General features: G+C 45.7%; 4 protein-coding genes across 10 annotated transcripts; 3 read left to right on the top strand and 1 right to left on the bottom strand.

Annotated features, from left to right (window-relative positions):
- The first annotated feature begins 20,431 nt into the window (after positions 1–20,431).
- On the top strand, positions 20,432–22,964 carry LOC146252342 (protein LKAAEAR1-like). 3 transcript variants are annotated; one of them, XM_084680862.1, is made up of 4 exons: positions 20,432–20,567; positions 20,811–21,000; positions 21,641–21,763; positions 22,318–22,964. In XM_084680862.1, the coding sequence occupies exons 1-4, from the start codon at positions 20,482–20,484 to the stop codon at positions 22,372–22,374; spliced, it is 456 nt and encodes a 151-aa protein (XP_084536988.1). In that variant the 5' UTR covers positions 20,432–20,481; the 3' UTR covers positions 22,375–22,964. The 3 variants fall into 3 exon arrangements, with proteins under 3 accessions (XP_084536988.1, XP_084536990.1, XP_084536991.1); XM_084680864.1 differs by having other exon boundaries at positions 20,446–20,567; positions 20,803–21,000; XM_084680865.1 differs by lacking the exon at positions 20,432–20,567 and having other exon boundaries at positions 20,575–21,000.
- A 1,096-nt stretch (positions 22,965–24,060) lies between these two features.
- rgs19 (regulator of G protein signaling 19) lies at positions 24,061–40,639 on the top strand. Of its 3 annotated transcripts, none has more exons than XM_084681123.1 (6): positions 24,061–24,227; positions 27,802–27,912; positions 36,623–36,762; positions 37,560–37,646; positions 37,970–38,204; positions 39,048–40,639. In XM_084681123.1, exons 2-6 carry the CDS (start codon positions 27,898–27,900, stop codon positions 39,234–39,236), a joined length of 666 nt encoding a protein of 221 aa, XP_084537249.1. In that variant the 5' UTR covers positions 24,061–24,227; positions 27,802–27,897; the 3' UTR covers positions 39,237–40,639. The 3 variants fall into 3 exon arrangements, with proteins under 3 accessions (XP_084537249.1, XP_084537250.1, XP_084537251.1); XM_084681124.1 differs by having other exon boundaries at positions 27,541–27,912; XM_084681125.1 differs by lacking the exons at positions 24,061–24,227; positions 27,802–27,912 and adding an exon at positions 31,258–31,638.
- Positions 40,640–43,283: 2,644 nt separating this feature from the next.
- Positions 43,284–48,176, bottom strand: tcea2 (transcription elongation factor A (SII), 2). Of its 3 annotated transcripts, none has more exons than XM_084681133.1 (10): positions 47,699–48,176; positions 46,630–46,692; positions 46,319–46,424; positions 46,142–46,238; positions 45,846–45,982; positions 45,699–45,755; positions 45,340–45,494; positions 45,107–45,253; positions 44,931–45,002; positions 43,284–44,339 (listed from the first exon to the last, which is right to left on the bottom strand). In XM_084681133.1, the coding sequence occupies exons 1-10, from the start codon at positions 47,765–47,767 to the stop codon at positions 44,331–44,333; spliced, it is 912 nt and encodes a 303-aa protein (XP_084537259.1). In that variant the 5' UTR covers positions 47,768–48,176; the 3' UTR covers positions 43,284–44,330. The 3 variants fall into 3 exon arrangements, with proteins under 3 accessions (XP_084537259.1, XP_084537260.1, XP_084537261.1); XM_084681134.1 differs by lacking the exon at positions 47,699–48,176 and adding an exon at positions 47,407–47,567; XM_084681135.1 differs by lacking the exon at positions 47,699–48,176 and adding an exon at positions 47,281–47,395.
- An 8,093-nt stretch (positions 48,177–56,269) lies between these two features.
- On the top strand, positions 56,270–60,091 carry sox18 (SRY-box transcription factor 18). The gene is made up of 2 exons (XM_084680955.1): positions 56,270–57,016; positions 57,901–60,091. Exons 1-2 carry the CDS (start codon positions 56,623–56,625, stop codon positions 59,007–59,009), a joined length of 1,503 nt encoding a protein of 500 aa, XP_084537081.1. The 5' UTR covers positions 56,270–56,622; the 3' UTR covers positions 59,010–60,091.
- The last annotated feature ends 10,486 nt before the right edge of the window (positions 60,092–70,577 follow it).

Genomic DNA, 70,577 nt, shown 5'->3' with positions numbered 1-70,577 from the left:
AAATCAGCTCTGGCTTGGATAGGGAGCCAGTGTAAAGAGACAAGAGTAGAGGTTATGTGATCGAACTTTCTGGTTCTAGTCAATAGTCTAGCAGCATTTTTCACCCGCTGTATTTATTATTATTTTTAAGTAGGTAATGGGGAAGCCAGAGAACAACACATTGCAGTAGTCCAGTCGGGATGTAACAAAAGCATGTATTAGTTTTTCAGCATCATCCTTTGAGAGGAATTTTCGTATTTTGGCTATGTTACGTAGATGGAAAAATGCAGTTCTGGTAATTTGCTTAATATGGTACTCAAATGAAAGGTCTGGGTCCATTGTGACTCCTAGCTGGCTTTGAGAAACTTTGACGCCATCTAAATCCAAGGTCAGATTGGATCAATTATTTCTGTATTTATTAGGACCGAAAATTAGAATCTCTGTTTCATCCGAATAGAGCAGAAGGAAATGTACTTAACCCAGAAACAAATTTTTTCATAGCGCGTGGTAATTCTCCAGGCTTCATAGACATATGTAGCTTAGTATCATCTGCATAACAGTGAAAATTTACCCCAGAGCTTCTAATTATGTTTCCTAAAGGCAGCATATAAAGCGAGAATAACAGAGGACCTAGAACTGAACCCTGTGGTATTCCGTATTTTACAGGGAGCCAGATGGCTGAGCGGTGAGGGAGTCGGGCTAGTAATCAGACGGTTGCCGGATCAATTCCGCGCCCTGCCAACTGACGTTGTGTCCTTGGGCAAGGCACTTCACCCTACTTGCCTCGGGGGGAATATCCCTGTACTTACTGTAAGTCGCTCTGGATAAGAGCGTCTGCTAAATGTAAATGTACAGTGGAACTCCTGGATGACCATGTCTGTTACAGAGACAATAAGAGCCACTGGATAAGTGGAGACTGGAGGAGATTGCCCTGGCCTTGTCTGTTGACATCATACTGGAAGAGGGCTGATGGATATATAGTGACAGAATAAAACTATTTTTTATACGTTTATTTATTTTGTTTTTCTAGAAACAAGAAAGTGAGTTCATGCACAATACATGACACACTACACACAAGACACAGGACTAATCTCATTCTAGTACATCCCTAGTGGTCTAACTGAGGGCAAAGGCTCCAGCCATAGGATCCAGTCTACAGCCCATGGCAACCACCATCACTAATTAGATGACTCTCTTTCTCTCTCTCTCTCTTTCATTTTCTCTCTTTCTCCCTCTCTCTCTCTCTCTCTCTCTCTCTCTCTCTCTCTCTCTCTTACTGTCTCTCTCTTACTGTCTCTCTCCTTCCCTCTCTCTCTCTCTCTCTCTCTCTTCTCTCTCTCTCTCTCTTACTGTCTCTCTCTTACTGTCTCTCTCTCCTTCTCTCTCTCTCTCTCTCTCTCTTGATATACTCAGGTTTCTTCATCTCCTAAACCCCCTCACCCTGAACACGTATCCCTACTTCATTTCATCCTTTGTATCCCTCTAACTCCATTTTTCATCTGCCCTCCAGCCCACCCCTCATACTAAGTGAATAATTGGTGGAGCAGTCTGTGTGTGTGAGTGTGTGTGTATGTTTGTGTGTGTGTGTGTGTGCACACTTCAGTATGTGTGGATGTGTGTCTGTCCTCTGGCTGTGTCCACATGGGCCAGCCTGCATCTCCCTTGAATATAGAAATACACACAAATATACACATCCAAAATCCATTTCCCACCACACACACGCATGCACACTTAACTCATATTTCATGCACAAATCATTAGGGACCTTCAAAACGCCTCCACACTTTTGAAAGCTCTCCCTTAAAACCGAAGAAAGCAATGATCTCTCCCTGCCTGACAACAATACAATATTTCTAGTATAACCCTTTGTTTTAAGGAGCCCCTATGTGGGATGCTTGTAGCACGAGTGCAAACAAAAGGTGTTGAAAAACAAAAGTATTGAATCCCAAAATGGGGATATTTTATTATCAGAGTAACAGCTGGCAAATAATTAGGAAAAGTAATGATTTTTTCGATGTGCATCGAACAACGATAAGGAGACAAACAGGAGGAGCAGCAAAGCAAATGGAAAGCGAGCTGAACACTCTGATTGCTGCTTTCCCCAGCAAAGGAACGGCACACACCTGGGAGGGATACCAGCGATACCAGGGATACCAGCAATACCAGCGATACCAGGGATACCAGCAATACCTGCGATACCAGGGATACCAGCGATACCAGGGATACCAGCAATACCAGCGATACCAGGGATACCAGCAATACCAGCGATACCAGGGATACCAGGGATACCAGCAATACCAGGGATACCAGCAATACCAGCGATACCAGGGATACCAGGGATACCAGCAATACCAGGGCTACCAGAGGGAACATGCGACACAACGCAGACTCCAGATATCCAGAAGCCTGTAAGATGGGGATACAACTGTGTCATTACTTTGGTATGCTCAGTCATCCACCACCTGTCAATCCCAGTGATTTCACAGCTGCCCAGACAGGGTGAGAGGGTGGGAGGGGGTGAGGGGTGGGAGGGGGTGAGAGGGTAACGGAATGAGAGGGTGAAAGGGAGAAAGAGTGAGAATGAGAGACACGAGAGAGGATAATATAAAAGAGAGAAAAAGAATGAGACAGTGATGTCCTTCATGTGTCTCTGGCAGCTGTCCTACAGCCTTTCAGTCATCCTGTTCCATGACTGAGTCATTATGTGTGTGTGTGTGTGTGTGTGTGTGTTAATGTGACTTTGCTAGACAAATGAGAAATAGGTTGATGTTGTCCTCTCCAGAGGGAATAAATTAATGTTTTTGTGTTTGGTTTGTTTGTTTGTTTCTTGTCTGCCAATTCAATTAACCTGGTGCTGTTGAGACACCATCTTCCATGGAACCAGTTCGGTCTTAAATGAAAACAGCCATGTTTGAAATGGCTCTGTAGATGCCCCTGCTAATCTCTTTGATTATCTTCCTCTCTCGCTCCACTGTTGCAGCATCAGGTCTCTGTGTTTGTTCAAATTTAATTATCCCAAATTGACATCTGAGGTATTGGTTTTACACCTCTTGAGTTGTTATTGTGTGCGTGTGTTATTGTGTACATGTGAGCGTGTGTATGTATGTGTGTGTATGTGAAACTAATAAAGCAGACAAAATGCCAAGGATGGTGTTGTTGTTCTTCTATTATCCTCGTCCTTCGGGCTTTGTTATTTGTTCATAAACAAGCACAAAGCCTGTAAGCCTCCTTCGAATGCAAGATTCATACGAAACACATCCCATCCATCACTGCATTCACCCTCTGAAACCCTCCAGCCCCCCTCAAACACACACGCACACACATGCAGAAAGAGACGCTCACACAGAGACACACACATGCAGAATCCCCCTGGTAACTATTTGATTTTGATGTGTCTCAGCTTTAGTCCCAACCCAGGGCTAGGTCTGTATAATTAAGATCTCTGGTGCTTGCCTGGGTCATACATTACATTTACATTACATGTATTCATTTAGCAGACGCTTTTATCCAAAGGGACTTCCAAGAAAGAGCTTTACAAAGTGCATAGGTCACTGATAGTCATAGTTTGTCCACTGTGATGAATGCACTCCTCTTTCTCTTACACACACACACACACACACACCCATATCACATACATTCAAAACACACACACACACACACACACATACACACTGGGAGGTCTCAAGATGTACATCCTGGCCTCCTCCAGGCCCTGGGTGTGGAGCTAATCTGAATAGGCTCTCAGGAAACCCAGCTCTGACATTCATCACACACTCAGAGTATTACTCCAGGACACCAACCTGTAGATCAGGCAGGACAGTCTCTCTGTCTCTGTCTCTGTATCTCTCTCTTTCTCTCTCTCATACACACACACACAAACATATGCACAGACATATATGGGAAACAGAAAAATAAAACAAACTGCAGGGTTTTTGTTTAGCAGTAAAATTTTAATTTCTGTTCTGTGTGTCCTAGTATCAAATGATTATTTCTGGCCTATGGGAGACATAGGGGGAGGTCTGGTAGCAGGGCCAGACCAACAGTAAAGGCAGTCTAGAACTCTAACCCTAACCGTAGTTAGCAGGGGGTGCAATTCCTGGCAAGGCCCAACCTAGCCCTGCCCAGAAATGCAGGTCCCTAAAATTTATGTTCTATAAATCTTGGCCAGTACCCAGCCAGCTTTCAGTTGGGGTAACTGATTGTGGTGGTTCTTGAGATGTGGAAGGTGGAGTGTTCGAATCCCGAATGCTAACGAATGTTGGCCAATAGTAACATTTTGCAGAGGGTCTGTGTCTTGGCACAAGAGGTCACATTTTGACAGCTATTGTCAGGTTGAAAAAGTATTTTCTAAAAAAGGTCCTTCCGATTTGTCTATCCATATTTGCACAGCGCGACAGAGCCGCAGAGCGAGGGGGAGAATGGAAGGTGGACCGCAGCTACCTTATGTTCCTCCTAAACCACAAGTAAAAGAAAACAAGAAAATAAATCTTAAGGAATCAAGAAGCAATTCCGCCAACATCTCCTCCTGGTGCTTAAACTGTGCTCTTAGACTCTCCTCTTAGACTCTGCTCTCTTGCGTTTATGTGTGATAGAGGAGACACTTTTAGAGACACTTTTGAAGCAAGAGCGGCTCTATGATGTCAAATATGGCCTGCTAACTTCTAGCCTCTCTGGATTACACATCCTAGCGTTAAGTTCCGGTTTCTGAAAATAATTTTTCTGCCCTTCAACAATATCTTAACGGAAATTACAGGAAGAAAAGAGTCTCTGCAACCTAACTTCCTCTGCTGCTCAATGGCACTTCACAATCTGTGAGGCATTGTATTGTTATCAAGTGGGGTGTTGTGTGTCTAATTTATCTGGTTATGGTCTGGGTGAGCTCAAGCTGAGAATCCTTTCAGACCAGCAGTCCCTTCCTGACCTACCTTGAACAGCTATCACTCAAAAACATCAGCTTCCCACACAAACATAAACACACTCACACATTCAGACAATCACATACACATGTGCATGTGCAACAACCCCCCAAGCCAGCTTCCTGTGCCCAAATAAGACCTTAATTTACATATTAATTGGAATCAGATTTTTCCATCTTTAATTGCTTGACGAATAGAAATGACACATTTGACCTGTGGATACAGCGTAACCGGGGGGCATGGCAACAGCAAAAACAGAGTAGGGGCGTTTCAAAAGGAAGACTTAATAAACATAAACACACAATAACGGGGAGGATAAGGCATTATCAAGTCCATATTTGCATTTATAGTACATTTCAAATGAGCTTTGGGCGGTTGGCTGCAGACTTCAACCCAGAACACCTGCTCTTCCGCAGGTTTTGCCAGGGACAGAACATCCGCTAGTGATTGTAAATTGATCAAACGTGATATCCCATCCGACTTCCTGCTCCTCCAGGTACATTTCCAAAGTGAAATAAAGGATGAAACATTTCTAGATAATGCCTCAGCATTAACAAATCCTCATTATAACATACAGTACCAGTCAAAAGTTTGGACATGTGTCCAAACGAATGGGAAAATGTGTCCAAACTTTTGACTGTTACTGTATCTAAACTTCATTACAGGCTTAGTTATTTATCAACATATACATTGATATAGTTTATAATAATAATAATAATAATAACAATAATGTATTATTAGGATAAAAAGTGTAAACAATCAATGGCCAGGTTTGCCAGTTTTGTTAAGAAGCTCTTAACGCGAAGAGCGTCTTAAGAATGTTCTAAGAGCGCTCTAGAATGCTCTTAGAACATTCTTAAGAAGATCTTAGCGTTAAAAGCTTCTTAACGAATCTGGGAAACCCGGCCAATATCAATTGACATTCCTAAAATGTATTGCTATTTCATTATTTGCTAAGATAATTACAATGGCCCATTATGTCTATACAGGATATGATTTCTCAAAGTGAGCTGATCTGATCTATAAGAATGTTTATTAAATGATTAATGAAAGTGATGTACATTTTATCAAGTGTTACCTGACTGAAAACTATAGAGTTAATTGCTTCTATAAGATCTTTTAAACAAAACAAAGAGGAAAAAAAACAAGCTAATCAAGTTAGAACACTCATCAGTCAACCCTCCCTAGAGTTCCATCTGCTTTGGAATGCACAGGGGATGCTGGCGGAAGAGAGGTTTTTAACTGTGTTTAGGGAAGATTTCATTGTGGTTGAAAGATGGTGACATACTGTCTGTGGCACTGGTGTCTATGACTTGGAAGTGCTTCAGAGTTGCACAGCTACAGATCATTATCTCCAGTTTGTGTGAGGCCTAAATCTCATTACGTTTTCTGGATATGTTTGTTTGTTTTTATGTTTTGTTTTTTTGGTCTAATGAATGTGGATCGGCGGCGCAGTGTTCAAGACCATTTCCGTTTGTGGGTTCTATAATCTTATCATCAATCTCATTTTAAGTCTTTTAAGATATATATATACATTCTGCCTACGCTCTTAGCTTGGTGTCAGTGCTGGACTATACTGAGAGACGAGACTATGAAATATTTTGTTAGAGTAGCTACCGCATCCATAGAAAAACTAATGTATTATGCTAATGAACTTTGTAGGTTGTTAAAAGACTTATTATACAAACAGGCTTTCTCTCATTTATTTTCATCAATACTCCTCCATTCCTCCCTTTCTTCCCCTCACTCCCGCTTGCTTTTCCTCCTCTCCTCTTATCCTTCTTTGCTCCCTCTCTTCTCTCTCCATCCCTTTTCTCCACTCTCCCTATCTCTCCTCTCTTCCCTTGTCCCTCGCTCCTCCTTGTGCCCCCTCTCACCCCACACACACACACACCTCCCATGACAGATTGTAGTGTGAAGGATTCCTTCATGGTGGATTATCAGCAGCAGTGAAGTCACCCTCTCTTGGGTCATCCAATCAGAGGCCTGATGGAGAGGCCGGCTCTGCCATGGCTCTGTCTCTCTCCTGGGCTTTGATACCTGGAAGAAGCGTGATCTCATCATCACACGAAAACCTGTTTGTTTTTTTCACTGTTCGCTAAACTCATCACAACCACAGTTGAACTCATCTCAACCACAGTTGAACTAATCTCAATCACAGTTGAACTCATCTTAACCACAGCTGAACTCATGTCAACAGCTGTGTTTCTGTATTGATGGACTGGTTTTGTACAGTAAATGTAGTCCTGTGAATCCCTTATCCATCCTGTAGTAGTGAGAGAATAGTTAAAGAACTCAAACAAAGCTATATATCCTTCTGTCAGGAGAACAAAGCACTGTTACAGGGATAACCAATGTAAATGTAGAGAAAGAGGAAATGTTTTCTGACTGGATCCAAACAGATGATGGGGAACGAGAACTATGGCTGCTGTATTGTTGGAAATGGCTCATTTCTGGCATTCTGGGTTTAACTGGCCGGCTCCCTCAGCAGCACTGAGTTACATGTTACCATGACATCTCTATAATGGGAAAATACTGTAATGAGACCCATGACTATTTACTGTGTGTCAGATTATTCTGAGGCTCCAGCAATGAGCGACCAGGGTGTTGCTCTGATTGTAAAGATGATAATGTGTTCATTTAGAAAGTGCTTCTGTCCAAAGCACAGTACAAGGGGGATTTTAAACTGGTGTCTGTGTCCATGTGATGACAGCGATTTGTCTTCTGTGCTTTGGAGTAAAACAATATATGTCAGCTGACAAAGTCTTAAGGGATTGGACAAACCCATTAAAGGATCTGATCAGGGATTGGTTGAGAGCACGCCGGCATTGAAGTCACTCGCTTTCTGAGTCCATCTGTTCTATGCCCCTCAGAACATCAGTTTTCCATCAGCCCTTGGCTTCACATGCTGACACTCACACACACACACACACCTGTGCAAGCACATCAGTGCAAAGAAACACAGAAACTCATGGCCATGTATGCATATCCACACGGGCACACACATCTAGAGGAGAGAGATACGTAGTTGTGTTGACCTCTGGGCAAGGTATTTCTTATTTGTCAACATAAGCTGGAAGCTTGTTTCCCATTTAGTTTGGAAGCTGAGACCCAAGCCTTCAAGCCCCAACAGCCCTTGCACCCACATAAACACAAACACATACACACACACACATTCGGTGTACAAACATACACAGAAACTCCCTCTCTTCTGTTCCATGGTTGTGCATGGATGTGCCTCCTATCACCAGTCTAGTAGAGTGTCTGTGGGCAACACGTGTCTGCCCTTACCCAGTTCAGCACACAGCACACAGCCACTTTCCCAGCTGTCCCTGGGGCCCTGTTAGACCAGGCTACACCAAGCTGGGCCAGAATGGAGAGACAAGACAAGGCTAGTCAGGTGGCTGAGCGGTTAGGGAAATGGGCTAGTAATCAGAAAGTTGCCGGTTCGATCCCTGGCAGTGCCAAATGATGTTGTGTCCTTGGGTAAGGCTCTTCACCCTACTTTCCTCGGGGGGAATTTCCCTGTACTTACTGTAAGTCACTCTGGATAAGTGTCTACTAAATGTAAATGTAGACCAGGGTAAACCAGCTATACCAACCGATCAGGTTACACCAGGCTAGATCAAGCTTGGCTTGGCTGGACAAATGTGTCTGTCAGACTGAAAGTTCACCAGGAAATACAACTACTGCCTGCCCTGGAAAGAATTGATAGACCACTGTACCTTTTTCTTGAAGAAATTGAAGATGCCACTGCAAATTTGACCCTTCTGTGCCTCACTCAAAATAGTCTTTCTCAAAAAAAAATATAATGAAAGAAAAAGGTGCAGTGGTCTCTCAATTCTTTCCAGAACTGTATAAAACAGCAATATACGTACGTCCCCTTTGACTCCATTCCCCCATCTCCATTTCTCTCATTCTCTTTTCCCTTCACAAACACACACACACGCTCACACGCACACACCTGTCTGCCTTAATCTTCTGTCTCTCCTATCTGGGATCAGTCTGGCTCTAGTGACGGCACTTCCAGAATACTCCATACCCTGATCACATTAAGACTGATAACAGGAAACAGAGAGAGAGAGAAAGAGACAGGGAGAGTGAGACAGCTGGACAGTGAGACAGAAAGAGGAGGATGGAGACAGAACGAGAGAGTGCACAGAGATATTTAAACATGCGTCATAGTGTGCTATTGAGAGATCAAAAGACGACAGTAACCTCAGGAGACTATTACATTGATTTGGACTTTTATAAAGCCATTCTGATTACTGTAACACCACACTATCAGCCTCTTCTTGTTCTCCTTCAGATCTTGCTTTCCATGCATCCATCAATTTTGAATCTATTTTTATCCTTTCAGAGAGAGGGGGGGGGGGGGTCAGGAAGTTTTCTGACTTCTCTGACCCTTGAGAAACGTGTGTGACAGAAAGTAGCGAGAAAGAGAGAGAAGGAGAGACAGAGGAAGAGAGAGCAAAAGAGAGGCAGGGAGAGACAGATATTGGGCCTTGAATAGCAACAAGAGGGGTGACAGGAAAGAGGAGAGGGAGGTGAAAGACAAGGAAGATGCATACACGACAGAGAAGGAAAGGAGGACTACAAATGAGTCATCGGAGAGAGAGAGGGGCAAATACTGCGGGCAGGAAAGGGGTCAACTAAAAGAGATTTTTGGAAGGGTGGAGAGAGGAGAGGAATAAGGTCCTGAGTTTAAGGTGGAGGTCAAATGAGCAGAGGAAGAGATGAACAAAGGTCATGAACAAAGGAATGGTGAACAAAAGAGGGGGTGCAGGCGAGTGTGAGATGGCGACAGGGTGAGGGAAAGATGGAGAGAGAGCGCCAGACAGACAGACGGTTCGAGAGACAGACAGAGAGAGAGAGAGAGAGAGAGAGAGAGGTTAGAGAGACTGAGAGAGCGAGAGAGAGAGAGAGAGAGAGAGAGAGAGAGAGAGAGGTTAGAGAGACTGAGACAGAGAGAGAGGTTAGAGAGACTGAGAGAGAGAGAGAGAGAGAGAGAGAGAGAGAGAGAGAGAGAGAGAGAGAGAGGTTGTGACATGGTGGCAGCAGCCTCCGTGTGTTGCTCCACATGTGAATTTCAGAACAAGGGATGGGGGCAGATAGTGGACAGGGAGGGAGAGGAGACAGACTAGTTTAGTATGCACTGCAGCACCTCCATGGCACAGCCAAGGTGATGGGCTGTTCCTTCTCTCTTTCCAGTCTAGCTCTTTACCCCCACACCGCCTTTTCTCTCTCTTCCTCCTCCTCCCTTTGCTTTCTGTCCTGCATTCTCTGTATGTTTATCTATTATCGTCATCCCTTTTATCCATGCTATGCTATTCACTCTCTGCACCTTCTGCTCTTTCTTGTCAACAGGTTTCTCATTCCAAAACTCATTTGCCACCCCATTGTAACCCCTATCCTCTCATCTCTTTGTGGGTGATTAGACAGGAGTCTGCAAGGAGGAGCTTGTCTCCTCATCTCTACCTCATCTCCTTATGCCCCCCCCCCCATCCCCTACACCCTTCCACCTAGCTACACATGCAGCTGGTGGTAATGAGCTTGGCTGAGCTGCTGAGAGACTGATAACACAGCTGGCTGCTCCAGTATTACTGATCAGAAAGGCGTGGGGTCTGGTTGCCTCTTTGTATGTATTATGTGTGTGCACATATCTGTCTGTTTTCTTGTCTGCCTGCCTGCCTGCCTGCCTGCCTGCCTGCCTGCCTGCCTGCCTGCCTGCCTGCCTGCTTGCCTGCCTGCCTGCCTGCCTGCCTGCCCGCCTGTCTGTCTGACTTTCTTACTTTCTGACTTTCTGTCTATTACTTAAGCCCAATTTATACTTAGACTTTTGAAAAGGTCGCCGACAGAAATGGCGTCACGGTCGACACTTTTAACCGTCGCTTGAAAGTGTCGCCTACCAGGAGAAATTTCTACTGGCGCTGATGTTGTCACATAGTGTCGTGCAAGTGTGATTGGCTGATAGACGGCACGCGTCGTTGACTATATTGTTTTGAATTTTCAATGAACGCTCAACAGCTGTTTAAGATAGAAGGAATAAAGGAGAGATTGGCAGAGCAAGTTAGAACATATCCACACATTTACACACCTTTATAATGCCTTTCAAAATTAGCTACAGCCATTTTCTCCGATCGATCACCTAGGCTACAAAGGGTAAACAATGTAACCATAGCTATGTGTTTGCCAAAGTATAAATGCAGCAGCCTGAGTGACACTTTTTTTTCTTTGTCAGCGACCATTTCAAAAGTGTCGGCGACATAAGTATAAATAAGGCCTTAATCCTCCTAGTTTGTGGCCCTCGTCTAGTTGAGGCCCCTAATCTAATGGACTCTATTTTTGGTACAGTGAGGTGATTTGAGACGCCAAAGTTGTTTACTGTCAACAGTCCGACCCTGCATTACAAGACAGAGACAGTCCCCCCAGTGTCTGTGTGAATGTGTGTGTGCATGTGTGTGTGCCTGCTGGCTCTGCCTGTTTGACAGGACTCTGTTTATGAAGGCCAAGGACACCAGCTATCAACCCCAAGGGTACTAAGACGGAGGGAGGGAGGGAGGGAGGGAGGGAGGGAGGGAGGGAGGGAGGGAGGGAGGGAGGGAGGGAGGGAGGGAGGGAGGGAGGGAGGGAGGGAGGGAGGGAGGGAGGGAGGGAGGGAGGGAGGGAGGGAGGGAGGGAGGGAGGGAGGGAGGGATGGAGGGAGGGAGGGAGGTTTAATATTGGATGGGGCAGAGTGAGAACTCAAGGGTGAGTCAGGTCTGGACATTGTTGTGGTGGGACATGGAGGGTGGGTGGTGCTCTAGGACAGCCTACATGCTGTATTTTCACAGTAGCACAGTATGCCATACAATATGCCATACAATATACAGTATGCCGTACAATAAACACACTGATGACAGTGTGACGAATGAATGCTAAATATAAACATTTCCTCCCAGCTGTTTATTGTAACCAGGAAAATGATGGGAAAGTTAGAAGCAGTTACAAACTTGCTTCCTTGTCGTTGTCAAAAACACACACACACACACGCTCATACATGTAAACAGACACACACAGGTCTCCTTGGAGCAAAGCAAGCCTTGAGCTGTTTGCGTCTGGTGTAACTACCATACTGTTTTTCTGTAAGCTATCAAAGCATCAGCAGACAGCAGGTTATTTATAACCAAGTGTTTAGAAGGCACAGTCTCTCTGAACACGTTGCTCTCTCTCATCTCTGTCATCCCCTCTTCCACCCCATCTTGCCACCTCTCCTTTCCTTTTTGCTCATCTTCTCTCCATTGCCCCCTGCGCTCTTTTTTCTTCTCTTTACCTCATCTCTTTTCTTCTTCCCAACTCTTCTCTTCTCTCCTCTTCTCCCCTCTCCTCTTCTCTTCTCTCCTCTTCTCCTCCAGACCCTTTTATCTGCTTTGATGTTTTCTTTTTAGCTCCTATCTAATTAAATTGTGTTGTTCCTCATGTTTGACTTGCCATTGTTCTTGCACTGACATAAATTCAAGGAGGCAGTCCTTTTTTACAGAGGAAGGCCTCACTCCTCCTCCCACCCTCCACCCAGGGAGATTAAATTGTGAGAAAAATATTGACCCTGTTTTTTAAACCAGCTACAATGTTCTGTGACTTTTAGAAAACATCAACATTTGATAAAGTGTCAGCACACTGTGTGACACATGCTGTCCAAAGCTACCACAGAGCATGGGAAAGCTCTCACACACAGCATGATTCAATCATGCTGTTCTACTCCCAATGTGTTTCCCTTAACTCATCACATACACACACACATATATAATGCAAACAAGCACACATACACAAACAATACCAACACACAAACAAACTCAAAATGTACTCCACTAGCGAATCCAAGGCCCCTGTCCTCTCTCTCTGTCTTTCTCTCTCTGTCTCTGTCTCTCTCTCTCTCTCTCTCTCTCTCTCTCTCTCTCTCTCTCTCTCTCTCTCTCTCTCTCTCTCTCTCTCTCTCTCTCTCTCTCTCTCTCTCTCTCTCTCTCTCTCTCTCTCTCTCTCTCTCTCTCTCTCTCTCTCTCTCTCTCTCTCTCTCTCTACCTGTCTGTACAACTGACAATCACAGCCAGAAAGCCTTTCACTTGCCTTGACTGATTGATTCAGTACCTTCGGCTGTTACTAAAACACCCGGTGTTAAATAGGAGAGGCAGGCAGGCAGGCAGGCAGGCAGGCAGGCAGGCAGGCAGGCAGGCAGGCAGGCAGGCAGGCAGGCAGGCAGGCAGGCAGGCAGGCAGGCAGGCAGGCAGGCAGGCAGGCAGGCAGGCAGGCAGGCAGGCAGGCAGGCAGGCAGGCAGGCAGGGTTTACTGTCACTCAACGTGTCAGGAGATTCTGCTATTAAATTGATAGCAGCAGAGGATGAGATGAAGTCAGGAGGTGAAGTCCCCCAGGCTGCTCTGACACACTCGGGATTCAAACCCATCTGAGGTGCAGCCAGGGAGGGGGGCTGAGCCTTAAAGGATTTATAATAACCATGCTGTTCATGCTGTGAATGACATCTTCACTTCTAAAAGTTGAGCATAGTCGTGGAAACGGGCTAATCAATGGTCTATCGCTCTCTCACACACGCACACACACACACACACACACACAGACACAGGCGAACACACACAAATACCTGGCCTTTTTGTTTCACTTCCTGTTTCTTGCCTTATTGCTTACATGTCCTTGTGTCTCTTTTGGTTTGACCACCTGCCTGTCTGGCCTTTTGTTTTACTGTCTATCTTGGGGATTGTCTGTTTGTGTATCTTACTTTCTATCTACCACTCTTTCTTTATCTCTCTGTGGATGAAAAACAACAATAAATCACTCCCTTCTCTTCTTCCATAAAGCATACATCTTCCACTCATTTCTTTCTCTATATACATTTTTCTGTATCCTTCAGCTTTACAGACTCCCTCCTCTATATCCACTCTTTTCTTCACCATTTGCGCCATAACCCCTGCCTCACTCAGTGCTTGGTGAGTGTAAGCGGTGTGGGGATTTTATAGGAGAGTATCTCCAAACACAATTTTATCCAATCAATCTCAATTCAATTACCTCAGAGGCAGTTTTCCCTAGCACATATTAAATCATGGCAACACAAATCAGGCAAAACTACCCCCTCCTGATCACACACATAGATGGAGACACGGGGGTGTTGCAGTGTTATTTACAGTGATCTTTTTCATTCAGGCGGATGTATCCTTGATCCTGAGGTATTGTTGCAGTGTGGAGGGGAGGTTGTGGTTGGCTGTTTTGTCTTACCTCTATAGAGTTTAACCTTGTATAGCTTCTGCTTGTCCTCTGTGGCACAGCTATATATTTTCGATGTAATGTGGATCCTTCTAAGATTACTGTCCTCCAGTTGAGTCCCTTAAGTGCAATATCTTCCGAGGTGTAGGAGATCATGTGAAATGTATTGAGAATTGGCCGGATATTGTCCTTAGTTCATTTTTCTAGCCTTTCACCAAGGCACCAGGGGAATGTTGACCTTTCTTCATCTGGTTTGGACATGATGTGTTGTAAGAGGCATCATTTAGGTGTCAAGATGTCCTAACTTGTCCATTTTCCCTCAAGGAGAAAAAGAATGGCAGTTGACATGTTTAACCCGTCTCCACAGTAAAGACATTTGAATCAGAACTTCTGTTGCTGAGAAGGGTTATTATGGAGCTTCAGAATCCTTGTGTGTCAGAAAGCGAAAAGGCTGTCTATATTGGATATTACTTTTTTCCGGCTATACAAAGGGGTGGACCCCATTTTTACAGGGGTAAAGTTAGACAGGCAGGGACATGTGAGAGTGTGATCTTTGTATGTGATTGAAAGTGAAGTAAGTAAAACAACAAGTCCAACAAAATTTAGTATAAATGGTTGCCAGAACCCTGCTAGCAGTGGCTTAGCCCTGACATTCGTCATTAAATATTATATGCAGCTAGCACTGAGAAATACCAGGCTCCTTGGATAGTATTGTGGTATGGTCTTTGCTAGGAAAGCAATATAAACACACACATTGACACACACACATCCAGTTGGCAGGGAGATGTAGCAGGCAGATTATTCTTGGTCTAATAAAAGAGGTTTGACAGAGTCTGAAGGGCAGGTCAGTGCCATCCCCACCACTGATTAGGGTTTGTCTCTGTGATGCAGCCTGTCTCATTATTTTGTCGTCGGAATGACTCACCCACACAAAAAAAATCACACCAAGATGTTTAGTTTTGATTTATAATTGAATGAAATGTAGGCAGGAAATGAATGGATTTTACTGTAAGTGGTAATTAGCAGGACATCATAGTATCATTAACTAAACCAACATTCCTACATAAAGATCTTGTTATATTTTAATAGGACAAAATGTCTCAAAACTGTTCAAGTTCAGCTTATAAGCGCAGCTAGTTCTGGCAGGGCAATCGGGCAGCGCGCGTCAGCCAGTTATAGGGGACGTAAGGCGTCTTACTCCACCTTCCTTACTCCACCCACTACCACACCCATGTAGCAGCGCATATCCATTGGGCCACATCCGATAAGGCGTCTTTAAAAGACGCGCGGATATGCACACACTCACCCCGGTCGTTGTATGATCAGTGCTGCTGCCACCCTCCACCGTCCCCTTCTCCCCCATGCTGTCTGTATCTGTCCAACAGGGGGATTATATCTCTATTGCTCCCTGCATCATATGTCATGTATGTATGTGTTGCATCGAGGAGGCAGGGAGTGCTTCCCTTAGATCATCCACTCCGCCAAAGTAAATCTACATGTCCATGTCATGTAACAATAAATGCTCAAATCTAATACGTGATTGTCTTGACTGAACTGTGTATATGTCTGTGTGGGAAGGGTGTGCTTATTTAACTCTTCTTGTGGGGAACAGAAGTCTCAACCAGAAGTGAAGACGCACTGGGGGCAGAGTCAAACACTCCAAGAAAATAGTTTGATATCTTGCTCAAGCAATTTCTCCAATGTCGGTGAGACTGGCTCCATCATGTGAGTGGAATTGTTGAATTATCGAGTGATTTGGCTGGTCCTTAAAACCAATTAGGTACAAACGGGGTTGTGGGAAAAGGAGTGACTAATAACTGTGTATATAAAAATATATATTCATGAGGTTGAGATGGAAGTTCAGTGACATACAGATTTGTTTTTCAAGAAAAAAAAAAGATTTATGGATCCAGCATCCCCTATGGTTTTATGTGCTTCGATCTGGAATATTGTAAGGTAAAAATAGAACAAACTGTTGTCGAAAAAAATTGTTAAGGATAAAAAATTATTTTAGAAAAAAACTTTTGAAAAAAAGGGTTTCAAAAGATTGAACAAATGACATTTGAAAAAGATTGTGGCAAAAAAAGTCACAAAAAATATTCTCTAATACTGTAAAAGGTTCAAAAATACTTTTCTAAAGGTTTGAAAAATATATACAGAAGGGGCACCATCAAGGTTTCTTACAAGGTGCCAAAGTGCACTTTATAGCAGCAAAGGCTGAAAGACGTCTTTGTGATCAGTTGACACCCCTAAAGTATTACATGTTCTCCCATAGTGGTTACAGTAATAGAAACAGGTTGCATTTGTTTGTAAGTTTGAGTGCATACTAGAAGAGGCCTTGTCTTTGAGATGTGGAGTCTCTTGAGCCCAGTAGACTGTGGTTAGCCTCCCATAGGAGCACACTGGCAAAACAACCCTGCAACTATAATTAGTAGACCGAGATGAGGTAGAGGGCTGTAATGAGGTGTGTGTGTGTGTGTGTGTGTGTGCGTGTGTGTGTGTGTGTGTGGAGAAATCCTGTCCAACACTTCTAGGTTCCACTGGGCTGCTCATAACATTTACATTTGATTGGCTGGACCAGGACACAATGTTCCATCCTGTCTAAAGGGAGGGTACAGGGAGAAAATTAGTTTTGAAGCAGAGACCATTAATGGAGTCAAGGGACATAAAGAGGGGGAAAATACTTCTGCCATCACCTGAGATCAATAAAGTTTCATACCTAGACTAGACACCAGCAAGTTCAAGATTAATAACCTTATATCTCATATGCCTCCCTGACAAAACAAAAGGCATGTTGGAATTCATTCAGGGTTGACTACATTGCTCAGGAGTCTCGACCGCTGGCCACATATCCAACATATCTCATGTCAAGAGGAGAGAGAGAGAGAGAGAGAGAGAGAGAGAGAGAGAGAGAGAGAGAGAGAGAGAGAGAGAGAGAGAGAGAGAGAGAGAGAGAGAGAGAGAGAGAGAGAGAGAGAGAGAGAGAGAGAGGGTATGATCTTTCACTTCTCTGAAACACACACGCACTGACACACAGACATGCCATGACAGATCTCTGTCAAGGTGAGACATTTATATGCCACACCAGCAGTGGCTTCCGTGACAGACAAAAGTGCTGGGTAGCATGCCTAATGCCGTGCGTGTGCGTACCTGTGTGAGTGTGTGCGTACCTGTGTGAGTGTGTGCGTACCTGTGTGAGTGTGTGCGTACCTGTGTGAGTGTGTGCGTACCTGTGTGAGTGTGTGCGTACCTGTGTGAGTGTGTGCGTACCTGTGTGAGTGTGTGCGTACCTGTGTGAGTGTGTGCGTACGTGTCTGTCTAATTCACGAGGCTCAGAGAGAGAGAGGCTACGGCACCTGATGAGATAGGGCTGCATCAGCATGACATGATTGATTAATCAAATACAGGATCAATGATATGGATTCCACTGTGTCAACAATGAAGACTAGCAACCCATCGATCTAGTTGAAATTTAAGCTGAAAAATGAAAGTCTTTACGGCACTCCCTCTCACACACACACACACACAGATACATACATCCACCCTGACTGCTTTCTCTGCGGAATTATTCATTCCTATCCTCCACGTATTTATTCCTATTCCAGCTCAGTCGGATTCCACTGTCAGCTCTGTCCATCACTGTCATGGCTGGTTCCCGATCCCTGACTTACCTCACACCAACCTGGGCCAATCACACACATCCAGCATCTCCAATGAGGTGAGCCATTTGTTTGTTTTATTTTGTTGTTTCTTCATTCTGCACCCAGAATTCACAAGTACTTAGATTAAGGTCCATCTGAGTCTTAGCCATTAACTGGAGTGACAGGTAAAACATCGATTACAATTTTCTTCTAGCAGCAAGTCGTCAGATGCAGTGGCAGGGAAATGTCATTACTAAGTCAGACGACCAACCCAGATGATGAGATTGATCAGCCCTCATTCCTCCGTACTTATCAATACCTCCTTACAGTCCCACAACCTGTACCAAGCAGACAAGTAATCATTTTATTCTGAACTGTGGTTCTACATGAAGTCGGGCTGTGTTGGGTAATGACTGAACATATCACTGTCTCTGATGTGTTGCACACTGTGGCCCTGTTAAAAGAGAAAGAACATTTTAGAGCCTTCACGTAACCCCAGGAGAGGCAACAACAGCTCAGAGGATCCCAGTGGTACTGGAGGTTGTTTGCCAGTGGAATGTGCTTTACAACTAAAATGTAAAGCTCTGCTATTGCATCTGGTTTGATTAAACTCTCTCTGGTAAAATTAAAACTCTCCTCCTGAATTCTTCCTTCTCTTCCTTCAATCTCCTCCTCTCATTCACCTCCCCAAACCTTGTCAATCGATCTCAACCCCTTTTCACTCCCCCCTCCCTCTCCACTTTTTGTATTTATTTTTCTCTTTCCTTCCTTTTTCACTCTCTCTCACTCCATCCTTCCTGTCTCTCAGCTAGATCAATAGTACCAATGTCAGCATGTAGGAGCAACTGACACAGTAGAAGAGGTTCCCTTCAGTCACAGCTATCCTCAGGTCTGAAGGTCTAACCTGCTGGGGGCTAGGCGCAGCGAGAGAGAGAGAGAGAGAGAGAGAGAGAGAGAGAGAGAGAGAGAGAGAGAGAGAGAGAGAGAGAGAGAGAGAGAGAGAGAGAGAGAGAGAGAGAGAGAGAGAGAGAGAGAGAGAGAGAGAGAGAGAGAGAGAGAGAGAGAGAGAGAGAGAGAGAGAGAGAGAGAGAGAGAGAGAGAGAGAGAGAGAGAGAGAGAGAGAGAGAGACAGAGAGAGAAAGACAGAAACACACTGACACACAGACATACCATGACAGATCTCTGTCAAGGTGAGACATTTATATGCCACACTAGCCGTGGCATCCGTGACACAGTGCTGTGTAGCATACCTAATGTAATGTGTATGCGTGCATCGTAGAAGAGGTTTTTATCAGGAGGACGTGTTACATGTCTCTCTGTTCTGAACATATTCACATCTGTTGATGCGCCACCTGCCAATGGATCTATCCCACAGAGTAAGTCTGATGTGAAGACCTCATGAGGCCTGACAGGATCATAGAAGGTATATTATAGAACTAGGGTGGACTAAATTACCTAGTAGACTGAGTGTGTATGTTAGCTATCGGATATTCTGAATGCCAGTTTGACTGTCCCTGTGGGTGTGTGTGCATGTGTCTCTATGATCATATATCAGATCATATCATCTCAGTTTATCACAACTTCATGGTCAGGCTTAAGACCCACTTATATGTTCTGGCATTTGCCACTACTTGAGTTGTTATGTTACTTGTTTTGCTGTTGTTGACTGTTTTGTATGTTGTTTTTACTATGTATTATAGTGTTTTTGAAACTTATTTTTACTATTATTTTTGTGCTTTTGTTCGGCACCTCGGTCAGCCTTGCTGTGTTGAGAGTGTGCTTTATAAATAAAATGTACTTACCTACTCTTACTTACAACATTTGTGCAAAGACAAAGGAAACCAATATGTCTGAACTGCTAGGAAATGACCTCATCCAAAGAAAAAGAAGAGAGATTGAAAGAGAGTCGGCCTTGTGATAAGCAAAGGACACATTTTTTTCAGATGAATATTCTGGTAATTCATGATCTGATACACAATCTAGACACATCGTTATCTCCCTCTAATGGTTTTTAAAAACATCAATGTTTAGATTTTTGTCAAGTCTGTTGCTTCCGTTATCTCAGATAAGCAAGTCTAGCAGTCAAACTGTTAATGAGATCTGAGCTCAAAATGATGTCATGATGACCAGGCCATAAATACATGCAGGGGCGGTTCTAGGATCAGACTTTTAGGGGTGCTCAGCCCCCAATGAGAATGTGACATGAATACAGTACAGTGTCTTGAAAAGTGCTAAACCCCCTTGCTAATAAATCCCTAATTTCACTGGATAACAATTTATTTGTTTATGTCTTATTATGCAAAATATTGAATAAATGAATGAAAAACTAAGGATGTCCCTTTCTTCATGAACTACCAGCATCAAATGATAATAAACAATAATCATTTTTATGTTTTATTAATATTATTTTTTGAAGTGCTGAGATGAAATTTAGGGGTGCTTGAGCACCCCTAAAAAGGGTCTAAAATCGCCACTGAATACGACTCACACAATGGTTATTCCGTGTGCATACATTCCAGGACACATGAATACATGGCCGTTATATTTATTTATCACTTTGAGTCGAAACAAAACCGAGTCAACGTCAAAATAAAGGATAATATTTAATCTGACAGTTTGATTTGTGAGTGGGCTTAAATGTACGCTAATATCATAGTGTGTGTAGCCTACTTGCAAACATCACTACTATGCTTCTATGACAACGGCTTTTTACAACAAAGGCATTTGTAGAGTTTGCTGCCCACACTCAACACTCGCTAAATCCAACCACCTAAAAATAAGGTAAAAAGACACGACAATTGTAGGCAGCGAGCAAGCGAACGCTGATTTACAGTAGAAAGCTTTCTAATCTAACAGGGATCGAGCGTTATTTTACTTGCTGTTTAGTGTAGGTTAAATGTGGGTTTGGCAGGTTTGACTAGTAGCGTTTTAACTGCAATGTTTTCACAGATTTTATGTGAATTGAAAACGAGCATATATATTTCCTTCTCATTTGAACTTGAACTTTAAAAATGAGGTGCGCAGTTTTACGACGATGTCCCGGCAGCGGATGTGGTCTAACCAATTAACGGATGTGCGGAAGAGGGCGCCGGTGCATCATTGCAGCAAGAAAGAAATGGAAAAGAACAGAGAGCAGGAACGACTAGGCCGCATAAATGCCGCTGAAGCCAGGGACCGCCTCCGTCAGATGAGACTGCAGTACAACCATTTGAGGGTAAACCAATAAACCAGTTGCACTAGTAACTTGGGTTACTCAGAGAAAGGCTTAAATATGGCCAGTTACATCCTTATTTGTCTTTAATTCTGTCAGGATATAGAAAAAAGTTCAACCTGAATTATTGATTGTGTTTTTTTTTAATATCAAATAATATTATCGTCAGTTACAATTCAATGGCATAGAATCTGCAGAGAACAATAATCAATCGTCTGTCGTACAACATAAGGGATTGAAGCCTGGCAGGTCTGAACTGGGACTGGTAAACGGCCCGGGATTTTAAAAACGCAGACCGTCCCACAACCGTGTATTATATACATATATATATATATATATATATATATATATATATATATATATATATATATATATATATATATATATATATATATATATATATATATATATATATATATATATATATACATAATGCCGTAGTCGTTTGACCAGACGTTCTGGAAATCTTTCTGACTCTCCCGATGGCCAGTCCGACCCTGAAGCCTAGACTACCTGATGGATTTACAGTGGTTACATTACAGTGGTTACATTACAGTGGTTACATTACAGTGGTTACATTACAGTGGCTAGCACCATGCCAGGCTGCTATATTATTTTGATGTCCCTGTGCCTGTACCCTCAGGCCCAGGAGATCGATCTAATGATTTCCTGCCAGGACAGTGCTATGGACGCCATCCGCCTGGAGCTGCTGCTGCGCCCTAAGGAAGAGAAGATCAACACCATCGACTGCCTGAACAAACTGCAGGTGAAGGGTGGGAGTTCTGTCATGGCTCTCTCTCTATCCCCACACCCCCTCTCTCACTTTCACACACACTCACACATACACACACAGCACAATGTAACACTGCCGAGATCAGACTGTAATTGAGTGCTGACAGCCAAGAAGCGGACAAACCTGTTATGTCTCGGCAAGTTGCTGATATCTGGAGATAAACATCTGGCTGCTTCATTCCTCATGGAGGGAACCCTTGAATGAGAACTGACATGGGCTACACACACATACATACATACACACACACACGCACACACATACACGCACACACAATCACTTACATAGATTGTTAAGCGTCTGCGTGTTTAGATTGAGATGCTGAAAACAAATACTGTAAGTGTGTGTACCTCTGTGTGTATTTTGAATCAGAAAACAACATGTGGGGTACTGTATGACTACGGTTACAATAGACTGAAACGGATGTTTAGGTCTTGTCCATGGTCATAGACTACTGAACGCTGATCTGGAGAGTCACTGCTATGATGAGTAGCTTAATCATCTCTATAATATGACATATCTCTCCACAGAAACAGAGGATCAAAAAGCTTCTGGAGGATGACATAGGAGTGACTGGCTGGCAGTGACCTGCTGCATGGTTCCATGAAGTGTGTTATTTTTTGTAGCTGTGACATTTCCACTTCCTCCACTCCAGAGTCCCTCCACTTTCTCGCTTTTATTTACAAATCCTCATGTACCCCATTACCTCATCCACTCCTCTCCTCCATTTCCTCCTCTTCTATGCCATCTCTCCATCCATCCATTCCCCCTCCCCCAGTTTGGTTGCTGTGTAACAGTTGCCCTTCATATGGGAGGGTGACTCACTGTTCCCAGTGAGGGGCGAAGGCCTGGCCAGGACAGAACCTTCAATGCAGCCTCAAACTCACTTAGCTCACATTAGCTCTAACAGCACTGGGATTAACTGTGTCAAACACGTAGATAAAACATTGTTCACCTTCCGGAAGTCTGAAATAAAGTAATGGATAGCACCAATCATCCATATTCCCCTGTATGGGTTTGGTGAGAAGAGGCAATGGGTACGGATGTCTCTCTGAACCTGAATTCCTGAACCATGTGTGTGTGTGTGTGTGTGTGTGTGTGTGTGTGTGTGTGTGTGTGTGTGTGTGTGTGTGTGTGTGTGTGTGTGTGTGTGTGTGTGTGTGTGTGTGTATGTGTGTGTGAATGTAAGTATGTATGTATGTGTGTATGTGTGTGTGTGTGTATGTGTGTGTGTGTGTGTATGTGCCTACTAGTTCTTTATGTAAAGTGATGTGAGGACAAGGTTGAGTGTTGGAATTAAGGCTCTGTTCTGCTGCAGAGGAGAGCTTGACTGACATCTAGTGGCAACAGCAGATTGACATCAAACAGAAACAAAAATAAATGTATACATATTTTCTTTACCATTTGAAAAAATCCATTGAAATATGATGTATGATACATTATGTTGTATTGCCACAAATGATATGTGCATGATTAGGCCTAATTTTTGGTAGTCTCTTTTTCAAAATTATTTTTCAAACGTGTTTTTTTCCTAAACTAGTTTTATATTTCACTTTATTGGCAATATGAAAAAGCAGATGAAGTGTGCGTGAAGCAGCTGTCACTGGTGACTTCCTGATCCACCACAGTGGCTCCAGTTTCCCTGTCAAGCTATTGTTGGTCTCTGGCGCCTGCTGCTGGACAAACAAGCCGATGTCTGAAAGAGATGCGAATAACTGTCTTCTGCAATGAGCCTCAAATTTGATGTTTCGATCAATAATTGGAATGGGTTGTTCTTCAAAAATTCAGGTGAAGATTTTGTTTTTATATCAGACTGTAAATCTTGTGGTCCGTGTCTTCTCGCAGGATGTAGCACGAGTTCTGAAACTGCCTCTGCATAAGCCTTCTGGGACACTTTCATCTCTTTCATGCACAAGCTTTAGTATCATTACATGACAGGACGTACTACTGAGGTTATTACATTTTGTGAAGGCAACAAAGTTTCCCGAAGCCAGTGACCTATTACCATAGATGGGTGACCTCATTGTTAAATGAGCTTCAAGAAGCGTTCCAAACTAACTTCGATTGTAATTAACTTGCAACCGTCAGCAGATGATGGTAATCTCCCACTGTTGTTGAAGTAGCCTATATCAGACATTTGTAGACATACAGCATTGTTTTACTGGCATTTGAAAAGTTATTTAGCTCTAACAGGACTTTAGTACCAAATGGCAACCGAGGAAGTCGTCCCTGTACCGCCTGCACGGAGCGGTCTACAGTAGATTAACGCATGCGCCCTTCAGCCTCCGTTCGCCTTGGTAAGGGTGTCGATCCCAGGAGCTGGAACGCTGGAGCGAATACATACTGTATTCTTCAACAGAAAAATACTACATAAAACAAACGGATGTGCCTCCGAAAGCGAAACGGATACCGTCCTCCAGATCGTTCTAATGCAAAAATCGTAAGTATGGTAATCGTATGGGTATGCCAAGTGAAAAAAGGTTCAGTTGGGCAGTCAATGGTGGGCTTTTCCCGTTTTGCAAAGGTCCGTGATTCCTCAAGAATGGATAGAGTCGGAAGAAAAACCTCCGTGTCCCCAAAAACCGTAAAACAACCGACAAAACAGCGGTCGTTTTGCCTGACAACACTTGTCATCATTGGTGAGAGGATCAAGCTGTTCAGCGGATAGACTGGCGATTGTCTTGGATACAATAACCACTATTATCATTCGTAAAAACTGAGGAGGGACTCCGACTTGCTTATTCCGTCTCGGTGATTCATTTCTAATAGTGGGAACGGTCTATGGACGGTGGACTATTATTTGCAATATGGAGATGTCGTCCGTTTTCTTTTTGATACGATTATAAGGCTCTCACCAGCACGGATATGATTTATTTGACATCCTTGTGAGTAACGCAAACATGTTGGCTTGCCGACTGTAAAATGAAAAGGTGGGCGATTCATGTTCTTAACTTAAATGTACCAGACTAGCCTACAACGAAACAACTCGGGACAGAAGAAAATCTATAGGTTACAAAAACAATGTTGCAGGATAATTTCCAGATGGTTTAACACTCGGTTTACATCCTTTGTGACATCCACCGGAGATCGCCTTATGTCTGGACCCATGCACACTCAGTACTTAAAAAGCAGAGTGCTTTTGTGCTTCTGTAAAACATATAGGGGTAGGTATAGGGCATTTGGTTACCCAGCAATCACAATATAAAACACTAAATGAAACCTAAACGATTATTACATTCAGAGCCTTGTTTGCAGGAGGGCTATACACACACATGAGTCTATATATATATATATATATATATATATATATATATATATATATATAGACTCAAGTAAAGAGCTTTAAGGAAGTGGAGGGAACCTGGAATTAATTTGCTCGTATAAAGTTTGTTTTTATTTGTCAAGAAGTGTGTGGGCTATTTTGAGATGATCTAACTTGCCTGTTGATCGTGTAAGCTTGATCTTTACCTTGTTCTTGTTTTCATCCGAACAGTCTCAGTTTTACCTAGGTAAAAGGATGTTCTCTGCCCCCTCAATCTTCTCGATTCTGTGTAGTAAAGCGCGTTCGTGACTCATGCGCGAGACGTTCGGGTGAATGAATTTTGTGCGCGCGGGGCCGGGAAAGTCGCGTGCCCGTTGAGCGGAGGAAGATGAGGGGGCGGGGCCCCTTGGTGTCGCGTGGCGGCGTAGCGCTCTGAACTAGACCGCGCGTGTCAATTCACTGGGTGCGCGCTTGGGGGAAACGAATAGTTGAAAAAAGTAACGACTGCCACCTCTCACTTAAACGAAAAAACATGACAGGAAAACCACAACAAAATGAAAAAACAAACAAACATTTGAAAAAGCAGCTACATTTGTTGTTAGAAGCAAGTACAAGTCTGGCTACAGCCAAAGTATTCAAAAATAAAATGACCAGCCTCTATTCTATTGAGCTACCCTACCCCAACCTCTACATCTTGCCCTCCCTACCACCCTCCACCTTCCTCTCTCATTCTCTTTCATCACCTGGAGGCCACAAAGGGAACCAGACGCTTCCAACAGAAGAAAAAGAGGAGGATAGCCACAGAGGACATGAGATCAGAGCTGAGACTAGGCTCTTTTTCTCATGTCCCTCTGTTATGGCTTATCTCTCTCTCACACACAGAGTCGTGAGAAGGTGGCGTTTTAACGACTCTCCTTTGGTGTAGTTGTAGATGTTAAATGAAAGTGTTTTCATGTGAAAGGTTATGGAGGATAACGATGCAGTCCCTCTCATTGAACTTTTGTAACGTTAAATACTTTTTGTTGCCCCAAATGGAACACCTCTTGGTCTAGTGGTTGACTCACAGGCTTGGCGAGCAGACATTGAATTTTCTCAGTCTTACCAAACCACCTCCCCTTCACATGCTGCATATGTAGGCCATGCTAGTGACAGAAGCCTACTCGAGAGCAGTACCCCCATGGTCTGAATGAGTCTGCAGGAAGGAGAGAGAGATGTATAGAGAGTGTGTGAGGGGGGGTGGGAGAGAGAGAGAGAGAGAGCACACAGCCTCCTCCAGAGGAAGTATGACTCACTCATGCCACTCTGGTTGGCTGTCGGCACGGCATCACTCCCTCTTCCACGCTCTCTTCCTCCTTCCCTCTCTCTTTCCCTCTCCCTCCTTCTCTCCCTCCTTCTCTCCCTCCCTCATTCCTCATTCTCTCTCTATCTCTCTTTTAACAACTTTTTTATAAGATGTTATAATCCCTCTTATATCTTGCACAATCTTTCTGTCAAACAGACCTGGGGAGAATGAGGGATGGAGCAAAGCCAAAGCAGACAGGAGACATCTAGCCTAGCCTACAGTGATATAACACTTACACTGCTTACTTTTTTCTCTCATAGTCTAGCTTCTGTGTTCTTCTTCCACTGGCAGTTTTGCACCCACTTCCTCTTATCTCTTTCTTCATTTTGTCTGTCACTCATTTCCCCTTTTTGGGTGCAGGGCTCCCTCCCTTTCTGTCTCTCTTGTCGTTGACTTTTAAAGGGGAAGAAGGGCATGTGGTCTGACCTATGGTCTGGCCTTAAAGTTATATTCATACAGGCCTAGTTCTTGTAAGGGTCATTTTACAGTATTTGTAGGTATCCAAAGTTACAGTTTAAAAAACAGTTTAATTTACTGCTTAATTACATCTAAAGTGATGTTTTTTTTATGTTGGTTGTCAAACTTAGTAGGTGTGGTATTTTCTACAGCCAAACTGCATTGGAAAAAGTGGTAATTTGTTTGTTTGGATATTTTGTGGTATTTTTCTTCATTCTCGTCTATGTGGTAAATACATGTAAGAACTCGTCAACCTATCCCTAAGAAGCTTGGGAGTTGAGCTTAAAGTCTCAAGATCCCAACATGCCATCCGATCAGATAGGTCTTCAAGCAACCACACCTTAGGTTCAGTTAGCTGGTTACGGATTAGGCCTACTACAAGTGTTCCATTTTGGGACTTAGTTTGTCTGTGTGTCTATGGGTTCTGTTAGTTTGCTCTGTGTTTAAGTCTATAGAATTGTTGGATCATGTCTTGGCTGGCTGGTGGCATTGCAGTGTTGCTGTTTATAGGTATGACGGTTCAGCTTGAAAGTTCCTACCTCAACCCTTTGTGAATGTTTGCCCTCTCTACCACCCATCCAACCCTCCTTCAACCCCCCCCTCCCCACTGCACGACTGCACCACTTTTCATCCCTGCCTCACCCTCCCTCTTTTCCTCTCACCCTCCCTCTACCCCCCCCCCCCCCCCTCCAGATGGATTCTACATGGACCCTTTCCGAGCACTAGAGAAACAGTTGTGCCTCAACCAGAATGTAGTTCTGAGACTGAAGGAATGGACAAAAAGCAATGATGTTCTTTGGGTTACCGAGTGATACCGAGTGATACAACTAGAGCTAACTCCGTTTCTTACGTACACCTCTCTCTCCCTTTCTGTATGTTGTGTTTCTATCTCTCTTTTTGTGGATGTGTGTGCGCGTGTGCCTGTGTATGTGTGTTTTCTTGGTTTGTATGAAGGAGAGGTCCACGGCCAAAGGGGGGATGACATGCATGTTACCAGGCTGTTAACATCGTTGAGGATTATAAAACTAATAGGCTGCGAGCTGTCAAGCCATGATGGACATACTGGTAACTCTTTCTATATATCTATACATCTGTATATATGTGTTGTGATGTTGTTCCCTGGTGTGTTGTTTTCTTTTGTTGTTGTCTTTCCAATAGTGGTGATGTTGTTGTTGTATGTTATTGTTCTGGTTGTTGATGTTGTTGTGCCTGTCATATTGTGTGCTTACTTCCTGACCTCAGAGAGGGATGAAGCCAGTCAGCCAGTCAGTCAGCCTGTCAGTCAGTCAGCCTGTCAGTCAGTCAGTCAGTCAGCCTACCAGTCAAGTCAGTCAGTTAATCAGTCAGCCCCAGCTTGGAACACACATGGTACACAAGACTGTCATGTGCATGTTCCACTCCTTTACCCATCCTCCTCTCTGGCCTCACTTTTTCATCTCTCTCTCTCTCTCTCTCTCTCTCTCTCTCTCTCTCTCTCTCTCTCTCTCTCTCTCTCTCTCTCTCTCTCTCTCTCTCTCTCTCTCTCTCTCTCTCTCTCTCTCTCTCTCTCTCTCTCTCTCTCTCTCTCTCTCTCTCTCTCTCTTCCTCTCAGTTTTCCCCTCAGCAATCTTCTCTCCCATCATCCGTTTCCACCTCTCTTCATCCCTGCCCTCTCACTCACCCTACTCCTCTCTTATCCACATCTTCACTTCCCTGCCCTCCCCTTAACCCTTTCTCTTTTCTCTCTTTCTCTATTTTATCTGAATGTTCTTCCTCTGCGCCATCATATTAACTGTGAAATAAGCCAATCAAAATGTACCTTTGGATAGACTCTGACTCCTCATTGCACACATTCAGAATCAAGGCTCCTCAGACTGAAAACCTTTCAGAGAGGACTAAGAGCCTCAAATAAATACAACTTGAATAGAAAAAGAATAGATGTAGAATAGAATACAATGAAAAGAGACAGAGAGGAGAAACAGAGGGAGATAGACAAATGTACAATTGAATTACAAGAAAATAACTAATAAAGTGTGCGTGTGTGTGTCTGTGCCAGAGAGAGATAGATAGATAGAGAGAGAGAGAGAGAGAGAGAGAGAGAGAGAGAGAGAGAGAGAGAGAGAGAGAGAGAGAGAAGAGAGAAAGGAAGAGAGAGAGAGAGAGAGAGAGAGAGAGAGAGAGAGAGAGAAAGAGAGAGATAGAGACAGAGAGCTAGAGAGAGGGGGGGGGAGCTGCTTTGGTTGTCACATGATGCATGGCCACTTGGTGCTGGCATCTGGTTAAGATTAGAACTGGGAGAGTCAGTGACAAACAGGATGTGACACACACACACAAACATAAACACACACACACACAGAATACCTTATAACAAAATTAACCCTAAACTTGACAAATTAACATTTGCATAATATAGACTAGGGCTTCTTTCACTAGATCATGCCCCGTTGGAACCAACAGTACTGAGTCATGGATTTTAAAATGTCCTTTTCACCTCCATCCATTCTTTTCTTATAACGCTATATGTTTTCATGTTCTCCATCCATCTCTTTTGTAATTCTAATCTTGTGCCAATTCATGATGCTTGACATCACTTTTTTTTTCTGTCCAAATAGTAGATTTGAGGAGGTATTGAGGTGACTGAATGATGACTGTCTCTGTCTTCCCACACATTTACATGTAGTCATTTAAGTACAGGGACATTCCCCCCCGACGCAAGTAGGGTGAAGTGCCTTGCCCAAGAACACAACGTCATTTGTCACGGCCAGGAATCAAACCGGCAACCTTCTGTTTACTAGCCCGATTTCCTAACCGCTCAGCCATCTGACCCCATCCCACACAGCCTGCAGCCCATGAGCAAGTTGCTGCATGCACGCCTACACACACAGTCACACACACTATCTATTTGTTCTCTTCTTTTCTCTTCACTTCTTCACTTTTCCTCTTCTCGTCTCCTCTGTGTATTCTAAATTCCTCCAAGCTCCACTGTCAAGCTCAATAGCTCCGTAGCTCCATAGTACTAAATTACATTTCAATTATTTGCACATGCCAGCCCTATATTTAGCTCCTGTCAACTTGTCCCTGTCACATTCAGTTGAGTGTCCTCTCATTCACAGTCTTACTCTCTCACTTTCTATCTTTCTTTCATCCCGTCTCTCTCTGGAGTTCTCCTTCACTTTTCTGCCCCCACTGAGAGTGGTTTCGAGTCTTTATTCAGTCATCTTATTTATTCTGACTGAGTGTGAACTTAAGGTACCAGACTAGAGTAGAAACCGACCAGATAATACGGTAAGGAGTATTTACTGCTCTCAAGAAAAGAGACTTTCTGGTAGTGTATATTAGCCCGTTAACCAGACCTCCAGGATCTATCATGCCATCTCCTCTAACCCACCAGTTTTCAGTTTCAATGCAGTTTTTTGTGCATTGGCCAGCTCTGATAAACAGCAAATGTTTACTCCTCGACAGGTCTGCAAACGCCTTTGTAAACCGAGATTTGTTAAAACGTTTGTTAACCGAGACCCTAGGTCGAGGTTTACAAACAAATCGTTTTAACAAATCGAGGCAACAAAGCGTTTGCTTTATTAGCGTTTTGCGTTTATTAACAGCTGACAGTGCTGAGTGAACCAGTAGTCTGTGATTTCATTAGGCCTCATACAGTTCTCTATTGTCATAGTTTTAGAACCCTCAGAACCCGGAGGCGACTCAGCTAGGAAGAACAAGGAGAGGACCGTTACAATCCTGGAGGCAATGGGGAGTGGTCAGAAGAGTCATGAGTTGTATTTATTTATTGTTGGACAGTGATAATATATCTAATGATGAATGCAATCACTCACATGCCAACACGCAGAACTAGGCCCTGAATTCTTGGAAAGAGTGAATTGGTTACTTTGATGATGAATTATATGAGTGAGACTCGTATAACAAACAGACCCGTGGATAAGCCCCCTGCCTCTACCTCCACCCTCTGCTCATGCACATAATCACAAACACATGCACTAACACAGTCATAATGATTGTGAAATATTTATTGTAATGAACAGTAGTAAAACTTCTGTAGGGGTTGCAGTTACATTCATAGGGACAGTTACAGTATGGTGTGATGTTACAGTTTAACGTGGTGTAACAGACAGGGACTGTGACAGTATGATGTGATGTTACCCCTGGTTCACATTTTGCATTGTTTTATGGACCTGTTTGCAGAAGGTGGGCGTGCTCCAAGCTTTTAAATCAAATTGATAGGCTACTGTGCAGGAGTTGTGAAACATCTGTGTTTTGATTGGTCATCCGTACGGAAAGGTTACGCACAGTCCGTAAAAAATACTTAGGGTTATTATAGTGTCACTCATCACACTGGTTTGTCTGGAGACAGTATTTAATAAGAAACAGGAAGAGGGGGAGCTAAAGGAGGAGGGAAGAGGGAGAGAGGATGCTGACTCATGAAGTTTCACATAACCCCATGTCACAACATCAGAACAGTTTCAACACTTCCTTTAGTCTCTCTTTCTCCTCCTCCACCTCTCTCTCTCCCCCTCTCTCTCTCTTTGTCTCTCTTTCTCTCTCTCTCTCCTTCACATCATTGAATTTATGTCCGTCTGTCTTCTCTCCGCCCTCCCGCTCTCCTTCCCTCTCTCTCTCTCCCCTTCCTGTCATTGGGTCGCTCATGATGGTGTGTGACTTCTCTCTGATGATTGGGAATATTGCTTCATTGGTTGATGGAGGGATTGGTGAAAGCTAAGAAGAAGAAGGGACAAGGAGCTGAGGACTGAGGAGGGTGTTCATTGATCTGTGCTTGTCTCTGCCTGCTCGTGTCCAACGGTGAGATTGCCGGCCCGTTCTTTATTTCAAGTGTGCGTATGACCATGGTCAGAGGCGAGGCATTTAAGACTGGTATGACCTTATAAGGAGATGAGACAAATGCACGTTGGAGCAAACAGTTCTCCAGCATTGCATTCTATTAAAGAACCTAGAATCTCTTGGCATGTAGGGCTGTTTGGGTGTATTTATGGGTTTCTGTGTGTGTTTGTCTGCCTATGCTTGTGTGTTGTGTGTGTGTTGCGTGAGTTTATGTGTGTGAGGCCAGAGGCAGCTTCACTGAGAGTTGTTTGAACAGCCTGACAGGAGTCTGCTGGTAGAGACAATTCCTATCCTGCCCAAGCAGGTATTCAGATCACAGGAAGATATTATATGGGGGTGTGTGTGTGTGTGTGTGTGTGGGGGGGGGGTTGTCTTATGTGTGTCCACGTGTGCAGCATGTACACTATATATTCTTAATAATTGGAGCTATTGGGTTATTAGGCCTCTCTCCCCCACACATAGGCTCCAGCTCAGGTATGTTGGAGGTCTGGTAGAGGAGAACTGCCACTGGAGCTGTGTGGCTAGTGCCAGCTTGGTGAAGGAAGCTGGGACAGAAGGCAAGGACTGGGCCCAGTCTCTCCATATATATATACCATACCCATTCAACCACTGGTTAGGCGTGAGGGTTACTGGGTAGGTGGATAACTATGGGGAGGCCCACAGACTACGGCAAGGGTGGTTGTGTGTGTGTGTTGGTTTAGGTAGGGTGTGGAATGCAGTGTTTTGGCTGGATGTGATTTGCCTGGCAGGCTGGGTACAGTTGCTGGACCCGTCAGCTGTCACTTGATCGCCCACACATGACATCTCCATGACGGCAGCGCGGTGTACATCCCGGGATGCAGTGGGATGAGTTGGGCCCTGTGTCCCACTGTCTCTGCCCTGTCGGCTGTCCCAGACGGCTGCTCTCTCTGTACTTAAGGCTGGCTAATGATCCAGTTCCCCCAGGGCAGAGCGAGAGAGCAGCGTAGGCTTGAGCTGAGCCACGGCCAGCCTAGCTGCTACTCTCCACCGCCGATCTGAATGTGAGATTAGACCGGAATAATCTCTGGGATTAATACTCCAATAAATGCTTAATTGCTTAAATCCCTGTGGAAACAGCCAGTGTGGTAGCTGGCTCCAGACACTGAGCCGCAGGGATGGACCAGGATAGCTGTGTGTGTGTGTGTGTGTGTGTGTGTGTGTGTGTGCATGTGTGTGTGCGTGTGTGTGTGTGTGCATGTGCGTGCGTGTGGGTGTGTGTGTGTGTGTGTGCATGTGTGTGTGTGTGTGTGTGTGTGTGCATGTGTGTGTGCGTGTGTGTGTGTGTGCATGTGCGTGCGTGTGGGTGTGTGTGTGTGTGTGTGTGTGCATGTGCGTGCGTGTGGGTGTGTGTGTGTGTGTGTGTGTGCATGTGCGTGCGTGTGGGTGTGTGTGTGTGTGGTAACCAGACTAGCTGTAGGTCAGAACTGCTGTGGCTAGTGTACTGCCGAGTCAGCCAGTCAGTGACATGTGTGTGTATGTTTGTGTATAGATGTGTGTATGTAGACATGCTCCAGCCATCTTGGCTCTGTCAGGTTTCTTAACCCCCTAACCTTCTTCATTAATTGTCGTGTAACTGGAGCTGTGCTGTACTTCTCTCCCTGCCGCTCCCTGTTCCCACACTGGGGGCCGGTTGGATCACGAGCAGGGCATGGGTTGCCAGACTTGGGTCATAACCCCCTACCCTGGCTAACAGGATTGAAAGGGTGGGTAATGGGATTAGAACAGATCAGCCGTCCTGGGTTTACATTAACAGACTAAGGAGACCTGATACTGGCCCGGCTTGACCAGGACCTAAATCCCTACTCTCCCTCTCTCACACACTCGCTTTACTTACTAAACTTTTGGCACGCACAGTATGTAAACGGAACTGATTTGCGCTGCACTAAAAATATGCCCCTCCTCCCGCCTAAGAAAACAGATCCATCCAAACGGGGTTCAAGTTACAGCGTGTTATGATTGTGTATCCAGGGTTTACAGAACTGCCTTCAACGCTTCTCGGCTTCATTCATTTCATACCAAGTCATTACACAGTGGTATGCCGTGTCTGTGTTGTCACTGGTCCTAAACATGGTGCTGAAAGAGGAAGTATGCCAGCAGAACTCCTTCCTGCTGGCTCTGTTTGCTCTGGGTGAGGAGAGGGCTGGGGCGGAGGTCACACACTCTTGTGCCTTGTCACTCGAACGCACACGCGCACACAGACACATGCGGAACCATTGTGTAAGCAGACGGCCAGCCTCCAGAGGGATTCACATGTGTGTACCGTCTGCCTGAGGACGGGTCATCCTCACGCCATACGATGGCACACGGAGCAGCTCTAACACACGTGTGTGTGTGTGTGTGGGGGGGGGGGGGGGGAACCTGATCTCATAGGTGTGTTGGAGCCTGTTTAAAATGTTCCGTTTTGTAAGCAGGCGTGCTAATATGTACGCGAGTGCCATTCAAAGTGTTTCCCTCAGACGAGTCAGGATCTTTCGGTGCTTTTCCCCCCCGCATCGCCGAAGAGAGTGTGTGTCTGTGTGCATAGCGGGCGTCCTCAAAGAACGCCGAGAGAAAACTGCTGCTACTGCGTACACCGCAGAAATGTGACACCACCTACACAATGAAGATGGGACTGGCCTCTTCACTACTCCTCCGGTGTTTGCTGCTGGTGTTTGGTGTGTGCGCGTGCGTGCGTGTGCGTGCGTGTGTGTGTTGACAGCTAGGTCTCTCTCTCTGAGATAGGACCCCCCTCCCAAGGTTAGGGAAAGACCGACCGGTCTCTACCTGTCATGCTGACACACACACACAAACACACAGGCAGGTCTTGTACAACTGACTTCCATAGCTGAAAATATACAGACAAGGGGAAAAAGAAAGCAGTAAAGAAAGAAGGGAGGCAAAGAAAACGAGTGCAGCCAATTTACCAGCTGCTATAAATAGAGCTGGCTGGGGTGGCAGGCATGGGGGAAGTGTTATCTAACGCTGTGTGTGAGAAAGAGAGAGAGAGAAATATTGTGTGTGTGAGAGAGAGGGGGGTATGTAGTGAGAAAGAGGTGTGTGTGTGTGTGTGTGTGAGAAAGGATCTGCTTGAAAAAGGAGGAGATTACAGGGGGGGCAACCCAGGTTAACCCTCTGGTCTCTCTGAACAGCTGTAGGGGGGGGGGGGCAGAGAGAGAGAGAGAGAGAGAGATGGAGTGGGGGCTCCAGGTCCACTGGTCGACTAAAAAAAGAGAGGGGAGACAAAGAGGTTGATGATGTGTAGAGATGGGAACCCTGGTGGACACACACAGGAGGTCGATTTTTGCTTCTACCGGTACAGTATTCTGTTCTGCTGTGCTCTTACTGCTCTGCTCTTACTTTGTTTCACTTTATTTTACCCTCCTGTATTCTGCTCTATTCTACTCTATTCATTCTCTTCTCTACTTTTGAAAACAAACAAGCCTTTTGTTTTAACAGTGGTGTCCCCCCTCCGCCCTCCCCTCCCCCCCCCCCCCCCACACACACACACACTGTTCACATCTCTCTCACTTCCCTCTCACTTTTCTGCCTTCTCTCTTCCTTTAACTTTTTTTTCTGTCTCTCTTTCTTTCCTCCTCTTTTCTCCAACCCCTTCCCTCCCACCCTCTCTCTATTTCCACAACCCCCAATTCCTACTCTCTATCCCGCTCTTTTTTCTCTTTTTTCACCCCAACATTGTATCTGTCAGTTTGTTGTCATGCCAACTCAGATGCAGAATGTTTGGGACAGCGCTCCTCTATTTTGGACAGCTGGGCCAGATGTTATTGGATAAGAATTATTATGGACCGAGCAATTTGCCAAATTAAAAATAGCCACAGCGATTCAATTGGTTTGAAGGGAGAGTATTATTTCATGGGCTGAACAGAAGAAATATATCTGTTAGCTGGTATATACTGTGTCGTAATTTATCCTATGTGAACTTAATGTGCTTGTTTTTGCATTGTTTATTATAATATATATATATATTTTCTCTTTCTATATATAGATATATATATATATATATATATATATATATAGAAAGAGAAAATATCTGAAAATATCTGTATACATACAGTACATTACTGTGTGTGTATCCAGAGCACAATCACATGACGCATCACATTGGTTCACCTTGGTTCTCCATATCCCTTCTCTCTCTTTCACTTCCTCAGTCTATCTATTCAATCTCTGTTCCTTCCTCCCTCTTTCTCTCCCTCCTCCCATTCCCTCCTCTCCCCCTCTCGTACATCGCCCCACTTTTCCACAACCTTTGTAATGGTGGTTTACTGTTTGATAATGAAGACTGGGGGCACAAAACATATTATTTCTCTCTCATTCTTTCTCTCTCTCTCACACACACACACACACACACACACTGCTGAGGGTCAGGAGATGACAGTGGAGCTGTGTTTGCTGTCAAAGGTAGGCCAAGCGAAGGGGGTTTAACCCTGGTCACGAAGCGCTCAGCTTATGAACATGACTCGCGACTCTGCACCCTGTGACAGGGGTGTACATTACCTCTGTTCCATTTCGTAGGCACAGAGAAATAGAAGAGAGTGTCTGTGAGAGAGAGAGACAGAGTTATCAGAGACAAAGACACTGATAGAGGAGAGAGAGACAGAGTTATCAGAGACAAAGACACTGATAGAGGAGAGTGAGACAGAGTTATCAGAGACAAAGACACTGATAGAGGAGAGAGAGACAGTTTTCAGAGACAAAGACACTGATAGAGGAGAGAGAGACAGAGTTATCAGAGACAAAGACACTGATAGAGGAGAGTAAGACAGAGTTATCAGAGACAAAGACACTGATAGAGGAGAGAGAGACAGAGTTATCAGAGACAAAGACACTGATAGAGGAGAAGGAACAGACTCGCTGATCTGACCTTATCATTGACCTGTTTACGTGTGTGTGTGTATGTGTGTGTGTGTATGTGTGTGTGTCTCAGTACACAGGCCCTGTCCCGACAGAGCGAGAGTCTCCGATGGGTCGGAGTGACCAGTCTCCCAGTCGGGCCCAGCCAGGCAGGACCAACCAGAGACCTAATGCATGCTGCTTCTGCTGGTGCTGCTGCTGTAGCTGCTCATGGTACGTTCCACACAACCCCCACTCCCACACCGCACATGGTATGCTCCAGTCTCTCACTCAGGCCCTGTGTCCAAAACCAACCCCTTGCTCGTTCTCCCCTGACACCAGCACCAAAGCACAAAATGCCATGAAATAGCACATCTACGTGCACACGCATGCGTGTGCTACTTTGCTAACACCCCAGATAGACATATAGTGGAGGCAATAGCAGTGATTAAAACTGCTGTGTGTCTCATGTGTGCCCTGAGGTTAACTAGAGGCCCTGTTCACACAGAGCTGAGCTCCCTTGCTTCTTATTTCCCTCCATCCCCCCTCCCCCTTCTCTCTCTCTCTCTGTCTTTCTCCCCCCCACCCACCCCCCACCCCCTCCGTGGCTAGGCAGAAACCAAGGCAGGGTCATGTAACACTCCTGTGGTTGACTCTGCCATTGAGGTGTGTCATTAAGTGTGGTAACACAGCAGTTGCACCTTCCGCCTGTTATCTTTATAAACAGCATACACCCCGGCTCGCACCTGGAGAGCCGCCAGCACCATCTGCACCTGCAGGTCGTTACACCACATGTAGCAGTATCTAGAGGCGGTGAGATGGAGGACGGGGAAGAGATAGAGGCAGAGGCAGAGAGGGACAGAGAGACGGTGACAAAGAGTGACAGAGAGAAACAGAGGCCGTGGCAGAGAGAGACCGAGGCAGAATCGGTGACGGAGAGACAGTGATCGTGACAGCCAGAAAAAGAGAGAGATAAGACAAAGAGAGAAGCCGGTGCCGTTATTTCTCAAAGCCGTTTCACCACCTTGCAGTCTCACTGTTAGGAATGAAGAGGAGAGGCGCAGGAGGAGGAAGTCTCAAGAGACCAGGATGGAGACCATACCAAACTGTGAACCTTGGTGAGCAACAACTGTCCTCTACTCCACTCAGCTCTAGTGCACTGTACTGCACTCTTTATAAATCGTGGTGGGGGAGGGGGGGGGCAGATGACTGAGCGGTTAAGGAATCAGGCTGTTAATCAGAAGATTGTTGGTTCGATTCCCGGCCTTTACGTTGTGTCCTTGGGCAAGGCACTTCACCCTACTCGCCTCTGGGGGGAATTTCCCTGTACTTACTGTAAGTACTGGAAGTCACTCTGGATAAGAGCGTATGCTAAATGTAATGTAACGTTAATGTATATCCCATGTACAGTCTCAGTAATCCCCCTCCCCCCCCCACCTAGTCCCAAACCCACGATGGAGGAGATGCGCATGTGGGCCCAGTCGTTTGACAAGCTGATGAAGAACCCGGCAGGGAGGAACGTGTTCCGGGAGTTTCTGAGGACAGAGTACAGCGAGGAGAACATGCTCTTCTGGCTGTCCTGTGAAGACCTCAAACAGGAGATCAGCAAGAGCAGCATCGAGGAGAAGGCTCGCATCATCTACGAGGACTACGTCTCCATACTGTCCCCTAAAGAGGTAGGGCTTTCTTCACGCGTCTCATCCAGTAGGACTACATGTCCCTACCGCTCCCTTGTAGACACCACTGTAGGAGGGTGGGGAAGGAGGACGAGAAGGAGATTTAAACATTAAATTTTAACACTGATTTGCCTCTGCCCAGAAAAAAACTTGACATGAAAGAAAAAAGGCCTCCTTCACTTTCCATCTCTCTTTCTCTCTCCTTCCTCAAAAGCATACTGAGTCCCCTCTGCTCATGAAGTATTGAGTCCTGTATATGTTGCGTGAGGCCCAGGGGGTGAGGTGAGGCAGGCTGCTGTATTTAGAGTGAGTGCTGGGGGCTGAAAGTGTCGGTTCTCATCTGCAGTGTGTGTCCAAGCTGGAGAGGTCAACAAGCCACTGCTGCTGCTGCCTCTACGCACACACACACACACACACACACACAGGTTGGCCACAGGAAACTATAAATCGCTGGCCGCCAGCAGGTCTATTAATAGTAAGTGGTGAGTGCTGTTAAGACGCCTGTGTGTCTGTGTGTGTGTGTGTGTGTGTGTGTCTGTGTGTGAGAGAGAGAGAAAGAGATGACCAGGAAGAAGGACTGGAATTCTGTTGTTACAGTCCCTTTCCGTGTGTGTGTGTGTGTGTGTGTGTGCGTGTGCAAACATGTGCAGCTGTGTCTGTCTGAGGTCTAGTCATTGTTGCAACATGCTTAAAGTGGAGCAATGGGTAATCTCTGTCCTTCCTTCACCTTTCCGCCCTTTGCTCACCCCCCTCCCTACCCCTCTCCTCCACCCCCCTCATCTCCCTTCCTTCCTCCGACTCCTCTCCTTCCTTCCTCCCTCCCCCCTCTCCCTTCCGCTCCAGGTGAGTCTGGACTCGCGGGTGAGGGAAGTGATCAACAAGAAGATGGCCGACCCCACGCCCCACACCTTTGAGGACGCACAGCTGCAGATCTACACGCTGATGCACAGAGACTCGTACCCCCGCTTCCTCAACTCCAACATATACAGAAATCTGGTCCAGGGCAGCTCACGCACCTCCTCCGAGTCCTAGGCACGCTCACTTCCTGCTTCACTCCTCCTCGCTTTCAATCAGTCCCTCCTCGCACAGCACCCCTTTGTCAATCAGTCCCTCGCTCCATCAGGTACTACCTCTTTCCTCCCGACAATCCTTCTCTCGTCTCTCCTCTCTCACCAAACTGTCCATCCCCTCCTCATAACAAGTCCATCTCTCCCCATCTCTCCCCATCTCTCCTCATCTCTCCCCATCTCTCCCCATCTCTCCCCATCTCTCCCCATCTCTCCTTCGCCCCCACTCTTCTTGCACACTGCTCTTTCCTTCTCGGCCTCCTCACATTCCCTCTCTCCTTCACTCCTCACATTCCCTCTCTCCTTCTCTCCTCACACTCCCTCGCTTCTTCTCACACTCTCTCGGTCTTTCTCACACTTCCTCTCTCCTTCCCCTCGTTTAACATCTCTTCTAACCAGCTCAAAGGCTCTCTCCCTCACCTCTCCTTTTCTATCGACATGATGTGTCTTCTTTAGGTCCCTCTATCCCAGCCATACTCTGCCATTATCCGACACACAACCACTAGAAGGAGAAACGACTCCCCTGTTTTGGGGATTCTGACCATTAACACCATTGGACCTTGTCATGTTTTGGCCAATTCCTCCTCAAGGAGTCTGGGCCATAGATGGATTATCTGGACCCAAATGTGTACACACGTTTTCTCTCTCCCTCTCGTTCAAATACACACATAAATACGTTAAACTGGAAGACACAGGGTTGACTATGGAAAATACCTATTTGTTCTCTTGTCTGTGCTGGACCAACCCAACCTGCGTGTTGACCACCTCTCCACAGCACCAACTACTGATTTACAAAACATCTATTTTTTAGATTCTATATGTATATATACATCTATGTCGATATATTTTCCTCTGATGGACATATTTGAAGATTATTATAAATATCCAGACAAACTCTGCAATAAGACACTGGAGTGTACGTTTCTACAGGTTCACCCTGACCCCCCCACTCATCCACCAGGGATGTCCTGGGCTCTGCTGCTTCTGTGAACTCTCAACTTTGACCTCTCCACTGTCTCCCTGGCCTGCTGGGATTGGCTGTCTCAGGCACTGGGCTGAGCCGTGATTGGTTGATCTGGGAGGGGGCTATAGAGATATCCCAGGTGCAAAATGTTAAATGGATAAAAAATACAGAAAAAAAGAGAATAAGGACAAAAACATAGAGGCTGATAAGTTTTAAACAACTGCTCAAATGGCAGAGGGGAAGATGACATGGTGTTTGTAGTTGTAAAGAGGAAAAAAAAGATGCCTAGGTCTTAATCAGACTTGTCATTCAAATGCATTTAACTTAGTATTATTGTTATTTATTTTATATTTTGTTAAACTGTGATTTTATTGTACATATATAAAGACTCATCCAAAAGAGAACTGAGATGAATGTCTTATGTGAGCACGAAACAGCTGGCACAAGCACATCCAACGCTGCTTATCTTCCAGGTGTGTGATTCAGATCAGTCACTTTCCACCGTCATATTGTAGTGGGTAAACACAAAGTGCACTCCAACTGTGCAAGTCTGTTCCTGTCTGGGAGACTTTGCTGCTATGTCGCCTCCTGCAGGTTGATCCACGTCCTCAAGCCTCAGGTCACAGGTACACGACACACATACCTGCTTTCTGCAGAGCCACAAGGGGCGTCAGGGACCAATCAGGACATGAATACCACCCAGCAGCTGGTTCTTCATTGGCCAGTCACTGAATGTATGAGGTGTTTTCAGAGTGAGTAGTATTATTCGCGTGTCATACCTGCATGTTTAGTTCCCTAATGATTAATAGTTGTAGAATTACCCTCATTTGAACTTGAACCACTGACCCATCCTGGTCCTAAATGGTCACAGAGTGTTTATATATACTCACTGTAACACTTAGTTTTGAGGAACGCCTACAGTTCATTTGATTGACAGGAACACAAGCCACTAACTTTGAACAGCAGTCCTCTCTCCTTCAGCTTCACTTATTCTCCCTTACGTGTGTGTGTGTGTAAAAATGTCTCCAACTCTCCAATCAGACAGTAGTTAAGAGTGTGTAAGTGCAGTGCATGCCTGTGGGCCACAGGGACCGTACAGGTCTCTATCTCTTTACATGTACTGTATGGAAACACACTCCCATTGCCAAAACAAACACAGAACGCTCCGCTCGCTGCCTACGTGCCCTGCGTGTGTAAGGGTTCCTGCAGGTTTCAGTAAGTCACATTTAAGACTTTTTAAAGACATTTTAAGACCATAAAGATTGAAATTTAAGACCTACGTGACACATTACCAAAAAAGTATTAAAATCTAAGAAATTCAGAAAAAAAAATGTTTTTCAATGAATTCAGTCATTGAAACAGCATTAATTGAATTTACAGATAAAGCAACATTAGTCACCCAATTTAATTTAATTCAGCACTAAGCCCTAGGGTTGGGGGAAAAAATTGATTCACATATGAATCACTATTTTAGTCTTCTAGCTATTCACAGTGTTCCACATGTATTTTTATGAACACATATTAAATTGCAATTTGATTTTAAAAAATTAAAAAGGTGAGGTACCAAAAAGGTACCTCAGGTACCAAAAGATTCCCACCCCTAATACACGGTAAGCTGTAAATTCTTGTTTAATATTTATCTGTGTTGCAGAAATAAATAAGTATATTCAAGAAGTCTACTCATTGTCACTGTATTGAAGAGTTCTTAAAAATCCTTCAGCAAACATTCACTTGTTTAATAAGTATGATTAGAAGGCAGAGTGTTCCGTTTTATAACATGGCGTTAGCAGAAACAAAATGTACGTTGTCTGTACGTTGTCCTTTGGCATTTAGTAGTATCATAAGGGCAATTACACCGTCTTGTAGAAAATACCTTTGCAGGAAACCTCTGTGGCTCAGTGGGTAAGCGTGTGTACCATTGAGTCCAATACCAAACACAGCATCCCGTTCAAATCTTGCTCAAAACAATTGATAATTCATTTAACTGATATCAGTTAAGTAATATATATGTTATAGTTTTATTGATAAGTCCAAGAGCAAACATTTTGCTGTAAGATCCTTCAGCCACACAGGACCCTCACACATCAGCCCCCATCCTTAACCACTGAGCCATCAGGGATTAGAACAAGCTCTACTCAACATCAAATTTGAAATTAAATACTCTACACCCTGCAGAGTTGGGGTGTCAGAAAACCAGCCGGTTTACTGTTACTGGGTTAGTGGGTTAGTGTGCATGCTGTTTCATGTTGGTGCAGTACCGCAACAGCCTGGGTTCAAATCCACATCCCAACTTAAAAGTTACATTGTGGTCATGTGAGATGTGGGACTTCACCTTCACATGGTTTCTCTCCTGTCCGCCAAATACTTGTTAATCTCAGGAAGATTCTCTTTAGTTTGGTTAGAAACAGTGCGAATTATATAATGATGATTGGGGGGGAGGTGCCCAACCTGTTATTTTTACTTCTTTTGGGGGGGATCAAGTGTTAATTAGGGGGTTCAACCCCCCCCCCCCCCAAGCCCCCCCGAATTTGAACCCTGGACTTTAGAGCTCCGCTTTGTAGGCTACGACTCAATACTGTTGCTACTTTGTAATAACTTTCTGCAGCCAGCGTTCAAAAATGAACGATAGTAAAACCTTTTTTAGACCTGACTAAATCAAATTTAAGACCTCGGATAAAAATGTGTCCATTTTTAAGAGCCCGCAGGAACCCGGCTGCCTTAAACATGCCATGAAGGCACCTGCCACTGCCATGGTATAGTGTGTTGACAGACAAGACAGGCCTCAACATACATTACTGACATGTACAGAGGCATATAAACGTAGAACAGACACTACACAGAGCCAGCTGTAGCAACAAGGTTCTAACTAGTACCCTAAGGATCATGTTGTTTAGGGATTAAGCACCCTACATAGCTAAACAGGGTTCTTTCAGGAATGTTCCATAACTCCCATCAGAGGGTTCTGACATTGTCGAACAGGTCACAATGACTGTTTCCCTGTTTGATAGGTGTTGTCGTGTCAGATAGAAATCATTCAAACACATTCAGTTTCTTTCACGTCTTACACGTTTTATACTCAGACACAGGTCCTGGGGGAGGAGGGCTATTACATGAATACAAAATAAATCACATGTATGAAAAAAAATATGAAAAGAAAATTGGCAAAGCAGTCAACAGTTGTAATCAAATACACTCCTCTCTGACCCCCTGTCCCCAATCTATCCTTTCACACCACACCAGTAAAAAAAAGATGGGGAGGGGGGAAAATCATCTTTTCCTTTTTTCACTAATCTATACATTTCAAAACATGTCTACAATTACTCTATTCAGAATGAGTTCATCCTGTGTCCTGCTTTCTTAGAGAAGTGGAACCTAAAAGGGTATTTGAAGTCTGCAGTCAGAAGAACAGATCCTGCCCAAGTTGGGTTTAGTACCACAGCAGAGAGAGAAAAGCACTTATGTTGCTGTTTCAGCAGCACCATCAGACAGACAGATACTGGAGGGGAACCGGGGATTGCAGCTTGAACGAGATCAGTTTGTGAACCACATGACAACAGATGTGCTTCAAGTTTCTTTTACACAGCCTGGGTCGTTGTTCTGACGGGCAGTAAAGGCAACTTAAACACAGCACTGAATGACACACAAACAAAAAGGCACAACTACTTCTGTCCGAGTACTCTGCTACTGCATCGCTCCTTAACGAGGACTAGGTGGATTTAAGGTGTGAAGAGACAAGCTTATTGAGACCCATCCACCATCATGTCCGATCAGAGAAGACCTCAAGGCTAGGAGGGAGGAAGACAGAAAGCAGTCTGAAGTACTCTGACAGAGCTAGTTCATCTGAAAGGCCAGGTGAAGAACTCTTATAGTACAGTCGGACGACCAACACTAAAGCCAAAATGGTTTAAAATTAGTGCTATTTAGTGGCAAAAAAAATAAAATCCCTGGCAATATTTGCTTCAAATATATTACAGATCTTGAAAATGTATAAAAAAAAATTATATATCAAAGCCAAGAAAACAAAAACAATATGCCAGTTGTGACCATATTTCAGCTGGTGGTGTTCTTGTTGGCAAATACAGTCTCTTCGGAACTTCAACAGAACTGATGGGGGGAGGAGAGAAGGAAAAAGAAACAGAAAAAGGGGAGTGAGAGAGTGCTATCTAAAGAGAACAGCCTAGTGTATGTCAAATATTTAGCATGATGTCATTTCTAAATGGTTTTCCCCCCTCGCAGAAACAACAGTCATGAGCAGTTCAGGGGACTCTCAGAACACCCCAGTTAGGGGGACAGGAAGGGTGCATGCTCATAATACTCTGAACGAATGTCCTCTTTGACACAGGTCTCGTTTGAGAGGATTAGAACTGTGCAGTTCATTACTGGAGCATAGCTGGGCCTTGGAGGGGCCTGTTGCGTCAGATGTTGTGTGATGCTGCTTTAAGCAGGTAATTGGAAGATGAGCTGTCAAACTAAGTGGTTGCTCCTCACACAGAGAGTACCAATCAACCCCTCCTCATAACCACATCACACCTCTGACTGTGAACCCCATCCTCTCTCTAACTCCACAGCAGGCACCACTGCTCACCAGCACCTACTGACCCCCGGTGGTCAAGCTCTGGAACTGCGGAGGCACTGTTTACCATGTTGACATGGACCAGATATGACTGGACATAAAAGCAAATCGGCCGTGTTTACCTTCCAGCGGTTCCCACACTCGTTGCACAGCACAAAGGTGGTCATCGGTTCATCAGCACTGCGCGTCTGCACCTGAAACACAAGAAGACACACAGTGGTGAGTGTGTGTGACCCAGAAGCGCCCGTGCGTGGCTCAGAGCTGCATGCGTGAGTGTGTGAGGGATTGTAACACTAACCTGTGTGTAGGTACAGTTCTTGCCCCTACACTTGCCGCACTGGAACATGTCCGTCTCTGTGCCCCCTACTTTAGACAGCTGGTGTTCCCTGATGGACTCCTTGGTCAGGGCTTTCCTCATCTCCTTCAGCTCATTACTAGCCATCTCCTAGTCACACACAGTCTTCCAGTTAGACACATCTCGGACTCTACTGGACAACGAGCGATGCAGCGCAAGTACCACAGTGGCCGTACCTCGGCGGTCATGTTGGCGATGCGCTCAGGGGAGATGTTTCCACAGAGAACGTTGCGTCGCAGGTCCGGGTTCTTCTGGTCCTTCAGGTTGGAGATGCGGCTCCGCAGGCGGCTCTTGTACTTGACGTCTGTCGACTTGAACTCCTGATAGATGGGTGGAGCCAGCAGGGGGCGCAAGTCAAGGTGCCAACCCCAGAAACAGACACACACACACACTCAGGTTCAAGTGGAGCCAGCCACACCGGCAGATGCTATCACATAACTGAAATGTAACACATGCTCGCGAGCGCGCGCACACACACACACACACACACATACGCACATACGCAGAGAGGTCGGTAGTAGCTGTGAAAGGATATAATCCTCTATCTGAGCAGCCAGGTGCTCACAGTCAGCTCCGATGGTCTTGTGGTCATCTGGAAGATCAAACACAGGTTGTATTTGTTTGAGTTTACACCATCTTTAATCCTTAAATCGGATACACACACACACACACACACACTCACCGTCTGTCTGCAGTGCAGCCACCAGTAGCTCTCTACACTTGGTGCGCACGCTGTCTGTAGTGACAGGGGCGGGAGGGAAAGAGGTGGACCTGGGGGTGGTGGGGGTCGTAGGGGTCTTTGGAGTCTCCTGTTTCTTACTGATGGGGAGGGGGGGAGAGGAGCGAGAAAAGAAAGTGAAGAGAAGGGATCAAAAAGTTAGCATTTTCTTCTGTTTACAGAAGCTAAGTGAGACAGCTAGCTGATGTCTTGTCTTCTTGGACTGTGACATCATTAGTGTGCGAGGGGGGGGGGCTTACATCTTCTCACTAGAACCAGGGCCCTCCTTGGAGCTGGATGCTAACCTCAGAGGGGAATCCTCTTTCCTTTTCTCCTCCACCTTACCCTCCGAACCATCTGAAAAACACAGGATTCATACGTCATATTCATCTGTTTTTGTATGTGTGGGGGGAGGGGGGGTGCATATGTACACCTACCAAGCAGTTTCTTCCAGGACTTGATCAAGGACTTTGCCAAGGTCTGGACCTCTTCATCAACACTCTGCTTTCTCACTGCATTCACAGACATACCAATCCTGGTGGACTGAACACACACAGACACATTTCATATATTTAGAGTTAAAGATGTTTAAAGATTAGTGTACCTTTTAAGATGGATTGAAGAATGAAGTGAAAGCAGAAATCAAAAAACACAACAGACCACATGACCGACTTTAGCTACAAAAATGAGGGTAGGAACGATTTTAAATACATCAAACATGAGCTACAACAGTGTTTAGTATTCTCACCTGGAGAGTTTCTAGAGACATCTTTGTGTTTTTGAGTTCCCTCAGCAAGTCAATGGCACCATCCTAAGATAAGAAAACACTTACAGGATCAGCAATAAGGGTACTCACAAACAACGTTGAAGGCCTTTTTAATGATTTAACACCATCAATCTAAAAAACCTGACACGATGTGACACAATCTTCAGATACCTTGAATAAATCATCTAAAACATAACGTGCACTGGTGTGTTGTTAAAATGTCAATGATGTGCTTAAAATAATATTTTTACTACAAACTTGTCGGCATATTTAAGCATATTTTGTGGATATCTTAGGAGTTTGCCTGGAGTCCATGTTTTTAAGTATGTCAAGAGTTTCACATTTGAAGAGGGGGTGTAACACTAACCTAACTTATCACTTGACCTAAGCAATGAACTACTGTGGCTGGTAGGATAGGAACGCCAATGGACACATCTCATTCTAGCGTAAGTGTATATTTTTTTCATACATAAATCAGCTCTACTTCAAGAGCCCTACATTAATGGATATGTACAGATTCAAATAGTTTGAGAGTGATTTCCAATTTTCATTGAAAGATGTGCAAAAATGACTGCGTTTCTGCGAAACTGGGCTATAGGTGATTAGGCGTAGACAGTGTTGCAAGTTGCCTACCTACAGTAGAGGAATAAAAACAGTCTGCAGCTGCTTGTTATGGCTGAGAGCATCTTTTTAACTGGAATTAAACAGGTTAGTTAAACTATTGGCCTAATAGTTGAGGTCGATACTCATAATACCTACCCACAACTGTCCATCACTAGATCTAATAGTATTATTACAATTTATGATTTTTCGGTTTTCCTATTAGCTACATTGTACCGTATTATAATGCACTACAAGTAGCCAAACTATTTTTTTGTGAATTTTAACACAGCTTTGTTTCCGTCGAAAACCAAAACAAACATAATGTGCTTTCTAGAATGTTCTCTGCTCACAAAGGTGCAGCGGAGGGCATCACGGCGGCATGCCTACCTGATTTCGGATGCTGTAATGCTGCGGGCGATGTGACTCCACACAAACGAAATCAACTTACCGTGTTTTTCTTGTGCACCATTTTGTCCAGCTTTTTAGCAATGCGTTCGACCTCCTGGTCCTTCGCCATTTTGCTCAAATTCGGCGACCGTGCTCCTCGTCCGCTACGGATAAACCTCCATCTGTGAGGAAAAAAACCTCTCTCGTTCCCGTCTGTTTTCCGAATAGCCTACATCCACTTCTCTCAACGGCGCTATCTCACCAGACTGCCGACTACATTATGGGACTTGTAGTTCATGGACTTTGTAAATTCTGGCCTCATTGGCCGTTAATCTCTACATGTAGGCTGTAATGCTATAAAGTCCAAGTATGGCTACACGGAAAATAACATTATTTGAGTAACTATTGTCTTTGCATGCCGTTTTCGCAATGACGATTTTACGGAAATGAGATGGGCAAAGCAGGGGCGGAGCCAGGGGCTAAACATTCGGGGTTTAGCCCCATCCTAGCACATAGTCGAGGTTTAATTTAAGTTTAGGTCGGAATATCCACCGGTTATGCGCACGCGCGAAAATATTTAACATGAATTTGAGCGCAAAAATGTTTTTTTGAGCTCCACATACTATAAACATTACGTTGGACCCCAATGTTATATTTGCCGAAAATTACAACCAACATTTTAACCTAAAAGATTTGGGGCTTTTGAGAAAACATTCGGGGCTCGAGCCCCATAAGCCACCCCATATGAGCCACCCCGGCTAAACCAACTTTTCCACAGCGGATGTAGAAATTCCCGTTGACTAAGCACTTCTATCTACTACCACTGCGTGGCGCCATTTGTCATTTTCTCATTACGAGTAGACCTATTATACACCTCTAGATGGCGGTGTTTTTTCATACAAATATCAACAGTTCCGTTAAAATCGATTTATTCTTACTTCAGGCCTAACTGTCCTTTTTTAGTTTATTTTATCAGATTAGACACTGAGCTAAACTGAATTAGGCTATATTTTTAGATGGATCATCATGCAACTACAGGCTATCGGCCGGCACAAAGGTTTAAAGGCTGGAACCAAGTTCTATCAAGTCTCTTCTCTGTGTCAGTGGCAGATTCAAACTGCATGTGAAAACAAAGATACCAAGAGAAGCAATTCTTTATTAAATAAAAAGAAAATACATGAGAGAGAGAGAAAGAGAGAGAGAGAAAGAGAGAGAGAAAAAGAGAGAGAGAGAATAGAAAGAGACGATCAAAAGTCATCCATTATCATCTCAACAAACAAAGAAGCCTTATCCTTTGCCTGTGTCTAGGGTCCTCTCTGTCTGAGACGAGACATGTTCCTGATTCCTAACACATGTAGCACAGAACACTGCCTCTTTTTTAGTAGACCACAGGCAAGTATTTTCAAATACTGTGTGTAAATATCATATCTATTTAAATCTGAAAAGTACCATACAACCAACAAATCTGTCCCAAAAATACACTCACATGTTATATGACAATAGGGTAGACTAACTCTGAATATCACATGGAGGAATAAAGTCTACCCCCCCCTCCCACCTCCCTTAAACCCTCTCCTCTCTTCTCCTGGCTGTTGATGTGACTCAGTATAAAGGGAATGTACTGGCTTCAATCTGCAGTAGCAGGAAACACGCATACACAATGACCAGCTTCTTCTCCTCATTTCCCATCTCAGGCATTACCCTGGGAACATGCCTTCCAACAACATGTAGACCAGTAGCACTGCTTTACCTCTGTATGTCCTCATCTGCACCCAGCCCTCTCTCTCTCTGTCCACCATGCCTCGTGCAGGTCTGAACTGGGACTGAAAAACGGCCCAGGACTTTGAAACACAGACCGGCCCACGACCGAGTATTATTTTATTATTATATATATTCTTTACATCATGCAGCGACCGTTTGACCGGACATTCGGGAAACCTCCCGACACTCCCGACGGCCAGTCCGACCCTGCCTCGAGGCCCCCCTTCTATTACTACAACCCCCACCTCTTCTCTTGTGTGTGCCCTGTATCCCCCCCCCCCCCCCCCCCTTCATTGGCCCCCACTCTGTCCAGCCTGACCCCTCTCTAATGGAGCTAGTGGAGGACTTCCCCTCGGCCTGGCTCAGGAGGGCCACTGGGCCATTGCTCGGGTGCAGGGTGCAGTGTGGGAAGGCCCGAGCCTGCCGACTCTCACACGCCACACACGCTCTCCCTCTTCTCCCTCCCACCCCCTACACACACACACACACACACACACGCTCTCCCTCTTCTCCCTCCCACCCCCTACACACACACACACACACACGCTCTCCCTCTTCTCCCTCCCACCCCCTACACACACACACACACACACACACACTCACTCCCCTGCCCCCCAGCAGCATTTCCTCCCCCTGTCTGCCTGCTGCAAACATCAGATACCCATGCCTGCTTTATGTTCCCCTCTCTTTTGTTTTGTGCTCTTTTTTCCCCCTCCCTCGCCCATGACAGGCGTGAGGTGGTGTCCTGAGGGTTTCACCAGGAGAAGGAGGGAGTGCCGTGGAACTCTCTTTCTCTCTCTCTTTCTTTCTCTCTCTCTTTCTCTCCTCTCTTTCTTTCTCTCTCTCTTTCTCTCCTCTCTTTCTTTCTCTCTCTTTCTTTCACTCCTCTTTACAGTATGAAACACATGAATAGCACATCAAAACCAAATTCCAAAGTTACATGCGACTGCCTGTCCAGCTGTGCCTGAGCAGCATGTGTTTTGTCTCGTTGTGAAGACCTACTTTGTGGTGTCATGGTCAGCAAGCCTCCTGTGTAGCATCCTAGGTCATTAGAAGGATTAGGGCAGGGATCCATCAGTCAGCCCGCTGGAGCGTGAACCACACATGGCTGCTGTGGCCAGCCAATCAGATACCTCTGTATCAGATCCACATTCACTGTCAGAGAAGTTATTGTGCCTCTATCTTAACTGTTCTATGTTAATAGCCAAGTCCTCACCTATAATTCACTAAGTGTAAGTGTGATATTCACTTTAATTTTTTCACGAGGCGGTGTCCACCAGTGTGTGTGTGTCGGTGTGTGTGTGTGTGTGATGGGATGGCCTGGGTGGTGGAGCATGGAGCAGACAACATGTCTTTCAGCATGCCTGCACTCATTGTTCCAGCTCTTATGGCTTGTCAGCACTATGTTATTGTTGTCTAGCACCCTGCTGTGTTTTAGTGTGTGTGCGTGTGTGTGTGAATGCACTTTCGGCGTGTGAAGAGTGGACTTGGGTAGGGGTCTGGTCCGTGTGGATGCGTGTGTGTTTGTGGTGAGGAGGGTGCTGAAAGGGCCAGCCGACATACATGCGCTCTAATCTTAATGTAAGAGTGAAAAGCAGCACTTGTCATCATGGTCGGGAACAATGAGGGCCCCCAGTCAGGGACCCCCCCAGCCACCCCACCCACCTCATCGCCCCCCCAGCCACCCCCACCCACCTCATCGCCCCCCCAGCCACCCCCACCTCATCACCCCCCCAGCCACCCCCACCCACCTCATCGCCCCCCCAGCTACCCCACCCACCTCATCGCCCCCCCAGCCACCCCCACCTCATCACCCCCCCAGCCACTCCACCCACCTCATCACCCCCCCCACCCACCTCATCACCCCCCATAGAAGCACAATTGCCAGAAACAACCCCCCCCTCCCCCCAGCCTTCTGCCTCATGTCTCCCCAGAGGCAAGACTACCAGTCCACTCCAGTCCACTTGAGTCCAGTCTAGTCCGTCCAGCTCCAGGTCCTGTATATGGTATACTGTCCACTGGGCCTAGTCCTGGTCTGGTCCCTCCTACCCAGCTGATCTCTCACCTCTGTCTTTGTCGTTCAAACACAGGCACATGTATGTTTGTACTGTGGCTGCTTTGTTCCTGTCTGATTTTGTGTTTACGTGTATTGGTTTGTACGTTTGAATTTCGATAGTGTGTGTTTGTTTTCCTATGACTGCTGTCTTGCCTCTGGAGGGCACAGTCAGCAACTTGTGTGTGTTTGTCCTCATGCTCCCTGTGCATGTGTGTGTGTCAGCAAGTGTGTGTCCCAGTGCATGTGTGTGTGTGTGTCTGTGTGTGTGTGTGTGTGTGTGTGTGTGTGTGTGTGTGTGTGTGTGTGTGTGTGTGTGTTAGTGCCTAGTGCTCCCAATGCTTGGTCCTGAGGTCAGCCATGTTTCTCCTGAGGCCCAGGCTAACACTGGGAGATCTATATTTAAAGCCTAATTGTTGTGAGGAGCCTCAGTAACTGGACTATGTTTACCATCTCTGCAGCCTGCAATGGTGTAGTCTTATATAGACACAAACACGCTCTCTCTCCTCTTTTTATTCACACACACACACACACATACACACACTGTAGTTTGTAATCCCCTCCCTCATGTATTTAACATTTTCCAAATAGCTAAACGACCACAGAATAGTTTCCCAAGTTCTGTGGCAAACTAAATACTGGAGACTCTGTCTGCTTCTTTGGGATGGCCACCTCTCATAGTAGAGACACTCTCTCTCTCTCTCTCTCTCTCTCTCTCTCTCTCTCTCTCTCTCTCTCTCTCTCTCTCTGTCTCTCTCTCTCTCTCTATCTCTCTCTCTCCTCTCTCCTGATTCCTTCTCTCCTCTCTTATTGCAGGGGGGGACATGCAATTAGAGTGCTGTCAACCACAGTGGAACTATCTGGTGGTACCACGATGAGCTTTCTCTGCTCCAAATAATATCATTATCTTTTAGGGTTTAAATCACACTTTGCATTTCCAAAACAACTGTCGTACCAGCAGCAGCAGTTAGGTCAGAGAACGTAGAAGGGAGAGGCTGGTTGTTGGTGAGGGTGAGGTTAGGGACTGTGGTAGGGGTGTTTGTTGCTGTCTAACAGTGTCCAGACGCAGCCGGGACTGAGCATAGACCAAACCAACCGTATAACAAACAGTGGCGACAGGAGAGTCACAGAGACGTGCGTTCCAGCGAGACAGACACAGGGAGACATACATTAGAGAGAAGAGAGACACACACATAGAAAAGACAAGCTAAGACACTGAGCCATGAGGACCCCTCCCTGTTCAGCCCCCCGGCGGGCTGGATCCTTCCCCCACCAGACCCAGCTCTGTGCTACCGTGTGCTGATCAACAGCCCTTGTCCCCCCCCCCGGCCCTGAGTCCACCACAGCCTTACAAAGGTCATTCTACGTTGTGCAGCCACAGACCCCATCCCATTCCTTATCGCCTGGACTCTTGAGTCCAGGCCAAGGCAGAGTGTGTCCCCCACTGATAGCATTGACTCAGGGGAGGGTACTCTGGAATCACCCCATCTGATTTACATTCCCACACACAGACCACAAAGGTCCCAGATTATCTAACCCGTAGCATGCTCCTCGTGGCATTAAACAATTCAGCGTCTCTCGTTTTTTTTTCAGGGCAGGGACTTTTTTGAGGGCAGTTGTTTTTTGGTTTGAAAACACGTTTTGTTGATGGCTAAAAGATATTGGTTCCCCCGGAAATGAATAAGAAGGAGAAAAATGCGTGAGAGTTTACAAAAAGGCAGCCCCACTCTTTGAGAGGGAAAATGGGGACGGCAAAAATGACAGACTAAATAGACGGCTCCTTTGTTGGGAAAGAGAGAAATACGTGAAATACTGCAGGGGGGCGTTCAACTGGACGTGGCTCTCTGACCACTTATCTGCCTCACACATCCTCGGTAGCCAACCTCGACCAACCGGCTGGCGTGATACATCTGTCTTTCCCAAGTACAAGCCTAAGCACGCACATTATGTTTCCTTTGGACTGAACGCAAACATATTTGATCAGAGATATTTGATTCAGCGTGGGATGTGAAGGCATGCGCGGGGTTACCAGGGTTACACACCAGATGCGTGCAAGTTGACGATGCCATGAGAATAAAGCAAAGTAATACAGACACCACCATACTACAAAACCAAGTTCAGTAGAGGCCTAGTCTGGGACTTGTAGTGGTTTGTTTTACGTAGGCCCCTACAAGTGTTTTTTGGTCTAATGGTTGAGACAGGCTTGGCACGAAGGATACTGGTGCTGGATACAGAATAAAAGTGACAACAGAACTGTTATTACAAATTAGAACCATGGTCATGCACCCAAGAGTCTAATTAACTGACTAATGAGTGGGTTCAACAAATAGCTGAACTTGGTGGTTTTTGCAGCCACTATAATTTGTACCTTTTGGATAATCATCACTTGAGAAATTATGCTCTCTTTCTCTCTCACTATCCTGCTCCAATAAATGTTAAAACAAGTCGTTTGTTGACGCATAGCGAACCACGTAAAACAGTTGATGGACGTAGAATCCGGACACCACCTCCCACAAGTGCAAAGTCAGCTTCTATAGACACAGCAGCTATTCCTGGCAGCGCTACATAGTCTTTATCAACTGGAAGCATATTGTTAATCATCGCTAACTTTGAACCTTTCCCACCAAACCCAGAAGCTAATCCTTTTTAATTTCCTTCTTCTCTCCGCTTTAAAATAGCCTGCTTCCTTGGTCTCTGTTCCACGAGGAACACTGTTCTGACACACGGCTCAGATGTGGAGGTGACAGAGAGGAGACAGAGCCCGGGGGTCAGGAGATAGAGGAGAGGTGCACCCTGGGAAAGTGGCCTGAGCCACACCCGCTTGGTCAAGGACAATGATGTTAAATTATCTACTGGTTCATATTCACAAGCAAACAGACAGACAGTCTGATTGACAAATATACAGACAGACATGCAGACAGACTGATACCGTATACAGACAAGCTTACCAATAATATTTGCAATGTTTTTCTTCATTTGAATCATTTATGTACATTTTAATTAGTAATGAGGTGAGTTCAGGTTGTGTGAATGTGTGAGTGTGTGTACAGCGGCAGGCTAGCTTGAGATGGGGGATTCCCGAACACGGTGTATCCCATCCATCAGCACACTTCCCTTCTTCACCAGATCCAAAATAGCACTGTGTGTGAACATGACCTCTCCCACACATCAACACACACACACAGGCGTAAACACACACACACACACACTTCCATCACGATGCCATTGTGTGTTGTTGTCTGACTCTTCTGTGTGTGTGTGTGTGTGTGTGTGTGTGTGTGAGCGTGTGTGTGTGTCGTCGTCGTCGTGTGCGCGTCTGTGATTCCAGCAGAGATGAGTGGAGTAGGGCAGTGAGAACTCCTCCAGCCACAGAGTCTGGAGTCGCGGCCAAATTTCCTCTGTGGTGTAGGTGTGGTGCCCCGGCTGTGCACACACACACAGGCAGGGAGGCAGACGGTGGTGTGGAGGGGGCGCTGGTCTTGCTGCTGGGCTGGAGGCCAGCTCTCTGTCTCTGGATCAGACGCCACCACTGGTACAGTAGCCCTGAGAGGCTGGGTGGGTCTCTCCTCTCCCCACCTTCTCGCTTGCTGCGTTGAACACACACACTCGCGCACACATTGACTCTCTCCACATTGACTCTCTCCCTGAACCCCTGGGGCTGATGTTATCGAGAGAGGCCACGTCAGCCTGCAGGAACATCCCTGACTTCCTGGAGGATGGGGTGGGGGTGCGAGGGTCGTTAAAGGACCTGAGAGAATTCAACCAAGGACTTTACAACGGGGTGAGGAGGAGTGGTGTTGGGTAGGTGACACCCAGCAGACAGCCAGGCGGGCGGGCGGTGGAGGAGTGGCGGATGCCAGGCGGGGGAGTGGCTTGCCGGCACCCTGCATGTCACGTATCCAACTTTCACTACCGGCTATACTATCGGCCTCTGATGATGCACTTCCCATTGAGCTTACATGCTATCCTGTTCAGGTTCACTTGGGTGCCCCAGTGATGCCCTCGGAGTCGCTCATCAAAGAGACTACTTGCATGGTATAGAACATTCCTGGTAGATGCAGCAGTGCCAACTGGAATATTTAAAGACGTGCAGCTGAAGTACTACAGAATGTGCTGTGTCTGTCTCTGACCCCGCATTGTTGTTTTACTGTCCTCAGGGCCTGTTTAGGTGGCTCTCAGCAGGCTTGGAGGAAGCAGTTTATTGACCTCCTGCATGGCATTGTTCAACTCATCTTCTTTCTGTGTGTATGTGTGTATGTGTGTGTGTGTGTGTCCTTTTTCTCTCTATCTGTCTGTCTGTCTTGCTCAATCGCTCACTCCCCTTCCCCTCTCTCTCTCTCTCTCTCTCTCTCTCTCTCTCTCTCTCTCTCTCTCTCTCTCTGTAGGTTTGGTGCTTGTTCGGAGCCCCACCACTAATGAGCCTGGCCTCAGCTGTGGTCAGCTCTCACCACTGTCCTGCCCTAACATGTAGGGGGGGGGGGGGCTCTTCCACATGCACATACATGTGTGTACACACTCACAGGCAGTTTACATGGCAGGTTGACACACATACACACACACAGTGTGGCTGGTTAAGCAGTGTATGTGTGTCTTTTCTCTCATCTGGGCAGAAACAATGGGCCTCTCCGATTACATCTTCCCTGTATGAGCGGACAGGGGGGTCGGGGGTGGGGGGGAGGCAGGGCAAAGGGGGGGGCTTCTTCCCTTAACTCTCCCACCACTGACCCCTCCCTCTGGCCTCGCTGGCCTCTGATTGGTCTAGGCCTGGTATATATTTACACAAGTGTTTTATCAAGCCTCACCACAACTTTCAAACTTTGGGATACGGGAAAACTACCCTGGACACCGCACTGCAGACAGGGCCTGTTGTTCTTCTGGACAGAGAGAGAAAGACAGATAGAGGGAGAGAAAGAGAGAGAGGGAAAAAGAACAAAGTTGTGGAACATTTGGGATTGTACACTCATTTTTTGTCTTTTTTTTCTTCCTGCTGAGTCGTCCCACTCTCTTCAGAGTTCAATGCTTTGTTTAGGGTTTCTGACTCTTTCAGTCCACTGTTACAGCGCTCTGCTCTCTTCTCAGTCTCTGTGTTCTGCATTAGAAAACACAACCCACGCAGAAAAACATTTACTGAACAATTGGAGTAAAGAATAATCTGTGGTTGTCTTGCTGGAATGAATATATCTGAGTCTAGTTACTGTCAAGAGGCTGGTTCTCTGTCAGGCAGGAGAGAGCAACCATGGACTGCGTCCCCCAGCCCTGGGTCTGATCCCGGGCTTGGCTTTGACCATAGCCCCCTCTCCTCTGGAAATCTGGGAGTAGGAGCTGGTGGACGGACCGAGGCAAGGACAGGGACAGGGACAGGATCTGGTTGTGGGACAGGAGCAAGGAGCCCGGACTCAACCCAAGCAAGGGCTCCTATCCTGGGCGGCGTGGATGGGAAGGCAGGGGGGGAGTCGCGAATCCGCAGGCCCATGAACGCCTTCATGGTTTGGGCCAAAGATGAGAGAAAACGCCTGGCTCTGCAGAACCCAGACCTCCACAATGCTGTGCTCAGCAAGATGCTGGGTAAGATACACACACAAACAAACAAACATAAACACAAAAGATTTCAAAACACAAATGACTACTCTTGTCGTGTCCTAGACTACATGTCCCTGTAGACAAAAAAGTATTCTTTTGCTGCTTCTTTGGCAGTCTGCTTTACAAAACAAAAAAATAACGTAACATTTTTTTTGAGAAGAACTGCAATGTTAGTTTTGTTACAGTCAAAGACTTACGGAGAATATCAGGAAACACTGACTGTAGAAGTTTCAAAACAGTCTCTCTGAGACAGAAGTAGTTCTGGCAAACATCCATTATGAAAATAACAGCCTTAATGAAAATGGTTTGACTCTTCCACACTTTCATTGAACATTGAAATACAGGCAACTGACTGCATTTTGTTAAAGTTCATTTAGTATATTACTAATACAGTTACTAATATAAAATCATTCATGAGGAGTTTGGTTAAGCTCTCCTCAGATAGCAACAATTGTAAAACAAAAACTAAATTACTACTAGTTTAATTGTATGGTGGAAATGACCAATATTTCTATTAACTCACCATATTACACAATTAATAACATTTAACCATGTGTTCCAACACATGTGGTAGTCTTGGTATCTGTTAATATTTAATACCTGTGTAGAAGTAATACCTGACAATCTGTTAGCCCCTGGTTTAACACTGAACTGGTTTGTGCTGATAATTAAATTACAAGTTATGATGTTGCTAAAAATTAGGATAATTATAATGATTATTAAAAGAAGGTGATGGTTCCGATGAAATTGAAATGTCAATCAGGAGGACTATGTAACTCCTGTTAGTCTGAATTATGACATTATGTTTCTCCACATTCTCTTTCACCGTTGAAAATCTCTTCTGATTGTGTGTCTGGGCATTCCTCCAGGTCAGTCTTGGAAGGCTCTGAGCCCACAGGATAAGCGTCCTTTTGTGGAGGAGGCAGAGCGCCTTCGCCTGCAGCACCTCCAGGACCACCCCAACTACAAGTACCGTCCCCGCAGGAAGAAGCAGGCCAAGAAGCTGAAGCGGGTGGAACCAAGCCTGCTGCTCCACAGCCTGACCCAGGGAGGATCAGGCAGCATGGGGGGGCCTGGAGACGGGTCAGGCTACGGACCTCCAGGACACTCCCACCACCACCATCCTCTCCCCCACCATCTGCTTCCCTCACTGGGACACTTCAGGGACCTGCAGCACCCCGGAGCAGAGCTGGAGAGCTACGGGCTGCCCACCCCAGAGATGTCCCCCTTGGATATGTTGGAGGATGGAGGGGGAGAGGGGGTGTTTTTCCCTCCACACATGCAGGATGAGGTGGGGGGGATGGGGGCCTGGAGTGGATACAACCACCAGCACCGCCACCACCATCACTACAGTGGCCATCCCCACGGTCCTCTGAACCACTCTCACAGCCAGGGCCTTGGCTCTAGTCATGCCCACCATGTCAGTCAAAGGGGATCAATGCTGTGTCGTCCAGTTCAGGAGAAGTGCCTGCCCCCTGAGCATGCAAATGCTACCTACCCCCAAGTGTCTGTCAGCCTGACTGAGCCAATCAAATCACACCAACAGTCCAGCAGCCCCATCCCCAGTTACTACAACCAATGGACTAGCCACATGTCAGCGCAGGCTGCTTTCACATCCCATCTGGGACAGCTGTCTCCTCCTCCCGAGACCTCCTCTTCCTCCATTGCTCTCACTCCTACCACCACCCTCTCCCTGCCCTCCCAAAACCACCCTGACTCCACCCCTGTGGAGCCTCCCTGTCAACTAAACCCATCGTCTGAGTTCTGGTCTGAGGTGGACCGTCACGAGTTTGACCAGTACCTGAACGCCAGCCGGACTCGGATGGAGGGTTGCTATGGCAATGGTGCTGGGAGCATTGGGGGTGGGGCCAAGACCCTGAGTCGTGGCGTGGGGTGTGAGGAAGGGAACAGCCCACTGATTTCTGCCCTGTCGGACGCCAGCAGTGCCGTTTACTTCAGTGCCTGCATAACTGGGTAGATGAAGCTGTCACACTGGGGCAGCTCTCAGACAACGCACCTCGAATCCCAGTGCCGACTGGGCCACAGCCTGGGCCACAGCCTGGGCCACATTACTGCTTTACACTCATTATCCAAGGGAGATGGTCGCAGCGCAACAACAGCAAACGCTTTGAAGTAACAACAAAGCCATGTTCTGAATTTCCAAACTATTAACTCAGAGCTAACTGGAGAGACATAGTGCTGTTCCACTAACTCAGGACTGTGGCTTTAAAATGATCGCTCTCATCTCGTTCGTTTCATTCTGTAGAAGAGGAATGGTGACCATTTTCTTTTTACAAAGATGAAGATTTGTTTTATAATACAGCTGATTAGTTATCTGTAAATTCTTAATTTGTATGTGTTCAGAATTATTTCCATGAACACCTGTTCTATTTGCACTGGGTCCAAAATATGCCTTTAGAAGACCACTGCATAAATTGTATATTTTAAATGCCATCACGGACATTTTAGTTTTGAAAATGGCTGAATGTGACAGAGGGAGATATTAGGAGAGTGAAGAGGGGGAAAGTGCTCACACATCATTTTCTCTATGTGCTTTATCGAAAGTGTTGATCCAAAACTACGGATCATTAACATTATCACAAAGACACTTGGGTTACTAGGATTGTTCTTTTCAATAAATCAGATGTTATGTTATGAATCAGTGAGAGAATCAGTTATAAATGATAGAACAATTTTCCTTATTTTCATCAAACACTTTTTAAAACTGCAGTTTTAATTTGTTGAGTCATTCTGGGATAGTTCTACTGACTGGGCGTTGGTAATCATTATCCAAAAGAGGAGAAATGTTTGTGACTTGAAGGAAAACTGGAACTAAAGAAAATCTGTTTCTCTGTTGGCAGTTAAATCACTAGTCAAATTGAAAACACAATCCCTCAGTATTTTATCCTCAAGACCGCAAACATGTCACACACAAACCTACAGTATGGTGTACTTGTTGTCTGTTGAAAGATTTGTCCTTTGTTTTTCAAAGAAGTGGGCATTTGTAAATAAATATATGCTTTTAAAGATAATTTACAAAATAAAGAATGATTGTCAGGATGCAGAGTATGGTTTTTTGAGCCTTTGACACTTTGTTCATAATCCAAATTTGTCAGTGTTGTTTACTGTTATTCTACTCGGCGTCCTGTCTTTTCAGTTTCATGCGGCAACGTGTTGATGCCAAAAAATCGATATCAAAAATTCGAGCAATCTCATAATGCAGGCATTATGCAGCTTATGTTCCAGACACAAAAATAAAAGGTCAAAAATAGATAAAGACAGTAAAAGAAAGGGAGGAGGAGAGTCTCTTCTGTGTTGAGCCTTTGATTCCTCGACTGTTTGATTTGATTCTTGGTGTGATCAGCCGTCGAGATGAGTTGGCTTGGGAAGATCTGTTACTCCAAACCGCAGACAAAAATAAAAACATTTTTAACAAGAAAGAACACACACGCATACACACACATACACACATGCAGAGATACAGCTTAAACAGAAAAAGTAGTTTGAACACCAATTAAATTGTTGTTATTATTAAATCCATGGAACACAATTATGGATTTGATTAAACCAATGTGTGTGTGCGTGGGTGCGATTATGAGTGTGTAGTAAGTAAATGGAATGTGAAAAACGAAGAAACTCCAGCGGAAGTTCAGGATGTCAATGTGAATGTGTGTGTGTGTGTTAAGAGGAAGGATGTTGAAAGGAAGAGGTGTATGTGTGTGTGTGAACACCTATCCCTCTGCTGACCACCCTACTGGAAAAAACAACACCAGCACTGATTCTCTCTCCCATCTGGAAATCAGCAGAGGATGTGTGTGTGTGTGTGTGTGTGTGTGTGTGTGTGTGTGTGTGTGTGTTTGTGAGTTTGTGTGTTCACGTCTGTGTGTTTTTGGGTTTGTCAGTTTGTGTGTTCATACTGTAAGTATGTATGTATGTATTTATATGTGTGTGTGTGTGTACATGCATCCATGCACCACACAGGTCAGTTTTCATGGTACGTGATTGCATTTTTGGTGTCCAGTGTTTTGTGTATCTGTGTTAGGAAGGTTTTCAGTGTTTGGGTTCTTGTCTTCATGGTAAGCAATTGAATATAAATTTGTGTATGCCTGCATTTTTTGACCCTTGGATGTTGTGTATACATAAATTTGAGTGTGTGTATGTGTGTGTATGTGTTATGTGTGTGCTGGTGTGACAAGCAGAGAGAGTGAAGAGTGAAGTGTGAATGCATGTGGTTGTGAAGGGGATTTTCCCAATCCCCACAGTTTATAGTTTATAGTTTATAGGCCATCTGTGTCTGTATGGCTACATGAAATCTGCTCAGCACGACATCTCCCTGGGCACAATACAACAGCCAGTCTCACTGTAAACTCTACCACATGAAAGACTCAAACTAGAGGGTCTCCAAGGCCTCTCTCTCTCTCTCTCTCTCTCTCTCACTCTCTATGTCTGTCTGTCAGTCTGTCTGTCTCTCTCTCTTTCTCTATCTATCTCTGTCTCTCTTTTCCCTGTAATTTGTCAGATTCAGACATACATCAATAGTGATGAATTAGTTGACAGTGACGGTACTGGCAATAAGAGCATCATTTGTCAGTGAGTCTGATACATAGCTCTCCTCTCATGTAGTCACCAAGCCCAGCGAATAAAATAACAGGATGATGTAATCGGGGTTTCTCCCTTTTTTGTCCCAACCAGGATGTGCGGCCTCTTCCATACCCTCACTACTTCCTGCCCCACCAGGATGTAGCCCTGCCTTCACTTCCTGTAAAGGGGAGGTCGGGGGGATTGGGTGAGGAGCGGAGGGAGGAAGTAGGGAGGAGAGAGGGGTGGAAGAAACGATGGAGCTACGTGGTGGGAGGAGGGGAGGAGGGGAGGAGGGGAGGAAGGGGAGGAAGGTTTTCCAAACCAGGAGAACGGAAAATATAGTTGCTGTAATGACAGTGAGAGGGATGGCCCTGGGTAGGACAGAGCAAGGGGAAGACATGAGTAGCACATGACCTCTGACCCTTGACCAGAACGGCCACTGTGTTTATTGGAACATGTATACAGTCAAGAAATACATTTTTTGGCTGTTGGAGTTGCCTCCAATGAAGTGTTCAGTGACTTTGTTGTTTAAAATATTCACACATCTAATGACTTCACTTTGAAGAATGGGATCAAGAAACACAGTGGCTACAGTGGATGATACTTTACCAGTTAATCTGTCCAGTTTGGTATGTAGGGTGTCCACTTTATCACAACTGTGAAATTAAACATAAAACCAGTCCTCTCAGTATAATATATGAACATGACAGTTATTGTGACCATAAGAGCCTATGGTGGTTTGGTGGCCTGGTCTTCTGACCTGTGGGTTGTGGGTTCAAATCTCGGTCACCTAAGTGAGGACCACAATGCTGACCTAAAAGCCAGTGGACTGGAGCCAAAACAGCAATCCCAAAACGAAGAACCTGTGTGCCTTAGACGCTGACTCCGCACTCTTTCAAGAAAGGTTCAAACTACACTTTGCAGCCGTTTCCTTTCCAAAGCAGCACACTTTAACTTTGTAAGTGTGCATGATTGTGTGTGCCCAGATATTGTATATAAAGTGTGTGTGTGTGTGGAGGTGACCTGGACCCACACCATGGTGTCAGGGCCTCAGGCTGCCGGCAGACTGAGGCCTTGAAACTTTCTTTCAGCGTGTTGTTGTTTACTCAGGCTATTTTTATCTTTTATCTCCGGTTCCCTCTTCTTTTCTCTCTCTGTTCCCCAACATATCATTGGGTTACAGTGAGAAGCAGCAGAGGATATGCGTGCGTGTCTGTGTGGGCCTGTATGAGTTTGTTCACCCACACAAGCACACCACTAGCCAGGCTCAGACTCCAGGATGAAGTGTGTGGTTACCCCACAGAGAGATCAGGGACATTGCCTTCACTTCTTCCTCCCTCTCTCCTCCTATGTCTCCCTCTCTCTCCTGTGTTCTCCAGACCCCAGCAGCCTGTGTTCTCCAGACCCCAGCAGCCTGTGTCCTCCAGACCCCAGCAGCCTGTGTTCTCCAGACCCCAGCAGCCTGTGTTCTCCAGACCCCAGCAGCCTGTGTTCTCCAGACCCCAGAAGCCTGTGTTCTCCAGACCCCAGAAGCCTGTGTTCTCCAGACCCCAGCAGCCTGTGTTCTCCAGACCCCAGCAGCCTGTGTTCTCCAGACCCCAGAAGCCTGTGTTCTCCAGACCCCAGCAGCCTATGTTCTCCAGACCCCAGTAGCCTGTGTTCTCCAGACCCCATCAGCCTGTGTTCTCCAGACCCACAGTCTCCGGGCAGGAACCGGTCCCCACTGTTGTGCAACGTCTCCTTTCGGCTGGCGTCTCGTAAATGCACTGTAACCATTTGGTGGCTGTCAGAAATATGCCGTGTGAGCGTGCACTTTGTGAAGCCCTCCCCCATCCACTCCACACCCCCCCCACCCCTCCCTCTCTGTCTGTTGTCCTGAGATGTATTTGCCAACCGTATAATTAGGAAGAACAACATTGGGTTTGAAAGCATAGAGATGAATCTCAGATGGTTCTGTAACACCCCTTCAGTGGCTGATTTATATCTGCCATGCTGGAGGCCACACTGGGACCGCCCGATCTGGGTGTGTGTGTGTGTGTGTGTTTGTTTGTCTGCATGTGTGTGGGGGGGTGATGTGTCGATGCGACAACCCTTAGAAATAAAGCCTAAGATCCCTCTGTGTTTGCATTGAGTGGTTTTCCCGAGGGGGAGTGGGGGGGTGGGCTGCAATGACCGCAGAAGAGGAGGAGGGGAAGGGGGGAGAGATGGAGGAAGGGAAGGCGGGAATGAGAGGGACATGTAAAGAGAAAGGAGGGTTTTGCGGTGCCAGAGAGGATGTGGCTAGAGAATGAGAGAATGAGAGAGAGAGAGAGAGAGAGAGAGAGAGAGAGAGAGAGAGAGAGAGAGAGAGAGAAAGAGATGAAAGAGTGAACATTACAGAGTGATCGCACCATGGTGGATGGAGGGAAGGGTAAAACAGAAAAGGAGGAGAAAAAGGATCTGTTTCAAAAACACTCTCCTTTAGGCATGATCACTATAGCCATGTATGACTTTCTCTTCTCATGTATCTTCTCTTTTCTTTTCTTTTAACTTCTTTCCTTTCCTTGCCTTTCCTTACCTCCTCTCTTCTCTTCTGCTCTCTGATCAAATCATTGTAAACTACTTAATTCATTTCTGTGCAGTCACATATCTCATTTGTATTTTAACAAGAGGATAAGAAAAAGAAAGACCAAAAAGTGAGAGAGAAAAATAAGAAAAATGTGAGTGTGGCTTGGAAAGTTCCAGCTGACCTCGTAGTGGTGAGAGAGTTCATCCATCTACCACCCACACCAGAGCTAGATCATTCAGCTGGAGTTCTGAGACATGGAGCCATTTGGTCTCTCTTCTTCCTCTTCCTCTTCCTGTTCTTCTCTACTTCCTCTCGTCCGTCTTCATATCCTTCTTCTGCTCCTTCTTTTCTTTCTTCTCCTCCTCCCCCTCCTTCATCTTCTTCCTCATAATTCTTAATTCTTCCTCTTCCTCTTCCTCTTCCTCTTCCTCTTCCTCTTCCTCTTCCTGTTCTTCTGTTCTTCTTCTCTTTCTCCTCCTCCTTATTCTTCCTTTTTTTCTTTCAGGTGTTCCTAAATAAATACTGTAGGGTAACAGCAGGGGGTGCAACCGCTTTATTTGTGTTCCATTCTTTTGCTTGACTGTCTGAATATGTGTGTGTGTGTCCTCTGTGATTGTAACCCTGAGCCTTTCCTTGATCAGCTCTCCATGTGTGTCTTCAGACAACAGTTGACGTCATCTCAACTCACAGAAGAGACACTGTATTCCTGTATTTCCTCCTACTGTGTGGATGTGTGTGTGTGGACGTGTGCACGCGGTGTGTGTGTAACTCTCCAGGTTCCTCAAGTAGTCCTCTGAGACAGCTCAGAAACAGCAGGAAAACAGGAAACTAGCATGATGACGTGGGAGGGAGGGAGGGAGGGAGGGAGGGAGGGAGGGAGGGAGGGAGGGAGGGAGGGAGGGAGGGAGGGAGGGAGGGAGGGAGGGAGGGAGGGAGGGAGGGAGGGAGGGTAACAGGGGGAGAAGAGGTTTATAGAGGAATAGAAAAAGTGGGGAGGAGGTGTGGAGGGAAGCGAAAACAAGAACAGTAAGTGTAGCTTTTACGTGGGATTTTGATGGCTCGGCTGGGTCTGGCTGAAGGTGAGATTGTGGTTGTGGTACGCCACAGGGACACTGATCCACACACCACAGCAGCCAGGTCTGGGCTGGACCCATCCCTCCAAACCAGAACCACACACACCAGACAGATCCTCCCAGATCTCCAGAACCAGGAAAGACCTTCCAGGCACGCCTACGACTCACAAGAGCCCAGCAGTGTCTTTCCTGCGCTAACTGGGAAAAAAGTCCACTCACACCACAGTCTGCTCTCCAGAATACTTTTCTATAATAACATTTTGATTCGAACAACAACTTCCCTTTCACACTCCATAAACACTTGATGCAAATCAACCCACATTATCGGTTGGTCTAAGTTTGACTGTTAAACATACACTGTTATAGATAGGCTAGTTGGTTAGTGGCAGGGCATGTACATACATAGGGATGAATGAGTCTGTGTGGAGGGGGGGGTGAAGGGTAGAGAAAGGATAAAAGCCATACTGGAGAGAAATGACTGATGATATCAGTGTTTTCTGCGCTTAATCATCCGGGACTCTGACCCCAACATCCCATAATAAACAGTTCATCAGGAAGAAGAATAGTAAAGGCTCCATTCTTAGCTCACCTAAGAAAAGGTTGGGTCTGGACAAGACATGCAGTCAAATATGAACACATACACTTACTGTGCACAGAAAACACATACACTTACGTACTGTGCACAGAACAGTATTACTGTAAATGCACATTCACAAAGACTACACACACCCCCACACAAGACCAGTCGGGCATGTGTTTTTCCTTGCTAACTCTGACATCATAAAGGCTACATTATCTTTGTTAACATTGTTGATTCTTTCACAGGCACAGCTTCCTGTCAATAAAACACCTTGACTGGGGTCTCAGAAAAGTTGTGTGAATGTGTGTGTACATGTGTGTGTGTGTGTTTGTGCGCATGTACGTGTGTATGTGCAAGAAAGAGAGAGAGAGAGAGAGAGAGAGAGAGAGAGAGAGAGAGAGAGAGAGAGAGAGAGAGAGAGATGAAGAGAGAGAGAGAGAGAGAGAGAGAGAGAGAGAGAGAGAATCCCACTGGGGTAGAAGAAAAGAAAGTGACTGGGACAGATCAGATGACAGCCTGGCCGGAAACACTAGATTCCCTCCTACACAAACACACACAAACACACATACTGTACACACAACACAGGCACGCATGCGCACACACACACACACATGACATTAAAGTACATTAAACAGCAATACGGCGAGGAGCGAACAGCAGCCTGTGGCTGAAATCTGAAAATGTCTACAATGGGCTTCTTCTCTCCTCCTTATGTCCTTCATCTCCTTTCTCTCATCTTATTCATCTCTCCACTCTCCTTCCTCCTACAACATATTTTAATTTCCCTCCTATTATTCCTTTACAAGTCCTTGGTGGCCCTTATGTTGTGTTATCAGGAAGACAGAGGCTTTGTAGCATTTTTAGCGGCTGATGTTATGTGTGTGTGTGTCTGTGTTTACACAGGGGTAGCTAGCCCCGGCAGCTGTTGCTCAGCTGATAACAACCAGCGTCTGAATCTGACCTTGGTAGAGGGACCTAACTCCTGACACACTCATACACACATACACACGTACTCGCACACCCACACTGACACACACACCAGGGGTTGGCTCAGATGGACCTGCTCCTGAAACCTTGCTAATCATAGCACTTCCTCCCTCGGCTCTACTTCACTACACAGCAAAGACAAGGGGGGGGGGGGGGGGGGGCAGAGGGGCTGACAGAGGGGGGCCATGGAATGAAAGGGGGGTCAAGGAGGATGCAGAAAAAGAGGCAAGACAAGGGTTATTGAGGCTGGCAATGCCAAAGCTTAGGAAGGATATTGGAGGAGTTGAAAAGAGCAGCAGAAGGAGAAGAAAAGGGAGTAATAGGGTGAAAGGAAGGTAAGAGCCAGGAGAGGGAAAGAAAGTGGGAGCTGAGAAGAAAAGGAAGAGGAGGGAAGGGCTGTTGTCTACAAAGCATGACCCTTTGGCATTTCAGCTTGAGTGTTTGCTGCCTGGGACTGGTGCCAGGGATGCAGTATCTATTCACAAACATGAGAGGGCAGCAGCACATCAAGACCATAAAACCACGCAGTGTAGGGATCTGCCTGAACAGGAGACATTACCTCATCAAGTATGATGTTGTGATGTCAGGAGTGATGTAATGAGGTTAGGAGGGATGTCTCGAGCGAGAAGTGATGTGATGTTCCTCATGGGACTACCGGGGGCTAATAGGCCATGTATTGGAACCTGTGATGTCATTAAGGAATAAATACCATACATACAGGACACATACACCCACTCTATCTCAACTGGTCAAACCAACTTGACTTCAGACACGACCGTAACCCAACCACACACTGTCATTTCTGTTCTTTCTTTTGCTAAATTATACGCTCTTTGTCGTTCTTTTTTCTGTTGGTCTGTCCCGCTCACTTTCTCTCTCTCACACACACACCCACTTACATACAGACACCACGCACACTCACACACACTCTCTCTCTCACACACGCACACACACACAGTCACACTCCAGAGGGACTTGTGATGTCCCCATCTGTGTCTGATGAGTCTTCAGTATCGCAGTAATAACAGATCCAGACAGCCATGCTACATCAATAATAGATAGCCAGGGGTCACACCTCCACTCCAGTGTGTAATTCCTCACACACACACACACACACACACACACACTGTCTTTCTGGCTTCCCATCTTTGATCCACCTTCACAACTCTAAACTGTTGTCCCTAGCCCCCTCCCTCCTATAACCAGTCAGCCACAAGATTAGAAACGGCAACCTTGAGATGAGCAGCCTCTTCATCCGCCAGACTATGTTCTCGGGCTTTGTTCTCGGGCTGGCTCTGCAGCAGCCCTGGTCCAGGCTGCTTAATCCTTTCAAGCCTACAGGTCAATCACAGGAGCAGTACATACACATCTAAATCAACGTTTAATGAGTGCCCAAGGGCCAGTTGGCACAGTGAAGAGTGTATTCCGGTCTAAAGGCCCATTTATACAGGCTGTAAGCATCCGAGAACAGTAGACTTACACCACAATACTGGCAGGCTGTACTGAGCTACACTAGCAGCCACGCATGCAGCCCAGAAAATGCTAAACTAGGGTTAGGGATAGGGCTGGGGTTGGGGCTAGAGCTGGCATTGAGGCTGGAGCTGGGGTTAGGGATGGGACTGGGGTTGGGGCTAGGGCGGGTGTCGGGAATAGGGCTGGGATGTTCTGGGAGTTGAGCCAGAAGGTCTGAGACTGTGTTCATTAAGATATTATCCTGCTAAATGGAGAAGTGGTCAAGTGCTGACTGGAGCTTCTCCGGCCTCTCAGGATGAATCCTTCTCAGCTGATTAAAGAAATAAATGAATGTCTGTCCCCCCCCCCTTCCCCCTCTGTCCATCCTGCCTGCCTGCACTATGCTTCCTTTTCTTTAGCAAGTGGGCCTCCTATTTGAGACAACTCCGTGAGCCATTCAGAATAAAGACAATAAAGGATGGTATTGCATTTTTGGTGTCATATATTGGGAAATACACCCCACTGCATCCATCCAGTGGAACCTCATCCACACAGGGTCCTCATCCAACTAGGAATGCTGCCCAGAGTTCTGACAGACGTAAGTGTCTCTCCTCTGTACTGTTCCATCCTCACTCACTTCTCATTGGACTGCTGCTGATGCTCTCATCAGCTAATTGGTGATTCAGATGTTGTGGTGTGTGTTCAACGAGACTTCAGGGATAATAAAAATTGCCGGGGAGACGCAGTCTTGCAGGTTCCCCTATTCGGGTTAGTTTGGTGGGAGAGTTCTATGGAGCTCAGTACCTGGGGGAATCACGTCCTTCTATCCTCTGATGGTATCTTGCAGTCTCTGTCTCACACACACACACACACAAGCATACACACACATCAAACCAACAGATAGACACACGATCTCTCCTGTGTCTGTCCCTGGCTGTCATGGTGAGGAAGCTGGGGAGTGTATGAGAGCAGGTCTCTGTGGTCGACAGGCTAGGGTGAGGGCTGTGGCCAAACGACACTTAGCGGACATGGCAGCTGCCATGCTGAACCAGCCCAGCATTCGCAGACACACACACACACGTTTACACATATACACATGCATGCATGCACACAGACACACATGTTTACACGCATGCACATGCATGCATGCACACATACACAAACAGCTGATTTAACGTTGAACCAATTTATCCGACCTGTCACATGCAGGCTCATGGATGGATGGATCTGGCAGTCAGAGACGATACACAGAACCAGTCAAGAGGACACAAACAAACACACACATATTCAGTACCGTGTGTACATGGTTAGTGTCATGGTGTCACTGTCCATGGTGCTGAATACGAGGTCTGGGGAAAGAGAGGTTTGACCTGTCAGGTTGAAAACCCAGCTTCTTCCCTGCCAAAGGGTTTGTTTGGAGGCTAAATTCAGCCAATCAAGCTTTCTTTACAATTTTCATGTATCTGCAATGTATTCGTATTTTGGCAGATTAGGGAGGTAATTTGAGATTATTGGAATGATCACCTTTCTTTCTCTCTCTCTCTCTCTCTCTCTCTCTTTCTATCTCTCTCTCTCTCTTTCTATCTCTCTCTCTCTCTCTCTCTCTCTCTCTCTCTCTCTCTCTCTCTCTCTCTCTCTCTCTCTCTCTCTCTCTCTCTCTCTCTCTCTCTTAGTCTCACTTTCTCCTTCCCTGCAAAGTCTGTGATTAGAACCTGAATCCACTTAGTGTTACAACCTGCATGAGCTCAGATCTGAATTCTAATCCAAATTCAGCACAATGATATCACTATTGGCCTCCCTCACATTGCCAAAGGGCAACAGAGGACCCAGCCTTAGACCCCCGTGATACTCTGGAGTGAAACCGGTTAATCCGCTACTGGCACGTTGGTTTACCGCGGTTTTATTGCGGATCATGCTGCAGAGCAACGTTTAGCTGGATTTATGTCAGTTGGAAGTTAAAGAGCTTATTCGGTTCACGTCGCTGCCAAACCGATCACCGAGGGACGACCTCAGCAGACTTAATGGAAATAAGGGCAATTATCCTCATCAGCGTTTAGTCATACTCTGAATAGATTGAACGACCAGATTTATACAGTAGGAAAATCAGGCTTTATTGTTCTTTAGACAGACAAGTATGTGAGGTTAGGCATAGCTCAGTGGTAGAGCTTTTGACAGTAGATCAAGAGGTCTCCGGTTCGAAATCCCCCTTCATGTCGTTTTGGATGAGAGTGTCTGTTAAATGATTCCATTATTGCAAGATTACCTGCTCGACCGGCTGGAATCTGGATCTATGGCGGTTAAAAACATTGACGTTCTTGTTCAGCA

The sequence above is a fragment of the Hypomesus nipponensis genome, chromosome 18 (assembly GCF_054491055.1).
Source record: "Hypomesus nipponensis isolate SF chromosome 18, ASM5449105v1, whole genome shotgun sequence".
In the NCBI taxonomy this organism is placed as follows: Eukaryota; Metazoa; Chordata; class Actinopteri; order Osmeriformes; family Osmeridae; genus Hypomesus; species Hypomesus nipponensis.
This window is presented reverse-complemented; position numbering and strand designations above follow the sequence as displayed.

Excerpts from the sequence above, each read along its gene's own strand:
- LOC146252342 (XM_084680862.1), top strand. The coding sequence starts at position 20,482 with ATGACAACGGCTTTTTACAACAAAGGCATTTGTAGAGTTTGCTGCCCA. Across the intron at positions 20,568-20,810 it reads TCCAACCACCTAAAAATAAG|TTTTACGACGATGTCCCGGC; the intron begins GTAAAAAGACAC and ends TGAGGTGCGCAG. Across the intron at positions 21,001-21,640 it reads TGCAGTACAACCATTTGAGG|GCCCAGGAGATCGATCTAAT; the intron begins GTAAACCAATAA and ends CTGTACCCTCAG.
- rgs19 (XM_084681123.1), top strand. Across the intron at positions 37,647-37,969 it reads ATACCAAACTGTGAACCTTG|TCCCAAACCCACGATGGAGG; the intron begins GTGAGCAACAAC and ends CCCCCCACCTAG. Across the intron at positions 38,205-39,047 it reads CCATACTGTCCCCTAAAGAG|GTGAGTCTGGACTCGCGGGT; the intron begins GTAGGGCTTTCT and ends CTTCCGCTCCAG.
- tcea2 (XM_084681133.1), bottom strand. The coding sequence starts at position 47,767 with ATGGCGAAGGACCAGGAGGTCGAACGCATTGCTAAAAAGCTGGACAAA. Across the intron at positions 46,425-46,629 it reads TGTCTCTAGAAACTCTCCAG|TCCACCAGGATTGGTATGTC; the intron begins GTGAGAATACTA and ends GTGTGTGTTCAG. Across the intron at positions 45,756-45,845 it reads GGCTGCACTGCAGACAGACG|ATGACCACAAGACCATCGGA; the intron begins GTGAGTGTGTGT and ends TTGATCTTCCAG.
- sox18 (XM_084680955.1), top strand. The coding sequence starts at position 56,623 with ATGAATATATCTGAGTCTAGTTACTGTCAAGAGGCTGGTTCTCTGTCA. Across the intron at positions 57,017-57,900 it reads TGTGCTCAGCAAGATGCTGG|GTCAGTCTTGGAAGGCTCTG; the intron begins GTAAGATACACA and ends GCATTCCTCCAG.